The sequence below is a fragment of the Rhinoderma darwinii genome, chromosome 10, assembly GCF_050947455.1.
Source record: "Rhinoderma darwinii isolate aRhiDar2 chromosome 10, aRhiDar2.hap1, whole genome shotgun sequence".
Lineage (NCBI taxonomy): Eukaryota > Metazoa > Chordata > Amphibia > Anura > Rhinodermatidae > Rhinoderma > Rhinoderma darwinii.
Genome location: NC_134696.1, coordinates 23860237 through 23923922, shown reverse-complemented (window position 1 = coordinate 23923922; position 63686 = coordinate 23860237). Strand labels below are relative to the sequence as shown.

The 63686-nt window shown below is 42.3% G+C and overlaps 1 protein-coding gene across 1 annotated transcript; it reads left to right on the top strand.

The window, feature by feature from the left end:
- Positions 1-3609: 3609 nt before the first annotated feature.
- On the top strand, positions 3610-33291 carry DHRS3 (dehydrogenase/reductase 3). Its single transcript, XM_075839510.1, has 6 exons — positions 3610-4205; positions 27323-27466; positions 27931-28050; positions 29468-29706; positions 30595-30720; positions 32324-33291. Exons 1-6 carry the CDS (start codon positions 3972-3974, stop codon positions 32406-32408), a joined length of 948 nt encoding a protein of 315 aa, XP_075695625.1. The 5' UTR covers positions 3610-3971; the 3' UTR covers positions 32409-33291.
- The last annotated feature ends 30395 nt before the right edge of the window (positions 33292-63686 follow it).

Here is a 63686-nt window from a genome sequence, read left to right as displayed (position 1 = left end):
TTTTGTACTTTGGGAACACAAACATCTCAGTATGGAATATTTACTTCTCATCACAATGTTTGACTTCAACAGTTTAAAGTAATGAAGTTGTGGGAGATAATTAACACGAGGCATTTATGGAAAAACAAAGAGAAGGAGGTGCAGGAGACTTTCATTGGACGTCTCAGCAGTTACTGCGGTTTTCTCAAAACAAGCCTTGCCCATATGGCCTATCAGGGCATATGGACGTTATAGGGGGTGCGCCCCTGCTCAGGACTCCCCTCTATGAGCCAGCAAGGAGCTGCGTCGATTTTTTTTTCCCAACGGGGAACAATTAAAGTGGCAGTTACAGTTTTATTTCATTAACCCCATCCTTGGGATCCATTACTACTGCTTTATTAACCTTTTAATAGACCTACTAGCTATAAATACCCTACCCTACATCGACCTTTTAGTGTGGTTTCGCCACAATTGTCCATCATGTTTTTTTTAGGAAGCAAATCTAGGAACTCTTACTTTAAAAATGTGTTTTATACATTCTCTACCCCAAGGTGATTTTACATAGTCCAAAAACATTTCCTAGAGCTGTCCCTTTAGGGCAGGACCACACATGGCGGAATTCCTCCGCAACTGTCCGCATCAATGCCGCACAGAATCTGCGTTGCAGATTCTGCAGCGGATCTGCACAAAATGTGCAGAAAATTGATGCGGACTGGCCGCTGCGGACTGCAGGAAAAGTGCTTCTCTTCTCCCTATTCAGTGCAGGATAGAGAGAAGGGACAGCACTTTCCCTAGTGAAAGTCAAAGAAATTCATACTTACCGCCCGTTGTCTTGGTGACGCGTCCCTCTTTCGGCATCCGGCCCGACCTCCCTGGATGACGCTCCAGTCCATGTGACCGCTGCAGCCTGTGCTTGGCCTGTGATTGGCTGCAGCCGTCACTTACACTGAAACGTCATCCTGGGAGGCCGGACTGGAGACAGACGCAGGGAGTTCTCGGTAAGTATGAACTTATATTTTTTTTTACAGATACATGTATATTGAGATCGGTAGTCACTGTCCCGGGTGCAGAAACAGTTACTGCCGATCGCGTAACTCTTTCAGCACCCTGGACAGTGACTATTTACAGACGTCTCCTAGCAACGCTCCCGTCATTACGGGAGCCCCATTGACTTCCTCAGTCTGGCTGTAGACCTAGAAATACATAGGTCCAGCCAGAATGAAGAAATGTCATGGTAGTAAAAACAATACGCTCCGCAGCACACATAAGATCTGCGGACTTCATTGCGGAATTTTGACTCTCCATTGAAGTCAATGGAGAAATTCCGCCATGAGTCCGCAACCAGTCCGCCACTGCTCCGCAACAGACAGAGCATGCTGCGGACACCAAATTACGCTCCGCAGCCTATGCTCCGCAGCGGAATTGTACGCATCGTGTAAACGAACACTGCTAAATTAAAGTGAAAGTCAATGGAGAAACGGCTCCGCTGCGGATTAACGCTGCGGAGTGTCCGCAGCGGAATTTAAGTGAAATTCCGCTATGTGTGAACCCGCCCTTAAGAAAAACACTGCTATAAAACACTGCTCTGGTTTTGCAGCATTTATTTCCTGATTTTTTTTATTAGATGCAGTATTAGCCCCTGAGAACAAACCCCTATTCTCCTAACATGACAGAGAATGGATACACTGTCACTTTATGTAACATTTTCAGCCACCTGGAGCCCTGTACATCAGATCTGAGGGCAGAGACGAGTGCAGGAGGTTTCCCAGAAAAGAAAGGTTATTGACACACAGCAGCCCAACATGTTACAAATGCTGCAGACCTGTCAATCATTGCAGATCTAGAAATAAACCATTACATTGCCAATAAAAGTTGTCCCCCAACTTTCCACAGACTATGAATGGCATATAAATGGACATTGTTATTCAGAGCTATATCCCTGGCTCCCTCTCTGTTAGTTCTCAGTCTGTGTCAGTCTTTACTGTATTGTTTGCATTTTATTCATGGACCAGAAAGCTCGGTAAGAACAAACTTGGTACCACCAGGGTGGGAGAGTGTGTTTGAAGCCATCTTGTATTGCACGGACTGTTAGGCTTTCTATTTATATACGTTATAGGACTGGAGGTGCTGTGGTGTCTCAGACCTGTCGTTCATTATCCAGGAGTGGGAATAAATAAATAAATGCACACTGTAGTAGCGATATGCTAGAAGTGCAAGGTTTTTGTGTGAGCCCCTTCATATGCAGTAAAGATGTAGCAGAGCTGAGTTTGTCACTTGGCTCTCTGTGGTTACACTTAACTGCCAGTAAAGCTATTTGAGTTGATATCAGTGGGCAGAGCTGATTAAAATAAGAGTCATTTTTCTTTGTCGATTACTAGATATTTTGTACGTAATTCCTGTTCCTGGGAAAATGGAGAATAATTGTGCCATAACATTAGTGCCACACTTTGTCAGCATACCTTCCTGCTATGCCAAATAACTTTACTGTATAATGTCTACATAACAGTACAATACAGTGCCCACATCACAGTGTCATACAGTGCCCAAATAACATTACCATACAGTGCCCAAATAACATTACCATACAGTGCCCAAATAACATTACCATACTGCGTCTACATAACAGTGTCATGCAGTGCCCAAACAGCATTACCATCCAGCATCTATCTCATTCTCATACAGTGCCCAAATAATATTACCATACAGCGTCAACATCAGTGTCATACAGTGCCCAATCAGCATTACCGTACAGTTTCTACGTAACAGTGCCATACAGTGCCCAAATAATTACTGTACAGTGCCCACATAACTGTGCCATCAAATGCCCAAATAACATTACCATACAATGCCCACATAACATTACCATACAGTGCCCACATAACAGTGCCATCAAATGCCCAAATAACATTACCATACAGTGCCCACATAAAAGTGCCATCAAATGCCCAAATGACATTACAATACAGTGCCCACATAACAGTGCCATCAAATGCCCAAATAACATTACCATACAGTGCCCACATAACAGTGCCATCAAATGCCCAAATAACATTACCATACATTGCCCACATAACAGCACCATACAGTGCCCAAACAGAATCACCATACAGTGCCCACATAATAGTGCCATACAGTGAGTGTCCAAATAATATTAGCATACAATTCCCAAATAACAGTGCCATACAGTGCCCCCATAATTCCCTCATACAGGTCAGGTATGAAGTCTAGGGCAGTTGTGAAATGCTTGGGGCTATACATCAGCTCTGCTCACAAACTTTGTCACCCAGCTTTTTTAGACTCCTGAACAGCAAAACTGCCTCTACTACTGTATACCACCAGGAAATGTATTGCTGCAGAACTAGACCAGGCTGACAACCCCTGCAGAGGCTATAATGGGGGCCATATTGGTTGTCACCCAGCTTTCCCAGAACCTGATTATTAAGGGATATTTTTTTTTTAAGAGGGAAATGCTATTTGCCTTCAACTCTGCTACATCTGCACACCTCACATAAGACAGGTCTGAGCCCCAGCTGCTAACTAAACGTGGCTTATAGCAAGTCCTTTCATGCAGACAGCCCTAAGGGAGGGTGGAGAGAAAGAGAGAGAGGCAGAGAGAGGCAGGGAGGAAGGAGTGTGTGTCTCCTGTGTTGTGCTCATGGGGGAGGGGACCAACTACAAGCAACAGCCGCTCTCACAAACAGTAGTGAGACATCCCCAACACTTTATCCGTCAATCAGGCTTAATGGGGTATAAAAGCTGCCTGCTCCAGCCCTGTGCAAGCAAGGAGACAGCAGCAGCCTCCAATCTACAAAGTTAGCGGCTGTGCCCTAGCCTAACACAAGGGCATTGCACTGACGATCAATGATGATCAGCTGGCTGCAGCCTGGCACTCCTCTGTAGGGCACCACTGGGCGATCTGCTGCTGTGGTTTTGGGGGTGCTGTCATCGCAGTGGATGTGGCACAGTTGAGTGTGAAGGACTCATAGAAGTGGATGGTAAAGTTTGCAAGGGACTGGCACGGAGGCATCAGCATGGATTGGACGTGCCTGGGCAGGCTGCTACTTCTGCCAGTACAGATGGTCTACTGTGTGCTCAAAGCAGCCGTCTGCCTGGTAGTGCCCACCCGGCTGAGAGATCTGCAAGGGGACACTGTGCTCATCACCGGCGGGGGCAGGGGCATAGGCAGGCACTTAGCCAAGCAGTTTGCCAAGCAAGGGGCTAAGAAGGTAAGTTCTATATCCATTACACATAGTGCATAATCTATACTGTGCCCACTTCTATTGTAACGAATGCCCACGCTGGCATTATGATACTATGCCAATTCATAAAGCAGTGATCTGCTACCCAGTTGCATGGTCTGTGCAGCACCTTCTTATAGTCTAGTGCATACCCAACCTGGCATTGCCAGAAATCCTGGCATGATGAACCACTTGCAGAAAAGTCTTTGTAGTCCATAAGAAACTGGCATTTTCGTTAAGTGGGTTTAAGGTCAATGCAAGAAGCATTGCTATGACTTAGAAATTGTGTTGCATAGTCTGGGCAGCACCCACTTACTGGAAAGCATGCCCAGGCTGGCATATGTTTAATGTCAATATAAGAAGCATTGGCATGATCTGAGTCTTCAGCAGCCCATATGGCAACCACTTATACTTGAGTGCACACTCAGACTGGCATTGTGATGACTTGCGTAGGTTTGATGTCAATGCATGGAGCGCATGGCAGTGACTGCCACCTAGTTGTACTGTCTGTGTCGCATTTAATACTGTAACATTCCTAGGCTGGCATTGGCATGATTTCAGGATGTTTCAATTTCAATATAAGAAACATTGACATATGTATGGCATATCTCGCCACCTCTTTACATAGCAGTCTCTGCTTCAACTACCTACATTACATACCCAGATTGGCATGATTATGATCGGTACCCTATAGAGCACTTACCTATAATGTAATGTATACTAGACTGGCATTAGCTGAGTATGTATTATACCAGAACTGGCATGGGCTGCCACCTATTTGAATGCATTATATTGTAGGCATATTCTGTAGAAAGAATAGACCCTATACCGGTTACTCTGCAGCCTCCCTGGCAGTGTGTGGGTTAACCATTAGTGACCCAGTAGTGGGTCTGAGATAATATATATATATATATATAATTTATTTATTTTTAACCCCGTGATCAGATTCCTATTGGTCGTGGTAGATCATATTATCACCACACTATCTCAGACTATGGCTTCGACAGTTTATTATGCCTATGGTCAACTTTACCCCTGGCGTCATTTGCCCCCTAGCTGCGACCAGTTGACTTTTGAAATTGCTTCTTTGTAGACTCTGTAATCCCTTGATTGACTGCTATTGACCCCAACCTGGGTACTAGAGCGAGCAGACTTGTCTGGCATCTTATGGGTTAGTTCTTGAGTGTTGTGTGTATACTTGGAGAGTTGAAGACAAGCCAAGACCGTCTGAGATCACTTGCACCTTCTTCGTCTGTCTTAAGTGGCGTCAAGGTTTAGACAGGAGAGGTGACTGAATACTGAGGTCATTTGGAAATGCCCCAAATTTCATTGAGTCTTCAGGGCACATTGCAGAACAGCATTGAGTCACTGGAAGTTCTGCTTTTCTTCTCCTGACCCTGTGAATGTGCTTGGCTTGCATGTTGTTGTGAGAGGACTGGGGGCAAGGTCCACGTTGAGGACTGGGGGCAAGGTCCACGTTGAGGACACCACATGATCTCTAGACCCTAATGTTAGTTATATCTTTATATACGGAGAATAAACCACCCGCTTGTTGCAGTCAGGTGGTTCAACCTCATGATCATCTCTAGAAATAGATCTGGGTGGAACGTTATATCTTGGCAGAGACGAGGACCCAGTAGTTCAAAAGTTAGAACAACCCTAGACAGTCTTTTGCTTCCTTTTCTTCCATCATTCATTCATTTTTATGGGAGGCCTCGTGGTAACGTGCATTATTGTAAATAGACCGGGCATGTATTGTAGATGCCATGCGTGTCGGGCATGATACTTTTTGTAGGATTCGGATCATAGTAGCGCATCATAAATGCCTATTTACACAGTGATGTCCTACACGAATCATAAGGGTGCAGTCCCACGTGGCGCCATTTTCCGCGGCAGAATAATCTGCAACAAAAATTTACACCATTTAGGGGTGGAAACAAAATTTCTGAGCGGAATATTTCCACAGCGTTTTCTGTATGTGTTGCAAGTTTTGGATGCAGAATTTCATCATGGACTTAAATGCTATGTAAAATTCTGCACGGAAACACGTGACTCAAATACGCAGCAAATTTGCCACAAAATCTGCACCGGTAAATTCGCTGCGTTGATAATGTTGCATATGTGACTGCGCCCTAACAAGGGCTCCTAACAATTATAGGCTGATGTATATGGGGTTAAAAAAGATCACAATGTTTAAACTGTAACTAGAAAATTTATGAGACCTTGATACATATAAACAGGCCTTAAAAGCATTCTTAGGCTGGGTTCACACGTGGCGGAATTTCACTTAAATTCCGCTGCGGACACTCCGCAGCGTTAATCCGCAGCGGAGCCGTTTGTCCATTGACTTACACTTTAATTTAGCAGTGTTCGTTTAGACGAGGCGTAAAATTCCGCTGAGGTGCATAGGCTGCGGAGCGGAATTTGGTGTCCGCAGCATGCTCTGTCTGTTGCGGAGCAGTGGCGGACTCATGGCGGAATTTCTCCATTGACTTCAATGGAGATTCTAATTTCCGCAATGAAGTCCGCAGCTGTCATGCACATGTTATGTGTGCTGCGGATCCGTCTTGCTTTTTTAACTTGACATTTCTTCATTCTGGCTGGACCTATGTATTTCTAGGTCTACAGCCAGACTGAGGAAGTCAATGGGGCTCCCGTAATTACGGGAGCGTTGCTAGGAGACGTCAGTAAATAGTCACTGTCCAGGGTGCTGAAAGAGTTAAGCGATCGGCAGTAACTGTTTCTGCACCCGGGACAGTGACTACCGATCCCAATATACATGTATCTGTAAAAAAAAATGAAGTTCATACTTACCGAGAACTCCCTGCTTCTGTCTCCAGTCCGGCCTCCCAGGATGACGTTTCAGTCTAAGTGACGGCTGCAGCCAATCACAGGCTAATAACAGGCTGCAGCGGTCACATGGACTGCCGCGTCATCCAGGGAGATCGGGCTGGATGCCGAAGGAGGGACGCGTCACCAAGACAACGGGCGGTAAGTATGAATTTCTTTGACTTTCACAAGGGAAAGTGCTGTCCCTTCTCTCTATCCTGCACTGATAGGGAGAAGGGAAGTACTTTTACCGCAGTCCGCAGCAGCTAGTCCGCATCAATTTACTGCACATTTTGTGCAGATCCGCAGCAGAATCTGCAACGCAGATTCTGTGCGGCATTGATGCGGACAGTTGCGGAGGAAATCCGCCACGTGTGGTCATGCCCTTAGGCCTGTCCAAAAATAACATTGGTGGGGGTCAAAGAGTTGATGCCCTGACCAAAGACCCCTTTGATGCTGATCTGACTTTACTCGTGGACGTTTACAGCTCCGCATTATCAGGCACTGAAGCCCATTGGCTTCAATGGAGACTGGACACTAAGCTATGGAAATCTATGAGCCAGGGCTGAGCAAATCCCAGGTAGCCAGAGGGCATACAAAACTTTTTGAATGATGTCTATGGAAGTTCTTATTGTCTGGCTACTAAAAAGTCACGGGCTCCTGGAGTAGTCTTATGGGCTCCTAAAGTCTACAGTAATTTGACAGACCCAACCATGATCAAAACTCTCCAAGAGAAATCGGCCCTGTTGTCCATAGCAACCAATCAGCCATCAGTTATCATTTCTTAAATCTCTGTGGTAAAATGAAAGCTGCACTGTGATTGGTTGCTTGGGGCAGCAAGGATAGTTTTTGCCTTGGATACCATCACTGTGTGGTATCGTGCCAGGGTGAAGGTTGGCACGCTGTGTTAATAAGCTCTGGCATTGCTGTAATGAACAGAATAATACTGATAACTACATTTTATTTTTCAACCTAGTAAAATATAATGCTGAATTGTAGTTTTGCCACAGACTGTAGACCAATGCTCTAGTGCAGGGGTCGGCAACCTATGGCACTCGTGCTACAGCCGCCACATGTTTGCCTGGCACACTGAGATGTAAACCACCATAAGTCCTCCCGCCCCCCCCCCCCCAGGCTTGATTGACGATTCTAGCCTGCGCCAATGTTACTGGTTTCTTCAGGACCAGGAAACGCACGACCGCTTGCACAAGATTTTACTGAAGAAATCGGTGATGACGGTGTACGCTAGAGATTGTCAATCAAGCCAAGGAGGGCGGCACTGGTCTGGGTTTAAGCGGGGCTTACGACCGCCCTCGGGGCACTTGCGAACTCCTTTTACATATGACAAAAAAAACTACTTTTTCTCTGAAATAATAAGGCTACCAGCCGCATGATGGGTATGGTTGTACGTAAATTCAAGTCCCCTATCCGTCGCTGTGATTTGGTTTAATAGGCAAAAAGGAGCCACGAGTCACATACATATTAACAGTATGTGTTCTGTGACTTTCATGTATTGCATGGCACGTTGCGTATTTCATCTTTTTCATTATTTCTTTTCCCAAAAATTTTTGACATTTAATAATTTCTTTCAAATCGGCGCGCCTCACAAATAACGTTGTTGACCCCTGCTTTAGAGGCTTACGCTCTCTTAGCTGTTGAGAAACTACAACTTCCAGCAAGCCCTGATATCTTGGAGTTATTATGACATGCTGGGAGTTGTGGTTTCATACCCACCCACATGTAGCAGTCCACTGTATGAGTGTGCGCCATATGCTTGTCATTCTTCTCCTGAACTTTATAAACAGTGACTGAAGTGTTCGGTGCTCTATGTTTATATCATGTCTGGTTTATGAGCTTCAGAAGCCACTTGTGAGCGGCCTGTAACGTAACTACAATGTAAGCTCTTGGTGCTTTGGCAGAAGTCCAGCTCTTGGCACTTTCTCTAGTTTGGGTCCTTCTGTCTGATGTGATGTCAGGATTTTGTTTGGTAATTTTTGTAAATATTTGCTCGGTTTGAAGTAGATATTGTTTTTCAATGTGTTATAATGTTGCTAAAGAAAATTACATAAATGGCAATTCCCTAACAGGAGCCTCCTGCCATAGCCCGCTGTATTCCTTGCTCTATTACCACAAAGCTTGTACATGGTGCAATTCCAATAATGGGTATATAGTAGGGGAATTGCATAAATGGCAATTCCCCAACAGTAGGTTCAATATAGGTTACATAAATGCATGTCCTATGTTCTAGGAGGACAGGACTTCACTAGAGTAGAGTTCTTCCTCACATGTTTGGTCAAGGTTTTGGACCCAACCATGTTGGTATCATGCCATGCTATCGTGGTAGGTAACTGCTGTTCACGAGTCATGGGAAGGCCACGTTTTGGGGTCTCAGAAGTTGCTTAGTTGTTTCAAGTCTGTCTGTGTGACTAATCATCTCTTCTAGGCTGTGTTTCCATGGCTAGATCTGTGGTCCGTGTTCCCTCTGGATACCAGCAGAGGGCAGAAGGAAAGTATTTACTGTCTCCAAAAATATATGATGGACATATGGACGCAAATATTTCCATGTAGGTGACGCTACCTTAAATGTAACAAACCCCCTTAGGGACAACAGAATCTGAATATACTTAGTCTCTATTCACACCCACTACTGCAGTAGCATCACTCGAGTCACATGGTGCAACTTTTTAAACTTTTTTAATGCTGCATTGGGAACACACACACACTGTAAACTTATGGGGAACGAAGATACATGCCTACCTGGGGGAACGGAAAGGGGTGCATGTAGCCCAGGCCTAAAGTTGGCCATAAAGGGGCCTCCCGAATGTTTCACAACAGCAGCTATCTTATTGGTTTGGTCGGATTACGTAGGCCATAGACATTCAATATTTGTTTGAAGATCCAGACAATTTTGTTGGGATCTGCAGACAATTTAAAGACTATGGCGGGTGGCAATAGAATTAGACTGTCTGCGTATCCTACCAAAATTGTCTGGTTCTGCCAACAAATATTGAATGTCTATGGCCAACAAATCCGGCCAAACAAATAAGACAGCTGCTGTTTTGAGACATTCGGGAGGCCCCATACACTTTCGATAGTCGGCAAATTCTGCCAACATTTATCTAATGTGTATTGGTGTCATCTTGGTGCATTTGGCCATTCATCTGCTAGATATCTTATGATAAACTGTTCTATCGGGCCCCCAATAATATTCAACAGCCAGGGACCCCTCAACCGTGAGGTTAGATGTCTCATTGGTTTCCCTCTTTGTGGGCTGAAGGAATGCTGCCCAAGAAAAACTCTTTCCCAAGTCAACTGGAAGATCTATCGCCCAAATGATGGTCAAGAAAGACGCCAACCAATGTTATAAATAAAATGGACCATATTAGAAAGAAATTTAGTGTCGTTCCCCTTATGAAATTTACAAAAGAATCCTTTGCAGAGTGACTGGAACAAGTTTTATGGACAAGCATGCCTCTCATTTCACATGTAGGAAACTGCACTCCCAGGAACTTCACACTGGCATAAAGGGGCATTGTTCAAGTCAACCGCATGTGGAGGCAATTATTTGAAACTCGTTCTTGTGATCTTGTGAATCCATTGAGATTTTTTCTTCCCTTGCTAATGAATTGTAGCACAAGGCTTAAAGTGTTCTTTAGCTGAAGCATGTCACTTTCCTGTCTCCTGTGCCGAGTGTCATTTTTAACTACCCTTCTATGAAGGTTTGGAAACAGAACGTGTGAAACTTAACCTGTCATACTCGTAAATGTACTTTTCTCATTGAGTTGTGAACAGTCGGTCTTCACAGCTACGAATGTTATTTTAAGCTGGTGAACACATGGAGACTACCCCCACATTGGAGGATTTTGTACGGATCCAGAATGAAATTATCTTTCTACAGGAGTTCTGAAGAAAAAGTAGCAATAGGAGTGGAAATTATGATGGCAAGATCCAGGTGGTCAATATGAGTTGGCACGCTGCCTTTAGGGGCTGTTGACATCACATTTCTTTGCCTACGTTTGACATAAACCCTGCGAAGAATCGCCCGAGGTATACGTTCAACGTAGGCTGTGACAGATGACTATTAGTGGCATCCGTCACCCGTAGATCATCATCAACTCTCGTGACATATCATGAGATACCATTATAGTCTGTGGGTGACGAATGCCACTGCTAGGCTTCCATTTAATGTATCCGTTACCCCTAGGCTATAATGGTGTCCGTTTAATGGATACATCATTAACAAAATATTGAAAAGATCATGATGTATTCGTTAAACAAATGCCTGTTACGGATGTCACGCAGTGGTATCTGTTATACATAGGCTCCCATGTTAAAAAAGTATATATGACTTTGCGGGATGGAATAGCGTAGTCTACTACGTTATGCCATACTTTTTTTTTTTCCCACTATACCAACGTATACCTGCCTGACGAAGGCCAAAAGGACACTCTTAGCCTTCATCTGACAATGGAGCCCTATGGATATGTTTGACTCGAACATTGGGAGCTTTCTTGTTGAACATGCTAAAGGTAAACCAAAAACGTCATGTGAACAGCCCCTTACCATTGGGCCAGCAAGTTGACTCGGTGGTTAAGCATTGTTGTTGCCTTGCAGTACTGGGTCCTGGGTTTGGCTGCGGACCGGACTACTACATGGAGTTTGTATGGTCTCCCAGTGTTTGGTGGGTTTCCTCTCGGTTCTCGCACTCCAAAAACATATGGATAGGTCAATTGGCCCTTGAGTGTTTGTGCCTGAGATTTGTTGAATTGACGTTCTGAGTCTTCTGGAGAATATTTTCTCACCTCGCCAACTACATGGGGTTGTAATGAGAGGAATATAATCTTTATGATCCTTTTTCCGCTAGGTGGCAGCGTTCAATTCCAACTTTCATAAGCCGTAAAAAAAAAACGACCTCATGTACTGTATGACAATTCGTAAGTGGAGTAGTCGGTAGGCTGCACTGACCCACCAGGTTCCCAGGGAATCCCGTGGTGGGCTTGGGTCTGACATAATGATGACTCCCAATGATCCAGTGAAAAACAACCACCTTTAATGCTGACTTTGGAGCCAATTACTTGTCACTAGGGTCTATTTCTTATGGGATAATTCACAAATAACCTATTAGATCTTATTGATGATATAGCCTGTGTGTACAATGATAACATGTGAATGTTCTGTATAAATAAAGGAGGGGTCCTCATGATCCTCTCCTCTGGTGGACCCAAGAACCCCAGTCCGACATTGGGAGCAATTGCCCATACCAGTTAGTTAATATAAGCAACGGCTCATTCACAATTTGCATGCCCTACTCGTACATGAGGCCCATATGTTGGCTTCTAGTGATAGATGTCAATTTCAACATGGTTCATACTGGGATACATTATATAAGTCATAGCTATCCTGATGTTAAAGTGTACTGGAGGTCAAGAGTTCAGCTAATTTCTCTTGCCAGAAATGACTAAATTGACGGCAGGAGATGTGACAAAAAGAGCTGGAGGCCTGGTCGCTTAGACAGGGGAGTCTTTTGGCATCATGATGTTGCGTAATTTGACCGGACCTTCCGTTCTCTCGAATGAGTCTCCCGCCATCCCTTTGAAACCTCTGGTGAGAGATGTGGCAGAACTCGTAATTGGACGTAAACCTTGGCAACTACCAAAGATATTGTCAAATATCTCCACAACAGTTAAGAAGAAAGACCGGACATTTTTGACCCCGGTACACAGCCAGTTGTTTAGACCTATCTCTAGTTCACAGCCTTGTCAATGAAATTGCATTTTTTTTGTGTTATCTTGAATGTTCTTCTGGAAGAAGAGTCTGTCATTTGTATAAACATTAAAATGTCCTTGGTTCTTGATTCAGTACTATGGATGCTAATGTCAATGAGTGTAGAGAAACCGCAGTCCGTGACCAAAGGAAACCAGCAGAATTCGAAATGTGACTCTAAATAAAGGATTTGAAAAATGATGTTCGGTCTAAATGTCTCAAATTTGCCTTTGATTTATAAGTAACTCGGACCACGTCTACTGATCATTGCCACTGAAATTGATCTAAGATGCTAATATTTGTGTCATCGGGACAGGCCCTGGTGAATCTTTCAGTCGTAACCGATAAACAAGCTATCGGCACTTATTATTTTCTATTGACCTACAGTATATGAAAGTTTTTGAAAATTGTTGTGCGCCGCCATATGGTAACTGCATATAGAACCATATCAGGGTATTCTTCCATAGGATCAGTTTGCACTGCGTTTTTTTGACGTGGAAACGCCCAAATCGCTCCCCATTCATTTCAATGGAAGGCAGAGGCATTTCTTTTCTCGGGCGGCTATTGGCCACTGGTGGAAAAAAAAAGCGGCATGCTCTATCTTTGAGCGGCTTCCACCTCTGACATACCATTGAAATCAGTGGGAGGCAGAAAAACCTGCAAACAACACAAAAGCGGCAAACAACACTGGCAATTCAAAGTCTTCCTCAAAATTCCTGAAGGAAAAATATCAGTTTGAACTAGGCCTTAGAAGAAATGCCTCTAGGGGAGAATTTCTCCATTATATGGCATCCAATGAAACCGGGCACAACTTGTTTTTCTCACAGGAAAAACCTCTTTGTACCTTTTGTATGAAGTCTGAGGCATGTGGAGGTACAGTATGGGCTTGTTGATTTATATGAATGCAGTATTATCCAACATGGGACTTGCATGGAGACGTAATACGGACATATGCATGAGGCCTTATACTTCTCCTCCCATTAGAAGCCAATCCCTGTTTTGGAGGAAACTGTGTGAGCCTTAAAGGGGTTGCCTCATGAAGACAACACAACCCCTGTCTATATGCTTTATAATGGAATCTGGATGTCCTAGAGGGTCGTCCCCAATTTGGGACCTCAGTCTATGAGGCAGAACAGAAAGCTGTTCTGTAAGACTGGCTCCAGTTCTGGTGAACTTGAGTCGTCCATATATTACATGGACATGTAATACAACATTACAGCTGCAGCTATTGGCCAGCGGTGTCAGGTGCTAGACCTGCGGCAATCATTTGCTCCCATTTAAAAAAAAACTAAAAACTTTTCATTTTGGATCCAATTTCAGTTCTGGCAAAAAGTAAATAAACCTTATATCAGCAAAAGCACAGGAACCGCTTAGTGGAACTATGACCTGAAAGTGGAGATCTACCCTAAACTTCCGATATACCCTAAACTTCTATAGCATACCAGATGTCCAACAACGTCTTCAGCTATTTCAGAACGGCATATCATTAGTAAATGGTACATGACAAATGCAGGCCACAGTTTACAATTACCCTTCCGTTCCTATCGGCTCTATTTTTTTGATTCTACGAACATCAATAATTGTTACTGACAAAATGTTTCACCGACGTTCCCCTGGAGGCCTTGAAGTTGTTGAACGTTTTCCTCACTTGCCTTATTGTCCTTGTTCTCCTATTACACAGCAAACAGTCGTAGAATTGCAGATAATTGTCCTCAATTTAAGATAACGAGGATGAAAATGTTTCCCTTCTGTCCGTTCCCTTTTAGACCAGTATAAGGAAAGGGAAATTTAGTTCTATCTGGGATTTCAGACGTCCATTCTTGAAGATGATCCAGGACTTTGCAATTCATTCTGCCCGGGAGCATCGAGCTCTTTCTCCAGTGATTTATGGATGGTATTGATTTTTTTCACAGTACATTGAGTTTGAATTATCAAGTGCTGAAGCAAGGCTATTTGTCTATAAAAATACCATTACGGATATTAGTCATGAAATGGCTTTCTAAATGCCAGTGGGTGCGATATGAACGAGATTGAACCCTGCAGGGCAGCAGTCGCTTACATTAAGATGGATTTGTGACCTTTGTTTTTTCACATTATGTAATTTGCCATAGAACTTTTTTCTTTTTTTTTGCTTTACCTCAATGACGCCCTGTGATATATTTGTTGACCTCCATAGAGCATTTACATAACTTATTGTGTAGAAGTGATTGACCCATAAGGAGAAACTTTCTGTGAACGGTCGCCTATTGCTAGTGTTATGTTGCTGCATTTCCCTAACTTGTCCTCTAGTGTTTAGTGTATTCAGCCATTTTTGAAATTTCAGTTTTTTAGTCTCCCGCAACTGGAAAATATACTGGATAACCACCAATAACCATGAGATTATACATGGTGGAGTCACATTATTATGACCATCTCCTACTTTCGACGTTGGCAGCGCGTAGCCCATGAAGGAAGTGATGTGTCGTGGGCTGGCTTGGTGGGTATATAAGGTGGGCGATAGGATGTCTGAACACATATCACTCATTGATAAATCACCCCTTTTACCTATGACAACAGAGTTGCAAAAAGTGCTGATTATTGGCTTTTGGGCCAAGTGTGGCGGTATTTCTCACACAGCGCAGTTTGTGAACTGTCTGCGTGCTGTTGTGGTGACAGTGCATCGTGAGTGGACAAATGGCACCATTGGGAATAACCAAAGGGGAAACTGTGGAGCATCATGTGCCATTGATGTGAGAGGTGAAGCTACGAAGGTGCACGAGGGCCGAACGACACGCTACAGTGGAGCAGCTCACCATGAAAATCAACCAGGGGGTTACCTGACGTGTGTCTAAAACAACAGTTCAGCGAACCCTACTGCGTATGGGGCTCCGAAGCAGACGGATGGTCACTGCATCGGAAAAAAGGCTTGAATTTGCACGGCAGTATCGAAATTGGACCACCGATGATTGGTAAAGGGTTGCCTTCTCCGATGTGTCACATTTTCTGCTTCATGGAACGGATGGACATTGGTGTGTCTGACGAGAAACATAAGAGAACAAACACCCTGCAACCATTGCTGGAAGAACACAAGCTGGTGGCGGCAGCGTTATGGTCTGGGGAATTTTTTCATGGCATTCTTTGGGCCACTCACCCATGAAGGCTCTGAACCGATTTGGGTATGAATCCATCACTGCAGATCACGTCCCCCCATACATGATGTTTGTCTTTTCTGTGACAGATGGAATCTTCCAGTAAGACAATGCGATGTGTAACACGGCTATAAATGTCCGACAGTGGTTGGAAGAGCACGACAAAGACTTCCAAATACTTCCCTGGCCCCCTAATTCGCCAGACTTGAACCCAATTGAGCATCTGTGGGACCTCGATCGTCATATTCGCTCTATGGATCCTCCCCCACGCACCCTCCAGCAAATGTGGGATCCACTGCAGTCAGCACGGCTCCAGATACCTGAGACAACCGGCCAGCACCTTATTGAGTCACTGCCCGCCCGTCTAGCTGCTGTCCGTGCTGCACACGGCGGTCACTCTGGATATTACCTAGTGGTCATAATAACGTGACTCGACTCTGTATAGAACTTCACCGAACCTGCAGATTTCGCCAATTGGCCGACAATCTAATGTGTACGTAGGATTCTCCTCGATGTCAGATCTTGGGAAGGGGGGGAGGTACATGTTTAATTTCACCATGCCCGATTCTTGTTACCATGAAAGAGGTATATGACAATGGCTTATTCACCTGCCCCCCTATTGAAATAAACACACACGCCTAGTCAATCCGGGTGTTCATGTTTATGAAGTCAGGTGAAATTGCTGTCGGACAAAAAAAAAGTGTTCGACTGACCGCTATCTCGAGTATGCCCACCTTAACGCAGACCCTGATGTATAAATTTGTCTTGATATTCAGCTTCACCTCTGTTCTCTATTTCTTGCCTGTAGGTGTACATGTCTGTTTCCCATTTTCTTCATCATGAACCAAGAAAAGGCAGGTTGCACAATGTTGAAGATCCTGCTTGGACGGGAGAGTTTCGTAGTGTGCCGAAGTGTATGAACATTTTGGAAAGCCCTATAGAATGTAGAATGTTAATAGAACCATAAAAACTGCACATCCTAAGCCCTGCTGCATCGGAGGCCACAAGTTATGAGGACCCTTCTGTGGTAGCAGTTTAAAGCCCCCCTTGCTTTTTTTTCTTAACACTGATTTTGAAAAGGGATTTTCATTCCTTTGAAGCCCCTTTTATTTTTATGTCCACGTCTTTCATTTGTTAATTTCTTTCTTCTTGGCCTTCAAGAACACACTAGTTCTGCTTCCATTATAGGAAAGTCAGTGGGTGGGTGACTTGCTTTCAGTACAGGAAAGAAAGAAAGAAAGAAAGAAAGAAAGAAAGAAAGAAAGAAAGAAAGAAAGAAAGAAAGAAAGAAAGAAAGAAAGAAAGAAAGAAAGAAAGAAAGAAAGAAAGAAAGAGAGGCATAGGTAATGAAGTATCCGTAGTAATGGCCTTTCATCAGTATCTCACCATAGAGAATTTTGTATATAGTCATTACAATTGGGAATGAACTCTCCAAGATGGTTTCTAGAAGACGTCCGCTGCCATTCAGTCTAAAGTAAAATGAGTTGTATTGTTAATTGTAGATATGGGTTTCACCCGTAAAAATCCAATATATTTTACAGCGGAGGAAGATCTTGCACATTGAACTTGAAACAACGAAACAATTATGTCATTACCATTGGACACACAGATTATAATCTGTGATAGATTGTGTTAGTCTCCCAGTAGAAGACTATAGACCTTAAGCATGTCCATAGACTTATATTGGTGTGGCCGTTGGTGCAATGGTGACAAATCTCCTAAACGTGGCAGTCCATTGTAACTTTTCATGGCAGCCACGTCACCAACGGTTGAAGGATGGATTCTTGGAATGTGTCGTCCTATTGTCTGCTTCTTCCTTGTATGAAGACCCAGCACAAGCGGTGGTCTAGCTCTAGTTCTCGATATGTGCACGTAAAGCCAATTTTACCCATGGTCTTCTGCTTGTATTATTAAAGAGGCTCTGTCACTAGTTTAGTAATGCCCTATCTCCTAGCTAATCTAATAGGCGCTGTCACACTGATAATACTAGTGAAAATTTTGACCCAAAATGTTTATTATTTTAAAAGTTATGAGCTCTTTTCTAAATATACAAATGGGGCTATACTAGCCAAGTGGGCGTCAACACCAGTGATTTTCCTGAGGTGGAGCCTCCTCACAGCCTCTGACGCTGTCCTATCAGCATGAATCTGCTTCACACAGTGTGAGAGACTGAGGCTGCAGGGAAGGGGGATCATTTAAAACAGCCATATCTTGGGTTGTGGACCACCTAGAACAGCAGTTCTGGTGTTATATGAAAGATGAGATTCTACTCTTTCATATGACACCAGGATATAGCTGTGAAACAACCTGAGGTATCACCAGTTAAAAACACAGTTGGGAATGGAAGCTGTGTACTATATGATCACGCTGTGTTGCTGGACATTACACCACCCAGAGTAAAAAGAAAGTCACCTCCCATTTGGCTATTATAGCCACATTAGCATATTTAGAAAAATGCTCATAACTTTGCAAATAATTAATGTTTTTGATTAAAAATTACACTGTAGTTATCAGCACCATGGCACCTATTAGATTAGTTAGGAGATAGGGCATTAATAAACTAGTGGCAGATCCTCCCCTCTAAAAGGTTATTATCTATCTGCCCTCATTTCAAAGGACTTCAAAAGCTTAGAGAGTTTTATTAGGCCAGTGTGACCCGAAGATTACAGTCTTATCTTATTTGAAGAGTTGACTGACTGTTTTATAAAAAAAAAAAAAAAAAAGCCTTGAACTCTAACAGCCTTTGATGTTGCCTTGGCTGTCTTTATACAGAACCCAGCTCCCTGTCTCCCATTGACCATTTGGGAAGGGCGGTGTGTAAACTGAACTACTGGCCAGACCGTTGTTTTGCAGCCTTGAATAAAATGTAAATTGTCTGCTGAGATTTCATCTTGGGTGAATTACTTTTAAATTTTTCTTTATTTCTACGGGGACCCTTGTCCAAAGGCTGTTGTCAGGAAGGAACCCAGAATGGATTTCTCCGGTCTTATCCTATTGTGTCCCTGAAGATAAGTGGCATGAGATGTCTCCAACATTGCCCCCTAATCTTTACGCAATACAATTTAACATGATTGGAGCTAAACTGGAGTATGAATGTACCCCTGCAATGAAATGAGACCATTGAGCCATCAAATCAGATGACCCATATCTACCCTATAGATATGCAAATGAGCTCTCCTATTGGTAGCTACCTTGTACGATAATGGCCGACCCATTAAAGAGCCTTGAAACATGACTAGGAACATCAGCATTGCCTGTTAGACTCCCTACACCAGCTTTATCTCCCCACAGAGAACCAGTTCCCTCCAGGGTCCCCTATAGAAACATATATTGCTGTATGAAGTAACCAGACTTTGGGTTCCATATCTGTTAAAGTTTAGGTCAATTTGGGCGTGAATTATAGTTTGATAAGTTCTTGGGTAACTTGGTTCGGACACCTAAAGAACATTCCCCATGTTCATGTGTACTCGTGAGATTACTACAATGGTATGAGTCTTTGAGCTAGGGCTCTTACTGATGCCAGGAACAAGGAGTCCTGCCATTTAACTGCTAAACCTTGCCAACTGGCTATTATTCCTGGCTACGGAAAACTCCAGTTCTCCCAAAGGGCATCTGGCAGTTAACCGAGTGGTAGGAGCCCATCGTCCAAGGCATTAGTGAGATATTGGCTTGAAGAGCCCACCCACTTTAATCTTCTGACATACCCAAGGATATGTAAAACGACTTGAAATTGGCTCATTTAATAGGGTCGTACAGATCAGTCTTTCAATATTAAAATAATAAACAATATATGGGATTGGTTTTGGAGCTGTTGGTATGAAGAGATGTTGAAAGCTTATAGCTGAAGGCCACAATTTGTACAGCGCTCATTCCTTCATTTGTGTAATAGTATTCTGTAGAGCGATTCCAGGAATGATTATACCAGTTCTCCAGAGTCTTAAAAAAACCTCCCGAATTAGAGGCAATCTTAATTTCCCAAAGGGAAGATGAAAGGAACTTCTCATGGCTGGGTCTAATTATTAGGTATCCCGAGCTTATTAATCACAGATTACATTTATATTCTTGAGATAAAGGGATTTAGGTGACCTCTTTATGAAGACGTGTTTTATATTTTTACATGTAATATGTGGTTTCGATAAGTAGCCGTCTCGTTCTCTAAACTTGGATTAATATGTTAGTAGTTTTCCAGAACACACATTATTTTGCTGCTGTGGCTTTTTAGTCTCCTCCAGGACCACCTAAAAAAAATCTGGATGATTTATTAGAAGTTCTATCATTGCTTCATAATATATTCAGAGAGTTTCATGATCTTATTTCATTGTTGGTCTATAGGTGATTATTTTGCATGGCAGATTGGGTAAAAGGGGCTGAACCAACGAGGTTAACATCTCATAAATTTAGCTGGGGTGGGGTTGGCAAAGCTTATATGTGAGGACTTCCCTCAGTGATCTATTTAGCTTGTTTGCAGTGCTATTTGACATATTCTAAGGCTGGGTTCACACAGAGTCTTTTGACGAGGAAACCGCGCCGCAAAACTCGCCAAAAATGTCCCGAAAATGCCTCCCATTGATTTCAATGGGAGGCGGAGGTGTCTTTTTTTTTTCCCGCGAGCAGTAAAACCGTCTCTTGGGAGAAAGGAGGGACATGCCCTATTTTCGGGCGTTTACGCCTCTGACCTCCCATTGACATCAATGGGAGGCAGAGAAAGTGTATTTCGCAGAGTTTTATGCCCGCGGCACTCAATGGCCACGGGTGAAAAACGCAGCAAAAATCCGCGTGCAGGGAGAGGAAATTCTGCCTCAAACTTCCAAACGGTATCTGTGAACCCAGCCTTAGCCTCCTGAGAAATATTCTATTTTTAAGGAGTACCAGATCACATCATGTGATCCCTATCGTAACATCTGACTATCCAAGTTGGCACACTGAGGAGATTGAAGATGCCGGATATGGTCCTACTCCTATATGTGGTCCATTTTTTTAAAGTAGATACCCTTTACATCTCTTCTAGAACCTCTAGCATCAATGCTTTCATATTAACCGCTCTCTTTATGGAACCATTACCACCTTAGGCCAAAAATATGTCGCCATTCCCTAGTAGCATTTTTTTTTTTTTTTTTTCTTCGTATCCGGCTGACTCCATGTGTCTTCTTTATTTGCATCCTTTCCTTCCTAACACCCAGCGGCCACTTCTCAGGAACCCAATGTGTCATTTCCCACCAGTTTTTATGACTTTCTTCCATCAAAAACATATCCTGTGTCAAATACCCGGTGCCCAAGACACATGAAATGAGGAGAGAATATAAAAGTGCAGGAGCATCAAAGGCTTGCACTGTCTCCATTGTCTTTCTCTTTTAGTAAAGCTCTTGTGGTTTGGTCAGTGACACTTTAGCCCCTGCGTGAGTCTGCGTATAGCAGGAGAGGGAGCGTTGGCACCTTCTCATTTACAGCCCAGGGTTCATCGGCAGGTCAGCCAATTCTTAATGACATCACTACACTTGTTTACCACTCTCGGAGGAAGTGCGGCAATGATGGGCTCCAGTACTTAGCAATGACTATGCCTACCCTAGCTATGCCAGACGGGGCATGGACAAGTTAACGGTACCAGATCTCCTACAGCAAATGGCTGGCACCGATCCAACCCACCCCCATAATTGGCAAGTTTACGGATGCCTTCCATTCCCATTTTTTTCTTTGATGGTCTATTCGTCTATAACTACTGCAGGTTCTGTGGCTTTACAATGAAAAGTCTTTTACAGTCGGAGTCTCATGTGTAATATAAAAACTCTGTCTGCAGCCTACACCCTAAAAATATGGATTTTGTCCTCTTATGTGGGTACACGGTATCGGAAAACCCATTAGACAATAGCTTGGACTATAATATAATGCACTAGAAACATTCATAGCAATGGGCATATCCTGTCCATATAGAGCTGCCTACCAGGAGCACTGGTAAATAAATAATGCCCCCCATCCTATACCATTTGATCATGCAATCAGTTTAGACTCTTTAAAATTTGTGGTATGTCAACATTTCGTTTTTTGGGGGGTCTTTTCCGTATCCCACATCGCTGTACGTTTTTCTACATGGAACTGCCCATCTTCTAACATGTTAGGGGTTAATGTGTATGTTAGGGTGCCTCTCCTTTGTATTCGTTCAGGCATAATCTTGAGTTGATCATGTCCCTTCCATAAGTAAGCAATACTTTCCTCTGGACTTTTTCCAAAATTTTCCATGGTTTTCGGATATAGGACCTGCACCATCGCACTACCGCTGAATGCAGCCTTACCTCCCCCATTTGCTTAAGTTTTACAGAGTAACTTTTTGAGACCCTTGAAGCCGTAAGGAGACTGCACTTACGATGACCCTAACCTCGTGTTAATAGGATTGCAAAAGTTGACTCCTACTTGACCTTTTTTTGCAAACAACCTACCCACACCCTACCTTGTTTTAATAATTCCACAAAAGAATGGGCATGTGAGGCTTAATCTACAGTTGTGCATATTCAGGATTGGTAAGTGGTTGGCCTTGTCACCTCCACAATACTGTATTTGGATAACAATGGCCGAGAGAGACAAGTGATTTGTTTTTAGTTAAAACTAATTGCAAAGTGTTAGCAGATTAGTGGTTATTAGCATTAAACCTTTGCATTCGGTTCATTGTGAGAAGTTTACTGGAACTTACTGGTTTGACCACATGGACGATGCGTTTCTATCAGTCTTATCTAAATGAAGCTTTTTGCATTGCCAAAAAAAGTCTGGAGAAAGCGATTTTATTGCTCATATTGAATTGTCAAGAATTTTTGGTATTTTTAACCCTCATTAAATGGATGATCAAAATCTTTATTATGTGAACAGAAAAACATATAGCACAAAGCAAATAGGAGCTCATAGGGTCATTGGCTCAATGACCCCACGATCGTGAGTACAAAAGTGCATGTTTTTTTTCAACACCGCGCCGCTCTTGTTTGGTGGCTGTGCCTGGTATTACAGCCCAGCCGCATTCATTTGGTTCATGGATAAGAGCAGTGCTGTGTCTGGTGAAATTACACTGAGCGTTCATTCTTATGATTGGCTGGATTCGTTCCCGCACCTATCAAACATTGATGACTTTATCTTGGGATAATCCATCAATGTTAAATGCGTGAAAACCTCTTTAAGACTCCGTTCACAATGGTGTCATGGCTTGTGTTTATAGCAAAAGCCATGACGCTTTGCCAGATCCGTTGCATGACACCCAACACACACCATTGGCTTATAAATGCTATCAAAAGTGACCGAAAGCTCCATTAAACCCCTGAACGAAGAACCAAATGGCAGTGTCAATCTAATTCTATACCAAATGGCTAGAGAATATATTGACTACGTTGCAGTTTTTCTAACCTCTTGTCTTCCAAAAAACATGGCGCCAGACTTGTTCGGAAGACTTTCAACCCTCTCATCTTTGTAGATGTGTTGTGTATGTTAGGCCCAATACCAATTCATGGTATTCCCTATTAGGGAATTGTATAATCGGCAATTCCTTAATATATTGCTATTCTACTTGTAGAAGCTGGAATGAACTCCTCCTAGAACACGGCCACTTTGTTGCAATGAGGACATTTATGATCTCGTCAATTCCAACATTTAGCACATTCGAGACAAATCTTCCATCCTAATTTCTGCTTTTCTGAATGCTTATTTTCCAGAACTTAGACTTGTGCACCTGGATGGACAGGATAAGATAAAATAGTTTCCTTTTTTAACCGGTTTCCTGTACTTGACACTCAGACGGAAGCAGAAGTTGACTTGTAGACCAGACAAAACATGGGTGTCCACCTCATTGCTCACTAGGAGGACACAAAATACATTGGTACAGCTGAGACTGTTGGAATTATCCATTTCCTTTACCTTGTGCCAACATGATATGTAGAAACCAAATTGAAAGAGGGCGTAAAAACATAATCAATTTACTTTAGAAGATAAACCCCCTGAGAAGACTTCTAATTTAGCAGTAAATATGTCTTCACCAAGATGTCCAGATGCAGGTGGTATCAACAGGTACGACTTTCATTACAATGCATCAGTGACCCAAAATTCGGCTTCATCCTCATGACCGATCATGAGAAGCAATCCATGTATATGAATGTTTTTGGGTTTCTTTCGGAGGTTTTTTTTCTTACCAGATGGAGTAGGCATCTCCAAAAATGGATGGTAATTGCCTCTTCATAAGGAACCCAATCCTAATACTTCCGACTCTTCTGTCAAGAGAAATGAAGCTCGATTTAGTTACATAGAGTTCTTCAAAAATACCTTCTCAAGTGACACCATGTATTCAATGTACAGATGAAACCGGCCTTTCACTATTCACCGTTATATAACATTTTACCAAATCCGTAATCCTATCAAACCTCAGTATTGTCCAGCGTAATTTGTGCTAATTAAAAGAGGGGGTGGGGGTTCCTGAAATAGTTTCAGGTGGCCTCTCAGATCATTGCCATCTACTCAATTCTGATTATCAGGTGGCTTACATTGTCCGCTGCAGAATAATGCGCGCACATTCCACCTGCCTCGAGGGCTGCCAGCCCCCCTGGGGTCAATGAGAGGTAACATCAGGGCAGAATGCTTTTCAGGGCAGGCCTGACTCTACAGGGATTTGCCGCCTCACCGGGCCGCTGCCCTAGTCAATTTTCTGGTCAGTAATTATTTGAAAGAAGAGTGTGTCTTGTTCAGTAGGGAGGTAATCAAAGAGAATAGTGTCTGGATCCCATCCAGGAGGGGAAGCTATCTGTCCATGAACTTTACAAAGTGTGCAAAACTTTTTTTTGTTCTTTATTGAATACGGGTGATTTATTTTTACTGATTTTTTACATTTTTATTTTCTTTTTAAACTCCAGTAAAAATCACATTTCCTGTCAACTGTAATAAAACCTTTATTACCTAACGTGTCTGGTCTGCAGGTGACCGGTGTATTGTTAATTTTTACGAGGTCATCCACTGGGTGGTGTAAACGAAAAAGTCTCTTTGTTCCTTTTTAATCTTGGAGCAGTACAGACCGTGAACTTTCGCCCCATATGTTAGAAAACATCTGGTAGCTATAATGAAGACATGGTGACCTTCATGTACTGCATGAACTAGGTGGATATGATCAGATCGGGGGAAACGGGACTGTGATTGTGCTGTTGAGTGTTTAGACACGTGGATTTATTTTTAGGTCATTTTATCCTTTTTTTTTTTTTTACGGGAGACTGGTCATAAGAAAAGTGAAGCTCTTGTGTACTTCGTTGGAAGTATAGTTATATAGAATTGATGACACTAAGTATTGAGTGACCGGATTTCTTTAAGGCCAGGTGCCCACTCTCACATTGAAGCCCTTTCATTGCCAGCTGTGCTATTTTTTACTCTTTTTGTGGGGCAATGTTTTTGTTTTTATTTTAGAATTATGAAAGGATAATGCAAATGTATCTGACTGTCGGCACAAAAGGCGACCCACCAGCCCCACCCCCATTGATCACTTCTATAAAAAGATTAGCTATATTCCTATGTCGTGCAATAAGGAATAGTGGCCATCTGCTACATGCTGGTGGTGCATCCTGCAATATATAGTATACCGTTGCTGTTGGTTTTTTTGTGTTTTTTTTTTTTTTTTTAGAAACAGCGCCACTCTCGACCATGGTCTGTGTCTGATATTGCAGCTTTTTTGTAATCTCATAGGACCCCTTTAAGATCGGCGTTACCCTTTAAGAACACGCATTCCATTCACAGGTGCAAATCTTTGTATCTACCTCCGTGTTAAAGGGACAGGATCACTAAAATACAGAAACATTTGTGCGATTGCATTGTTACATGCAACACGGATTATCAGCAGAAAAGCATCTACCGGATTATCAGTACGTATATAAAAGTCTCAATGGATTGTGATTTGGGCTACTTGGCTATCATCCTGATAGATACCATAGGCTTTTTCACCAACACGATGAAACTCCTGTGATCCACCTACCTCCTATAATAGGGTGATAATTCTTTGTGTCAAAATGAAGGTAAAGGATCCTTGAGGACATGGAGTCACATACATAATATATATCGGATATATATATATATATTATAAAATATATAAGATATATATATATATATATATGCTTTTGTGCATTGTTTCAATGGTTTTGGATATTACAATAGCACAGAATATTTTGCAGGAGAACTAGGATTTGCTGTAATTATATGTTTGCTCAGGCCATAAAGTCTCCTATAATTCCCTTTTATGGCCACAATAAGATGGTAACACTGACTGTATCTAGGGAGATCATCAGGAATATAAATAGTGGTAAACCGGCTTTGATCCCTGTCCTGACCAGAGCTCAATGCAACGTGATCAAAGTCCAAAATTGTCCCATCAATGAAGCAAATTGGCCGTTACTTTACTGGGCCACAAACTTCCATCAGTTCTTGCATCCTATCAGATCAGTGGTCTCCAAACTGTGGTTCTCCAGCTGTTGTAAAACTACAACTCCCATCATGCCGGATAACTTATCACAGATTAATTTGTTATCAGGGAAATGGTCATTTTGGGCCCAAGAATGGTGCCATCAGCAGAACTATCTGGGTGGGTAAAAGGGGACTATAGTGGGAAAAGACAACATTTATTGGCCCCATTGATGTAAATCTGTATTTTTTTTCGACTTATTTCTTGCCCTACAAAATGGGAAATTCTGCCACCTAGTGGTAAAGCAAAAAAGCCATGCCTTCCCCATCGAATAAACTCTTACCTTGTGTCTGAAAGACTTTTTTTGCCGTCAATCACTTAGGCCCTGTTCACACAAAAAAGTGTCGTATGCACTAACAATGCGCTTTCCCATTGATGTTAATGGGAAGCTTAAATCATGTGTTTTTGACGCGTTTTTCGGCGCATAAAAATTGAAAACTCGTCATACACGCCGTATGACACGTTTTCGATTTTTATGCGCCGAAAAATGCGTAAAAAACACATGACTTAAGCTTCCCATTAACATCAATGGGAAAGCGCATTGTTAGTGCATACGACTTTTTTTTGTAAGCGCGCATTTCATAAAAAAAGAAGCGTCAGGACAATTCTTTGGCACGTAAAAAAACGCGCCTAATTCCCTTAATCAATGGGAGTCCTAATTGCGTGGCAAAAAAGCGCCGAAAACGCGTCAGAAGCGCTTTACAAAAATGCTAAAAATTTTTACACGTCGTTGTTTTTTTGTGTTTTTTTTTTTTAGCGCTGGGAGAACAGGGCCTTAAAGAAGTTGTCTGGTTTAAGAAGAACCTTTTCAAATAGGGCTCTCCTGTTCTCGCTCCTTAACCTCAACATTTCATGAAAAACCTGGTTGTAGCGCTGGATCTATTCAGAATGTGTATTTAATGTGTTGTTTTTTTTTGTCTTTGTAGATAATTTTATGGGGAAGAACAGAAAAATGCCTCAAGGAAACTGCTGAAGAAATTAAACAGATGGGGACTGAATGCCATTATTTTATTTGTGACGTTGGCAACAGAGAAGAAGTTTACCAGCAAGCGAAGGCAGTCCGGGAAAAGGTAAGACCCAATAGTGCACATAGCATGGAGGGAGCCCATGCAGCTTCTATGGGGCCCCTAGAAAGAGGGGGACCTATTCCAAGCTGGTCTGGTCCCTATTTTAATGGGTGGGAAGAAACTGCACATGAATGTGGTGTGTCCAGTAGAATAGATACTTGCGGCATGAAATGAGATGGGGGCACTAGGACTCTCTGTGGTGGCGTCAAGCAGATCCTGAAAGGGGCCTTATTTGTATCTTTGCTTTGAGGCCATCTCACTCCCCTGTCCAGACTACTATGGATAGAGGGGAAGCTCTTCTTGGGATCTTACGTACTTCTTGACCCTATTGATATCATATTGCCCTTCCCAGTACAGATGCACCAGTCTAACAATGTCCTTGTATTTTAATTTGGTTTGATCTATGGAACAATTTCTGGCATTGATTTGTATTTTGTACACTTTTTTAAATTTTTTTAATTTTCCAGGTTGGCGATGTCACCATTTTAGTAAACAATGCTGCAGTTGTTCATGGGAAGAGCTTTATGGACAGCGATGACGATGCTCTTCTGAAGTCCCAACACATAAACACATTAGGACAGTTTTGGGTGAGTTACTGTTCCAGTTCTTCCACCTTTTTGAAAAGTGTCTAGTGAGGCGCAAACATCTTTTTCTTTTTGGCGCAAATCAATAATACATTTTCTAAACTTGATTTGCCCCCCCCCCCCCCAAAAAAAAAAGCAGAATTCTGGCGCAAGAACGATAATAAATCTGCCCCTATATTTATATATGGAAATGGCACACCCTGGGATTAGTGATAACTCTGACCCCAGGGTGAAGCTTTGGCACTGCTTGGCACTTTATAGAAATTAATTGAGTATGACCATGACACTCAACTTTAAGGCCGGACATTTTAGTGCCTGCATTACAATGACATCTGAGATAGTATCCTATGTTGGGCAAAGTTGAGATCAGTAGAATCATAGGTGGTCTGGGTGCAGCTGTAATGTGTTAAAATGCCACCACATCATTTGTAAAAAGAATTGTCCAGTTTAAAGAACCCATTTTCATACACCCTATTAGGGAATTCTGAGTTAATAGGGGGGGGTGGTCAAGGAGCATCTCTCTCGCTCTGGAGGACCTGTCCTGTATTATAGAGACAACCTATTGATGTGAATGAGCATTGTGTAGTTCATAGTTTTCCCTGTGGTGGCGCCGCAGGGGAATTGAACACTTTCAGCCAGGTATCCCCCACAGATGATCACTGGGGGTCCCAGCAGGTGGACACTTTGTGGTCTGCTTATTGTCTGCTTACAGAAGCGCTCGGGTGTGCACTGTGCCACTTCGTTTCTGATCGGCTTTCCAAGCTTCTGCTTCATTTAATCGATCGGTGGGGGTCTCAGTGCTCAAACCCCCACTGATGAAAACTTATGACGTCAAAAGTTTTTTAAAAGTTTAGTTGCCCTTTAATTCTACTAGATCAGTGTCAGCAAAATGAGAACCGTTCTCTTTCCAGAGCAATATTCTGCCATCTTAGGGTATGTGCACATGACCTCTTTTCAGACGTAATGGAGGCGTTTTACGCCTCGAATTACGCCTCCAATACGTCGGCAAAAATCTGCCCATTGCTTGCAATGGGTCATACGATGTTCTGTGCAGACGAGCTGTCGTTTTACGTATCACTGTCAAAATACGGCGCGTAAAATGACGGCTCGTCAAAAGAAGTGCAGGACACTTCTTGGGACGTTTTTGGAGCCGTTTTCTCATAGACTCTATTGAAAACAGATCCAAAAACGGCCGTAGACAATGCTACGAAAAACGCGAGTTGCTCAAAAAACTTCTGAAAATCAGGAGTTGTTTTCCATTGAAAACAGCTCCGTATTTTCAGACGTATTTTGTTAATCGTATGAACATACCCTTACAAGTATTTACCGGTCTTAAAAGAAGCCTCGATATCCAGCTGCCTCTTTAGTATCCGCGTATATAATAATCTAATCTTACATTGACGTTCTTGTCTTGTTGCAGACTACTAAGGCTTTCCTGCCGCGCATGTTGGAGTTACAGAATGGACACATTGTCTGCATAAACTCTGTGCTGGCCTTATCAGCAATCCCTGGTGCCATTGACTACTGCACTTCTAAAGCCTCCTCCTTCGCTTTTATGGAAAGCTTGACCTTGGGGCTGTTGGACTGCCCGGGAGTTAATGCTACAACAGTATTACCCTTTCATACGAACACGGAGATGTTTCAAGGGATGAGAATCAGGTTTGTGCAGACTTAAATTCCATGTGGTAGAGTGTTGCTGCGTCTCGTTCAGGGGTGGCCATGTCAACGTCTTGCAAACAGGCGGCACATTCACGTTGCAGAAAAGTGAGATGAGATCAGTGGGTTATCATGGAGGCTCTCTGAGCACCAATTGCATTAGTTATTTCATATGTAGTATTTATTATTATTGACTTTGTCAATGCAGCCGTGAAAACCGACCAAATTTTTTGGACTTGATAAGATATATGGCACATATAATAAATGGTTAAATTACAGATTCAGCTCTATAATTTCAGTTCTATATCTAAAAATCAATGTTCCTACATGGAGAACCTAGAACAAAGGATCTATTGACTCTTGGAACCATATATCCCGTTCCTGTCAAGTGATATAATGACACGTAAGCTCCCACCTAAGAAAAGTTTGGTTCCATCCAGAATAATCATCATGAGTCAATACCCTGTGCTCACTTTGGAGCCTTTATTCATTTACTGTGATTTGGGGCACGGGGCAACATCCGTCTCGAAAGTGAAATCTCTTCATGTGCAGCCACACACTTCTGACAGTTCACAATAGAGATAGATCATGACTGGTATGCCGGGATTCTTACCGGTCGGACTGAAATGTGCCCCTACTATATGGAGCTAATACAGAGTAACGACAAAATCCACTGAGCTGATGACCGGGCCAAAATGTTGACTTGGATAGGTTTCTTTAGATTAGGGCATGTTACAGTTGCACCCAATGAATGCCAATGATCCTATGTGGTGGTTCTCTTCCCAGGACCTTCTCAACCCTTCTTGGTGCTGCCCAATGGCCATTACTTTGTATCTCACAAATGTTGCTAGACGTAACTGTATACATAATTTTTTTTCTCTTCATTTTTAGGTTTCCCCATTTATTCCCTCCTTTGAAGCCAGAAACGGTAGCTAGGAGGACGGTGGAAGCTGTGCAGAAGAATCACGCTCTGTTACTGCTCCCCTGGACAATGCACCTTCTTGTCATCTTAAAAAGGTAAGGAGAATGTTCTTGTATGACGCTCCTCAAGGTTTAGGATATGAGTAGGCTGGAAGAGGCAATGTCTACAGACTCAATTCACATGTAAATTCGGTTACTACCAGAGGTGTGACAAGTAACCATATGAACCTCACAGCTAAACTTAGAATGGGGCTCCACCATGACCACCTTCAAAAACAAGAGTTCAGGACACGAAAGCTTAGAATTATTTGGGTTTCCACTCCCATGTGTCTGACTACTTGGTCTCCTGGTGATTGGCTTTCAATATTTCACTGCTCATTACCTCTAATTGGCGATAGGGTCCCTTAAGCTGCTATATCTACTGACCTGGTAGTTACACTCAGGCTGGATTCACACGAGCATGTTTGGTTCGTAAAGGACGGAACGTATTTCGGCCGCAAGTCCCGGACCGAACACACTGCAGGGAGCCGGGCTCCTAGCATCATAGTTATGTACGACGCTAGGAGTCCCTGCCTCGCTGTGGGACAACTGTCCCGTACTGTAATCATGTTTTCAGTACGGGACAGTAGTTCCACGGAGAGGCAGGGACTCCTAGCGTTGTACATAACTATGATGCTAGGAGCCCGGCTCCCTGCAGTGTGTTCGGTCCGGAACCTGCGGCCGAAATACGTTCCGTCCTTTACGGACCGAACATGCTCGTGTGAATCCAGCCTCATGGTTGCCATACAAAAGAATCTGAAGTTTACTATGGAATCTTTTCATGAGTAGTCCTTCAGTGGTTGACTATGCAGTGGTGAAGCCGTAGATCCGATGTCTACCCGGTCGCAGTCAACATGGATCTTGTGGTTGCTTCCACCATTCTCATCAGTCTTGTCCTGTACAGATGTAGTAGACTTTAGTCCTCTGCAATTTCATGAATTTCCTGCATTATAGCTAAAGCTGGTCATACGCATTAGCTATTTGTCAGCAGATTCCACCAATTTCGATGAGATCTGCTGACTTTATAATATGTATGAGGCCAATGGTCCCCTATCTGAATATTAAAGTTTATGGGTCAAGTATAATTCTAATAAGTGATTTAGCCATCAGTTATCTTATTTGTATGGCCATCAAGATCTCTTCGTGCCCAAGGTGGGCTTTCCAAAATGTGATAGCCCACAGTCTGTGAATTACGGTCGGATGGACAATCATTTATGAAATTTCCCCTCTGAAGCACTATGGAGAAGTGCTCATTGTACCTCCGCAGCTTGGTCACAGTGCCCAATAGTTTGAACAAAGAAACATAATGGCTGAGGATCTTTTTCAAGTCAATAAATTGTGTCCCCATCTCAGTGGAGCCCTAGGCAGCCGCCTACTCTGCCTGACCCTCATCCTGGGACTGTAGATAAAGATACTCCGTTATTTATTATAATGTTTTTCCCCTCCTGCTACACTTTCTTGAGTTCTCTTAAAAGCCTCTTTCAGCATCCTGTGTTTTTGTCTTATCCCCGTCAGTTGTTTCTAAAAACAATTGCAGCAGTAAGACCGGTAGCACTTCCTTCCCCTATTGTATACATGAAACCACAGGTTGCTTCAGTTTCACGTCCTTTCTTCTCCAGACGCAGACATGATACAGTTTGTTTATCTTGTGTTTCTGCAGCATTCTTCCCCAGTCAGCACTTGAAGAAATCCACAGGTTTTCTGGATCTTATACTTGTATGAACACTTTCAAAGGGAGGACATAGATCCAGCCGAAGAATAAAGGAATAGTTAATGAGGCGGAAACGGAGACCCCTCCCCCAAAACAATCCAGACCACGGTTGTGAAGCATCGCGTCTTCGGATCTAGAAAGGCTTTCGAAGCAAAGTTGATCTTCCAAATCACAGACATTGCAGTACGGCCTCTGTTCAGGCCCCGATATCGCTGAACCGTAAAGCATCTGGAGTTTAAACGCCGATTTTATGTTTTCAAATTTTTAAAATAGAATTTTATTGTTAAAATCGGCTGATAGTGTAACGATTTACACATTTATTTTAATGTTCGGTGTTTTAATTGGATTATTCTACTGGTCACTTGTGTAATCTTGTCTTGACTTTCAGTCCTTGGAAAATGAGCCCATTGTTTAGCTTTGTTGTTCCTATTTGTCCAACTTTTTTAATTATTTTGTAGTCTATGGCCCACGTTCATCAATGTATTTGCACCTTTTTTTTAGTGCCTTTTACTCCAAAATAATGTCTAATCTGCTCTGACATATTTATTAACCATTTGCGCCAGACTTTAGATCCATTTGCACCATGCACGTCAGTTTGTGAGAATGGATTGCACAGTGCGAGCAGCTTATTGCTGGGCCGGGATTTAGACACCTTTATGAAATGCAACTTTTTTAAAAAAGTTGCAAAAATTTTTGCATCTCTACACCACACAGACCATGGCATACAAAAAAGAGGAGTCGTTTTAGGCAGTGATTTATGTAGTGACCGTTATCAAAGAGGGCAAATGCAGTCATAAATTTATCGCAACCTATTACAATAAAAAACTATTTTGGCTTAAATAATGATGATAAATGTGGGCCTATGTATCTGTTATAGTAATTTTTTCATTCCCTTTGTGGTTTATATTGTAATTTTATTTTTTTTAAAATATGTACAATTCTTTTCTTTTTTTGTCTATTTTAATTTTTTTGTGTTTTTTAGTGTTTTTTTCACTAAACAAAGCAATCACTGTTGTAATTCACCTTACAATCAAGTCGTTTTTGTTTTTTTTCATAACTAACCTTCTTGAGGTTTAATATCTAATATATCTTTAATATCTTTAGAGATTCATTTTCAAGGGCTTGAAGAAGAAAATCAGGTTTTGTACAGTTTTGTTTGTTTTTAAGTCCTATTTAAAAATAGCGAGAAGGAACCTTTTGTTCGTGCTTTGACGTTTATGTAGATGTAAATCGCAAAATGTCAAAAACGACAATAAATCTTCAGCGTTGTATGCGTCATGTTCACCAGAACAACACAAGAGCTACAGTCTGTCGTTTTAGTGACTTGTTTGTTATAATAATGAAATTAAAATATTTGAAAAAAATAATAACGAGTAATCTTTATGTATTATTATTTTGAAATGTTGGAGTCCTATAGAAATAAATGGGATCAGTGCACGGATCCGTCACGATCAATCAAACCACAAATTCCCATTACAGAGCCCACAGAGATTGTCACCTAGATTTTCACTTGCTGAATGGCATATAACTCTCATCTTCCACCCCTCTCCCTTTTTCTCATTGCTCTGACTGTTTCAAACATTAGGGCTCATTCACACAGCTGTACTATGGCTCCATTTTATACAGCGCTGTAAGGGTATGTTCACACTCAGTGTTTTCAGACGTAATTCAGGCGTTTTACACTTCGAATTACGCTTGAAAAAACGACCCCTAAAACGCCTACAAACATCTGCCTATTGCTTTCAATGGGTTTTACGGTGTTCTGTTCCCACGAGGTGTAATTTTACGAGTCGATGTCAAAATATGGCGCGTAAAAAGTCGCCCATGAAAAAGAAGTGCATGTCACTTCTTGGGCCGTTTTTGGAGCCGTTTTTGATTGACTCCATTGAAAAACAGCTCCGATAACGTCCGTAAAATACGCCGCGAAAAATGTGAGTTGCTAAAAAAATGTCTGAAAATCAGGAGCTGTTTTCGCCTGAAAACCGCTCCGTATTTTCAGACGTTTTTGGTCACTGCGTGTGAACATACCCGAATAGGGTTTCCATTGAGCTACATGAAGCCCTGTATGCCCCCAATTTTATATGGAGGCATACAGACGTTTTTGTGCCATGTTCTAAACCGTGGCATGTTGTTCCATCAGCGTACTTCTAGGGGAGAATACCTCCATACATAGGGCACCCAAGAATGCCAATATGGCAGTGCTCAGGGTTTGTACAGGCTTCGTACCCATGTGCAAGTGTCCTAATTCTCCGTCATGAACCAGGAATTCCAGGATGAACAATGCTACGTCCAGATGAGGAAACGGGGGAGGACAGGTAGGAAAAAATATTTCTTGCAGACATCCAATGTACTGTTCTTGTGCCGGCTTTGACAAGAATATGCATGGGAAAAGTCTGACAAACTGGTTGTGCCTCTCCAATGAAAGATCTTAGTGCTCCGAATGTCTAAACCCTATTTTATGTCTATGGGCCCCTAAATAATAACTTCAACATTGCAATAGATTCGCTGTCTGTAGACTTGGCTAGGATCCTTCAGGCAGATCAGTCAGGGCTATGCTGTAATGATGACCAGAGGCTGCCAGTATCTCTGCGCCTTCCATTGAGTGCTAGGAAATTGACTGCATATGGGACAGACATAGTTTATTGTATATTCTTGTAGATGTACCCGGCAAGTCTGTAATAACCAGCATGGAGGCTTTTCCATTTCATGGTGTTGACTTTTAGAAGTTAAAGTTAAATAAGATCTTGGTTTGCTGATTTAGAGAAAGACCGAACCTTGAGGTGGTGGCCAAGAAATCTTCATAGAAACCTTGTTCTGGTCTCTATATAATGAAATCAATGCGTTCTACTGCTGATAATCGGAGGTGGTATTTCTTTGGTGCCCGGTTATCTGAAGGTGGGCAGATATCTCGCTTACCATCAGTGTTGATGATGCATCGTCTCGAGTATGGCCGTGCTCCGGTTCTTCTTAAGATGTACCTCCACCTCTCTAGGCACTTCTGGATTGTCCTGAAGTCCCAACAGCAAGCTATAACCCTTCATTATTAAAAAAAAACAAGTGATTGACAATTAATAATTCAACTGCTATGTATGAAGAGGAGTTTGGCGCAAACCTCGGATATCAAATATGCTTCCCTGGGCTCTTGACGTTGTGGACTGGAAGAAGCCATCTCTTGTTTCAAATCTATTCAAATGTAAATTCACCATTGACGCCCCATTTTACAGTTTATATATCAGGGGTTCACAGTTAACCTCCTTTAGGGAGCCACGATAATGTCTAGCTGCCGCTCAGGAGCGTCAATCATGGAAGTATAGAAGTAGATGCTGTAGAAGTATCTTCAGATATAACACTCCCATTATGCTGCTACCTCCAGAACCAAACCTAGTTCTAACCTCTAGACAATACTGTGTTCTCTAAGTGCCCACGCCCAGTGACGCTCATGTTCTCGCAGTGCCCTTACCATAGTATAGGCCAGGGGTCAGAAAACTTTGACACTACAGCTCCCAGCATGCCCTGACAGCCTGCGCCTTTCAGGGCAAGCTGGGAGTTGTAGTTTCACAACAGCTGGAGTGACGAAGGTTGCTGACCTCTGGAATAGGATAAATAGTTGCGCCAGCACAGAAATAGAGAATTCCTCTTGGCAGAAATTAAGTTTGATTTATTACTGCGGATTTGTGGCATTTTAGGACAATGCTAAGAATTCGAGACTATAATACTTGTACGTTCGTGTGGTTACAGAGTGAGGAGCCACACAAAAGTTGTCCATGACCCACAGGGAGCAACTTTGTAAATACATGACATTGCTTACCTTGTACTGATCCCGAGTTACAGCCTGTATTCTACTCCAGAGCTACATTCACAATTCTGCTGATTCTCATGGAAAACAGCAGGGGTGCAGCTAGGTTGGGGTAAGTGCTCTAGGCACAGAATGCGAAGGAGAAGCAACATGGGCTTCCCCCACATAAAAAAGAAATAAATTGTCAGTTTTCTATTGGATTACTCCTGTATACGATCAAATGAACACTTGTTCCCGATCATTGCCCTGTGTAAACGGGAAGGATGAGCCGATGAACGAGCAAACGCTTGTTCATCAGCTGATCTGCTCGTTTCTGCAGCAATAAATATCATCTTTGTCTGCAGCACAGCTCCCTGCGTAAACAAGGTGTGATGCCAACATGATGAAAATGTATGAGGACGAACGATTAGAGCAATGATCGCTCGTCCCCATACATAACCAATCATTTGTGAAAGGAGCAAACGAGGGCCGATTAATGAGCTGTCTCGTTGATCGGCGATCGTTTTCACGGCCCATATCAAGCCGTGTGATAGGACATCAACTCTCATCGCTCCCGAATCTTCTTCAGCTCTGGGCTCAGCTGCACTGGACATAGTGTGCAGCGGCACACACAACATGCGGACACTGGACGGCGCCAGGACCCTGTGCAGCGGCACACACAACATGCTGACACTGGACGGCACCAGGACCCTGTGCAGCGGCGCCTTTAGCTGATCAAGAGCCAGTAGCGAAGAGGGTAAGTATATAGTCTGGTCTGAATATTTTTTCTGGGTATGAATTAAGTTAGGGGGTCTGTGGTCTGAATATATTTAGGGGGTGTGATCTAAAGTCTGTGATTGATATAGGTGGTCTGAATATATTTAGGGGGCCTGAATTTAATTTAGGGGTCTGCTAACTTGGCATTTTTTATCCTAAGCCAGATTCATACTATGTTTTGCTATGGGGCTCTGATTTCTGTTTACGCCCCTGATGAACAACACAACGGATACATAGGAAATTCCAAATTATTCCAACCCGTTGTGTTCCCTCCATCCATGGAATCAGTGGAAATCTCCCGATAGTTCTCTAGGGAGAAGAGTTTCCTTCTAACAGTTCCAGCCTCTTAGATGTTACCGTATGAACTGGTGCGTTAGATGATTATTATTTCAGTGTTTTATGGCCATTTTCTAGATATTCAGTGATGGGTTATATCAACAAAGTGCAGATGAGCAGATAAAAGAGAACATGACAACTACACAGGTCGCCCTGCAGGAACATACATTTAGTCACTCCAGTACTAGATAAAAGTGAAGAATTCCTGAGCCTCAGTGATAAAAAATAACTGTGCAAGCAGAATTATTATTATTCCATGGAAAGAACTGAAACATAAATAATTCTCCAGCATTTTCTATCCTTGATGTCGTTTTTTTTTCTTAGCCTGGGTCAGATGGAGGGGGATCTGATGCTGACATGAGCCTGCTGGGGGACAAGAGGAAGGGGTAATGGGGGCTAGGTTCAGACCAGGGTTAGCCAAATAGTGGATAAATTAAGCAGGACAAACAGACAGCTCACCTCTCCGTGAACTCTTCACCCAGCTAACCTGCTGCTCACCCAGCCCAGCGCAGGTGGAGTGCAACTAGTGTACAACTCCATCCGCACTCCTCTAACATTCACAAAATGTACTTTCCTCTGGGAGAAATTTGCTCTCAGCCTCATTAACTTCTTCCCAGGAACAGCCTGAAATATCTGCTGTCCAGTACGACACGCATGAGGAGAATATCTCTCCGACTGGTGCTTCCAATATCTAGAAAAAAGAATGCGAAGCTTTCAGAACCGAAAAGTGTTATTTCCATCTTAAACATTTCTGGAATAGTAGGGTTGGACTGACCCAGCAGAGGACCTGAAGATCCTTCAGTGGGCTCAGATTCTGATCGAAGGACCATGACTTGCAGCAGAAGACAACCAGATATAAACCTGACTTTGGAGGAAATCACATGCTGCTAGGGTCTGTCACTTTTCGGGTTACTTCACAGCCCATCAGTCCTTATATATGATATGACGTGTGCAATGATAGCTGTTCTGTATAGCTGTAGGGTGGGTCCTCAGATGCATTTCTACTGGTGGAATCAAGGTGCCAGCGGAGACATCCAGATTTCAAGTAGTCACCAAATACAACAAAACCAAAACCCCAGTCTACAACTGTATATAATGGCATACATAAAAATGGCCCATCAGGGGGACATTAGTAAACAGTTGACCATCCCAACCTATTTAGTGGTTTTCCAAGACTGTAATATTGATGGTCATCCTTAGCATAGTCCATCAATATCAGATCGATGGGGTTCAGCTCACAGCACCTCCACCAATCAACTGAATAAAGGGGCCATGGCGTTTCAGAGAGTGCTGCATCACTTTTTTTTTGTTTACCCAGGCACAGCGCCATACATTTGGTTGTGTCTGTGCCTGGTACTGCAGCACAGTCCCATTTACGGGGCAGTAGGAACAGGAGGACTTTGCCGAACCCTTGCTTAGCCTCAAACCTAAACTTACTTTATAGTTGTAACTGCCTGATATTAAGATGCAGGACCTGAGGGGGCGGAGCATGACAGATTCTCTCTTTGGTTCTCTTTGCATCCCTGTGTCATGCTCCGCCCCCTCAGACCCTGCATTAGACATAACACAGTGTATCATTATTGCTAGATGTGGAGAACTATTCCAGTTTAGTAAGTGCCCCCAATTCATGATGAGGTAAAAAATCAGGCCAAGGCTTCCATGGGAGGGTTTACAAATGATTCCAATGTCGGAAGTATATGGAGTTTTTCCAACCTGTGTAATGAATCTGATCTTGTCCTTTTTCTCTTAGACCTAAGACATGTCACTGACGGTGCATAGGGAATCCTGATCACTTTGGGCATGGTCACATGGGTCATTACCAGTCAGTGTTATGGAGTACATGGGTGCGGGGGCACTGTAGACAGAGAAACCTTGCTGCTTCCACATTTTGACTATAGCAACTAATACAATATAATTTCTAGTAACAGCAGAAGGGTCTCGTCAGAACTGAAATTATGTAAGATGTTATTTCATTATACAAGATTATCCTTAAAACTAGGAAAGATGCCCAGCGCTGAATTCCTGCACATTATAAATGGTACAATCTACAACCTGGCAACAGCAAGGGAATTCATACCGGGATAGTCATTTTCTAACAAAAATCCCTTAAAAATCATGTAGTGTCAGTCAACGGGGTCAGAATTACACACTTTCAGTTACCTGTGAAATTTACAGGTCCTTCTCAATGAATTATAATATCATCAAAAAGTTAATTTATTTCAGTAATTCAATTCAAAAAGTGAAACTCATATATTGTATAGATTCATTACACTCCGAATCATCTATTTCCAGCATTTTTTTCTTTCAATGTTGAAGATTATGGTGAACAGTTAATGCAAACCCAAAATTTTGTCTCTCAGAGAATATGAATATTGGGTAAAATTTGAAGATTGTAGCCTCTTGGCGTGACACTCTAATCAGCGAATTAACACAAAATACCTGCAAAGGTTTCCTAAGCCTTTAAATGGTCCAACGGTCTGGTTCAGTAGCTACACAATCATGGGGAAGATGCTGACTTGACAGTTGTCCAGAAGACAGTCATTGACACCCTCCACAAGGAAAGTAAGCCACAAAAGGACATTGCTAAAGAAGCTGCTGTTCACAGAGTGCTGTATTCAAGCAGATTAATGGAAAGTTGAGAGGAAGGAAAAAGTGTGGTAGAAAAAGGTGCACAAGCAACAGGGATAACCGCAGCCTTGAAAGGATTGTCAAGAAAAGCCATTCAAGAATCTGAGGGAAATTCACAAGGAGTGGACAGTGTCTAGAGTCAGTGCTTCAAGAGCCACCACACACAGACGTATTCTAGGACATGGGAGAAAACTGTCAGAAACGTCTTACCTGGGCTAAGGAGAAAAAGGATGGGTCTGTTGCTCAGTGTCCCAAGTCCTATTTTCAGATGAAAGTAAATTTTGCATTAGATTTGGAAATCTCGGTCCCAGAGTCTGGAGGAACAGTGGAGGGGCATCAATCCAAGTGTCTTGCGGTCCAGCATGAAGTTTCCACAGTCAGTGATGGTTTAGGGCCCGTATCATCTACTGGTGTTGGTCACTGTGTTATATCAAGTCCAGACTCAGCGCAGCCGTCTAGCAGGACATTTTCCAGCACTTCATGCTTCCCTCGGCTGAGAAGCTTTATTCAGATGCGGATTTCATTTTCCAGCAGGACTTGGCATCTGCCCACACTGCCAAAAGTACCAATATCTGGTGTAATAACCACAGTATCACTGCGCTTGATTGGCCAGCAAACTCGCCCGACCTAAACCCCATAGAGAATCTATAGGGTATTGTCAAGAGGAAGATGAGAGACACCAGACCCAACAATGCAGGAGAGCTGAAGGCCGCTATCATACGACCTGGTCTTCCATAACACCTCAGCAGTGCCACAGGCTGATCGCCTCCATGCCACGCCGCATTGATAACACCTCAGTAGTGCCACAGGCTGATCGCCTCCATGCCACGCCGCATTGATAACACCTCATCAGTGCCAAAGGCTTATCACCTGCATGACACGCCGCATTAATAACACCTCAGCAGTGCCACAGGCTTATTGTCTGGATGCCACGCCGCATTAATAACACCTCAGCAGTGCCACAGGCTGATCGCCTCCATGCTACGCCACATTGATAACACCTCAGCAGTGCCACAGGCTTATCGCCTCCATGCCACGCCGCATTAATAACACCTCAGCAGTGCCACAGGCTGATCGACTCCATGCCACGCCTCATTAATAACACCTCAGCAGTGCCACAGGCTGATCGCCTCCATGCCACGCTGCATTGATGCAGTAATTCATGCAGAGCAGAGCCCCGACCAAGTATTGAGGGCAGATACTGTACATACTTTTCAGTAGGCCAACATTTCTGTATTAAAAATAATTTTTGAAATTGGGCTTATATAATATTCAAAATTTATGAGAGACTACATTTGGGGTTTTCATTAACTGTTCCCATAATCATCAACATTAAAATAAAAAAATGCTGGAAATAGATCACTCTGTGTGTAATGAATCTATAGAATATGAGTTTCACTTTTTGAATTGAATTACTGAAATAAATAAATCTCATTCATGCTGCTACTGTATTATGCTGCCGATTTTCCACAATAAAATATGTTGCAGAAAATCCGCAGTGTTTACGCTACGTGTGAACTTACCCTTAGGCCGAATTCAGATGAACGTGGGGAATCTCGGACATGAAAAACGAAAAACGGCAGTTTTTCACGTTCGAGTTGCCCCCATGCGGGTCCCGTTTTCACGGATCCCCATGGACTTAAGTCTATCGAGGTATCCGTGAAAACAGAACATGTGAGCGGCCCCATTGAAATACATGCGTCCGTGTGATAGTCGTGGTTTTAACGGCCGTCACATGGACATATTGCGCGTTCGTCCGAATTCGGCCTTATACTCGCTTCCATCTGTCCTCTGCTTCTTGCTAACCTACCAAATGTACATTAGCCAGAAGTAGGAGACAGATGAAAGGGATCATAGGTCTGCATAGGAGCTGTGTACACAAAACAGTAGGTTATGTTGAATAGTCATTTATTTTTTATTTTATATTGGAGCAATAAAATTATACGGCATTTATCCACCGACTCCCAATCTTTGGAGTTACCCTAATTATTGTGTAACAGCCGCTGCTATGTGTATTGGGAACATCTTGTCTTATTTAATCATTGTGTTTAGTATTGTTGCCTGCGTGGAGCTACAATACATTTTTTGTTTTACACGGCAATATTTTCCCTCCTGATGCTGGACTGACATACATTGCCAAATAATGGGAACAAAGATTACTTTGACTCATAGTAAATTGCATGGAGTATGTCCACGCCAAGTCAAATCAAATGAAACCCAAACCTGGGTGTAGCAGATTGTTATCTGTTTTCTGTTATTACAATTTTACAAGTGCATATGTTTAGTGCCTGATTAGCATTTTGTAGAATGTCCTCAAATGAATTATACAATTATGTATCATTTTTTGGACATTCTCTAATTCTCCATTTTTTTGTAGTCTTAACGTGAATCTCCACATTTTTGCATTGTGTCGTTTTTAGGTCCAACATTCTGTGCAGATTAATTTCTTTCGTATTATAGGTGTTTCTGTATTCAGTGTGTGACTCACTGGCACATTGTGACAACATATCCTGACTATGCCCATAGACTTAAAGGGGTTTTCCCATCAGGGACATTTATGGCATATCCACAGGATATGCCATAAATGTCAGATAGATGCGGGTCCCACCTCTGATTTTCCTGATTTTCTGATTACATGGTCGAAAATTACGAAAACAATGTAGCTCGCTGTGCTATGCTTTTTTTGCAACTCCCATAGAAGTGAATGGCAGTTATGGAAACAGCGTAGCTCGCGTGCTACACTGCTTCCATAACTGCCATTCGCTACCATAGGAGTTACGGAAACAGCATAGCTCAGCAAGGTACACGGTTTTCCTGATTACATGGTTGGAAATTACAAAGTGGCCCAGGAGGTAGCGGGAACTGAGAAAGGTAGAACGGGGTTTAGGGGACCCCGTTCTAGAGATAGGTGTGGGTCCCAGAGGTGCAGTCCCACGCACCAGGTCCTTGAAATGAAAAGAAAAAAACAATAAAGAAAGAAATGTACACCATCACTGACATCAACAACTGATGCCACATGGAACAAACACTGATGGCACACGGAACTGCAACGCATGAAAAACGTGTCCGTTTTTTGCGCACGCAAAACGGAAACACTTGTGTGAATCTAGCCTAACACTGAGAGAAAGGAGGGGGAGAGCAAACCGAGCCGACACAGGAAATGTGCTATTGGATCTATGTCAGAAACAGCAAGACAACCAGCTATGTACAGAAGTTACACAGATTCTACAACAGCAAAACGGTAGGATTTTTTTTTTTTTTTTTTTAAAAAGACTAATAAAAAAGTTGCTTAATTTTACATTTAGGAAGCAAATAAATGATAAAAAAAATGCCTGTAAAGACATTGATGGCATATCGCTATGGTGGGGGTCCAACTGCTATGACCCACACAAATTGGCTAATTATAGTCAATAGTTGAGCTTACAGGTGCCAAAGGGGCCCTCCAGCTTCTTAGCTGCCACTTGATTCTAGAGATCAGCAGGTGGGGTATTTAAAGTGTAACTAAATGTTCGACAAACGTCTGGCATGTCATAGTGACATGTCAGAAGTTTTGATCGGTGGGGGTCCGAGCACTGAGACCCCCACCGATCACTAAAACGAAGCGGCAGAAGCGGTCGTGTGAGCGCTCAGCCGTTTCGTTTCTGTTCGGCCTTTCCCAGAAATCAATGTATCTTAGTACGGGCTCAATAGAAAGTCTATGATCCTGTACTTCGATATATCGGCTTTACGGAAAAAAACAAACAGACACGAAGCGGCTGAGCGATCACATGAGCTTCTACTGCTTTGTTTTAGCGATTGGTGGGGGTCTCAGTACTCGAACCCCACCGATCAAAACTTCTAACATGTCACTATGACATGTCTGAAGTTTGTCGAACGTTGATTTACCCTTTAACAATTCAACAGCTGGATGTACTTCCACCAATCGGACATTGATGGCATATACTAGTGATATGCCATTAATGTCTTAAGTGGGACAACCAATTTAATTTCACATCAATACACAGCAGCCAATATGAACATTCAGAGCACCAGTGTAAAGCATGGCGGATGGACAGAGACGTCTTTTATGTTGAGTTTCATTCATCAGCAGCCCAGATTAGAGGAATGGTGTTTTGTGCTGATGGCCTGAAGTAAATTATATTTAGTGTTCTGTGGCTTCTTTGCTCTAATATAATAGAATCCCTCTCATAATTTCGGAGAATTGCTGGATACAAAGTTCCACATTTCAGGTAGAGTTTATTGGCTGCTTGGTCAGAAGCAAAGAACACGCGACAACCAGTAACAGGAAAATAACAACGAGTAATAACAAGATAAATGCTGTTCTCAATAATCAATTATTATGTAATAAATTCTACCTGGCGCGACCATAGTGGACACATAATTACAATACCTTCATGCGGTTCATTGCACAAGCTAATGTAATACAAGGCAGTTAGGATAATCGGCTTGACATTACGTCTGATCAGTGATCGCTATCTGACCTTCTACAAATCACTGGAGTAGATTCTAGCGGAGGAGCAGATGTAGAACACCATGTGACGTACCTAGTGATGTCACCTCCCAGAGCCATATAAGGCAATGTTTATTTCAATGGAGAGAGGGAGACCCATTGCCATACAACCCTGGCAGCAGCCTATCTACTGGAATTTAGACTGGCAAAAGGATTGGGCAATCAGGGGGCCCAAAATCTGCGTCAAGGCTTTTATTTCTGACAGATCCATATTTAACAGGCTGAAGAAAAAGCCTAACACATAATAACAGTTTCCATTAATGAGATCCGTCAGGTTTCCATCCTAATAAATAAGTAGAAGGGTAAGATCACATGAAGCGTAAATACGGCGGATTTTCCGCAATGGATTTCGTTGCGGAAAATTAGCATAATACAGTAGCAGCAAAGTGGATGAGAATTGAACAAACACCTGTGGTGCAGCGTTTCTAACCTGCACCATGTCAATTGTATTTGCGTAAACGCTGCTTATTTGTTGCGGGTCTTCCCCATTGAATTCAATGGGGAGGTAAAACCTGCAACAAATAGCAGTTGTTGCGCTTTTTTTTGTGGCGGAAAAGCTGCGATTCCGCTGCAAAAAATGCACTTTCGAAAAAAATATAAATCTTATACTTACCCAAAATTCTGTGTCTCTTCGTTAAGTGCGGCCTACTGGGATGACGTTTAACCCCATGTGACTGCTGCAGCCAATGACAGGATACAGCGGTCACATGGTATAAAACCTCATGGGACTCGTCGCCATGGTAAGTATCCATTTTTTTCAGTGCAAAAGTTCAGCAGCGGACATTCCAGCCGAAAAACTGCACCACAATCTAGTGCGTTTTTTTTTGGCCAGAATTCCCTGCGGCACTCAGGGCAGATACGCTGTGTGCTTTTACGCAGCGTATCCACCCTGTGTGAATATACATGAATAGTGTAGCAGACGACACTATTCTGCCTCCAAAAACCAAGGGAAGCCTGATGGGGCAGAGAGTGTTCGCACTCAGAAACATACCGTTAAGATCAGTAGGGCCGTTAATGGAAACATTTCTCTTTGTCTTTTGTAAAAAATACGAAACATAATAATAAAAGGAGAAAACTACCAGTATAAAGAGAGCCATAGTCTACTAAAAGGCAAATAAAGTGTTTTGGGTAATATTGATTCAAAAGGGTTGTCCTATTTGGACTGATCGCCATTGGTTTAGCAGCTAAAACCAATGGGAATCACTGGGGGAAGCTGCAACCTGCCACACATTTCTCCTGCAGTGCCCACTTTGGAGAAAAGTGGTATTACATGGTCTCCATTTGAATTGGTGACCATGTAATACATGGTTGCACTGAGTCCACCAGAGCAGAACTTTTTGCAGTTGCGAGGGGAATTCCCAAGCAGGGACCCCCTCTAAGAAGTGCTTATACCATATGGCATATCTTTTGATGGGTGGAGTTCCAATGGGTTCCCCTAAAATGGGGGTGCCTGGCAATTCTGCGTTTCTCATGGCAAGTGACCACAGGTACACCGCGCAAATATTCGTTTAGTCTGGGAATTAAAATCATCAGTGACCACCGTTAATCCAATGCAAAGATAGTGTCAAACAACAAGTTTCCTGAACCCCTGTGAAAAAGAAGTGAATTGAGTCACACTTTAAATTTTTAGATTAGGGCTTGTTAGGTGTTAATTTTGAGTATATAATAGGCACCCCAATACAACCCTATTATCTTCTAGGTTCTAGGCTGATTCTCTAGCTCTCTTCTCTCCCAAACTTTATGGAACACTGTTGTCCAAATAACAACCCATTCTATAAACCTAATTCCATTCAGAAGAGTCCAACTACAGTCCAAAAAGTCTCCGTTATTTATAGCAGTTCAAAAATGTTTATTTCATTCACATAAATCAAGGGAAGGGAATTTCATTTTATTAAAACCCATCTCAGGGAGAATAAAGTGGATGTAGATCATAACCGCACAAAGATGTTGTCTACCGCCCTATAAATTACCAACCCTAAAGTGGGTATAGATCAAAAAATAAAAAGGGAAAAGTGTCCTGGAGGGCCGTCGTATATTTCAATGAATCCAATTTGGTTTAATTTATTTGTTTTAATATAGGCCTACTTTTTGTATTAAACGTTCGATTCTCAAATTTATAGGTATTTTCTGCGCCATAAAAAACCTTGCTGCCATTTGCCGCAAATCACAAAAATGCCACCGCAGCCACCTCCTCTGCTGCTGTGAACCTCATAGACAAGAGCTGAAATTTATGGCCTTCTCTGGTAATACTTCACCTATATATTCAGTAACAGGATTGCAGCAATTAAAGGCCTTGAGTAACCTTGCCGGTTATTTATGATCACTTTCCAAAGCTTCGGAAAATGAACTTTAGGAACTTCTGTGCTCATGGCAATGGCGAACAGTGAGAAAGTCCAGCGTTCAGCAAATCCATTGTATTGTGATGACAGGAAGATTCTGTTACACCACACTTCAGCTGCCAGCTTGCTGCAGGCACTCAATTCATCATGGTGGGCTGTTGGATCACAAGCCAGTGAAACTCAGCCTGGCGTGTTATTTTAGTCTTAGAGGACTGTGAGATAAACGGGGCATGAACCGGCCCCCTGGCAGGGTGTCGACCCCTGGCGCCCTCATTAAAGTGTCAATCAAAAAGAGTAATGAAACAGAGGGAAAGAATCCCAGCTCCGTGAACTTCCATTGTTTTCAAACTGTGAGACTTTTACAAGCCAAAATCTAAACAGATTTTCTCAGAGAAGGTCCCCCCTCCCTCCGCACTGCAAAAATTCCATGCCTACTTAAGGTCGTGTCATTAGGACATTCTTCCTGGCTACTTTACAGATAAGACGCTTGTACAGGAGCTCAGGATAATGGACTTTGTCTAGAAAGGTTCCACTACTAGATCCCAGGCCTCAGTGGACCAAAGACAAAGTGGTTCTCTACTTTGGACAACATCTACTTGTTCGAAGGGTCTACTGAAAGTAAGTTGATCACAAATGGTCCACCTGCTTGGATCCCCAGCGATCAGCTCTAATAAGTAGGGAAACCAAGCATTAAGTGTTCAATTTCCCTGTAGCACCACCACAGGCAAAATTAAGTATTACACAGTGATCATTACAAATAATGGGTTGCCTGTGTAATGCAGGACAGGACAGGTCCTCCAGAGCAAGAGACACCACCTTCAACTCTGGCCAAGAGATGAAGATCTTGAACTGAGGACCCCCCCCCCCTATTAACTCAGAATTCCCTAATAGGGCATATGAAAATCGGTTTTCTGAACTAGAGAACCCCTTTAAGTTGCCCATACACTAGTGATTTTTAGATGTCCAAATAGGCAAATTTACTGAACACAGTCAATGCAGAAAGATTGTGTCAGGCACCAACTCAAATCAGATCTGTGGAAATTTTTTTTGATGTGTTAGATGTGTGTCATTTTTTGAGTCATTCTCGGATACAATTGTCAAATTTGGAAAGTAGTTTTTGACCAATGACAGTCCAGCTCTAGTTGACATGTGCCAACTATTGTGACCACCAATGGAGGAAACACCATATGTCCCAGTAGGCAAGGGGACACACTATCACCCCAAATGCATCTCTCTACTCCTTATTAAAATGCATGTAAAAGACTAAGCTAATGAATTTCATGGTTCACAATTACTAGTGCATTGCTAAAGAGACATAAGGGGGGGGGGGGGGTGCTGTATTCCGAGCTATAAAAGAGCAAGGGGCCCATATCCTGGTCTTGCACAGAAACCCTCTGGTGTCTGTGCCCACCCCTGGTGACATCATTAACATTCACTTCAGGTCACAGAACAAGGCAGAGACTGATCTGGGTATTGCTGATGCCTTTATGATGAGTGGTCATTCAAAATGATCACCTTTTCAGACCAACTATTAACAAGCGGTTGACCATACGTCCGTCACGAACATATGAGAAGTTCTAAAGGCTTTTACTAATGTTGACCTAAAACATAAAGATTTTCCTCTATTCCAATAAACAATCCAAAATGATATTATAGGAATAATTGTTCTAATAGACTACAGTAAAGTTCAATGTGAAATTAGAGCTTGTGATGGTCTTCATGCTTCTCGAAAGTCCATGAAACAGAAGGACTAGTTGCTTACGGGAACTGTCTTATTGTCCTAGAGGCTCTAGTAGCACCCACAATCGTGACCTGATCCCTAAACCAATCCCCGAGGCAGATCCCACTTGTCTGATCATTGCAACAGTCATGTAGGTTCATCCTATGAAGAAATAGCAAGGTGGAAAAATGGTGGAATCACTGGAAATGGGCAAAATATGATTTGATGCTTAGACTAAAAGACACAAATATTTACTGTGTAACAACAGTACAGTAAAATTCTGGCATTATTAGGACTTCAATGGTACAGGATTATCAAATATTCTGGATTATTGGATGGCCATAGAAAAGTTTATAAAACTTATCTGCAGAGGCAAAAAACCTCGGGAGACCATCCAAAAATAATGCTATTTTTTTTTTTAAGTTTCTACTCAGCCTTCTGCTTGAGGTCTTGCAAGATTCCAGATTATTTTTGCAGGTCCGTGCTGGAAACAAGTTACCAGACTATCAGAATACGGAGTATTTATACTGATAATACAGGAATTAATTCGACACTAAAGTTATTTTGTTTATCTACTATTACACTGCTGACTACTGTGTATATCACACCTGCTTGTTTTTTGCTCTTCTCTGTAATTTTGACACTCTCTTCCTCTTCAGATCCCTGCTCCTCAGGCACCATCTCATCTTCCACGCTACATGTAGAAGGTTTCCTTTTTTAGGCCATATGTACTGAAGCCAAAATTTACGGTGCCCTGTCTAAAAACACAACTTTTAGGGCCTTGTGCAGGATTACCAACTTCTGAGAGTAGTCACCGAGGCTGGGAGAGCGGATGCTGCTAGGCAACAGAAATTGAATTTGAAACAAAACATACATTAGGGAGTTGGAATAAGAAAAAAATAAAATAAACACATGCAAAGTGAAAAACTCATAGGCACATACAGTTAGGTCCAGAATTATTTGGACAGTGACAAGTTTTGGCATTTTAGCTGTTTACCAAAACATATTGACTCTACAGTTATATAATCAATATGGGCTTAAAGTGCAGACTCTCAGCTTTAATTTGAGGGTATTCACATCCTAATTTGAGGAAGGGTTTAGGAATTACAGCTCCTTAATATGTAGCTGCCTCTTTTTCAAGGGACCAAAGGTAATTGGGCAATTATCTCAAAAGCTATTTAATGGGCTGCATGGGCTATTCCCTCATTAATCCATCATCAATTAAGCAGGTAAAACATCTGGAGTTGATTCCAGGTGAGGCATTTGGAAGCTGTTGCTGTGAACCCACAACATGAGGTCAAAAGAGCTCTCAATGCAAGCAAAACAGATCATCGTTAGGCCGAAAAAAAATAAGAAATCCATCAGAGGGAGAGTATAAATGTTAGGAGTTGCCAAATCAACAGTTTGGTACATTTAAATAAAAAAAAAAAAAAAAAAAAAAAAAGAGCGCAGTGGTGATCTCGTAAACTCCAATAGGCTTGGATGTCCATGGAAGACAACAGTGGTGGATGATCGCAGAATCTTTTCCATGGTGAAGAAAAACCCCTTCACAACATCTGCCCAAGTGAAGAACACTCTCCTGGAAGTAGGTGTATCAGTATCTAAGTCTACCATAAAGAGAAGACTTCATGAGAGCAAATACAGACAGTTCACCACAAGGTGCAAACCATTAATCAGCCTCAAAAATAGAAAGGCCAGATTAGACTTTGCCAAACAACATCTAAAGAAGCTGCCCAGTTCTGGAACAACATGAAACTAAGATCAACCTGTACCAGAATGATGGCAGGAAGAAAGTATGGAGAAGGCTTGGAACGGCTCATGATCCAAAGCCACCACATCCTCTGTAAAACATGGTGGCGGCAATTCGATGGAATGGGCATGCATGACTGCCAAAGGCACTGGGTCACTAGTGTTTATTGATGATGTGACTGAAGACTGAAGCAGCCGGACGAATTCTGAAGTGTTCAGGGATTTACTTTCTGCTCAGATTTAACCAAATGCAGCAAGAATGATTGGATGTCGTTTCACAGGACAGATGGACAATGACCCAAAACTTACTGCAAAAGCAACCCAGGAGTTTTCTAGGGCAAAGAATATTCTGCAATGGCCAAGTCAGTCACCAGATCTCAACCCGATCGAGCCGCATTTCATTTACTTAAGACAAAACTTAAGGCAGAAAGACCCACAAACAAGCAACAACTGAAGGCAGCGGCAGTAAAGGCCGGGCAAAGCATCGTTTGGTGATGTCCATGGGTTCCAGACTTCAGTCAGTCATTGCCTGCAAAGGATTCTCTACAAAAGTATTAAAACATCTTTTTATTTATAATAATGTTAATTTGTCCGATTACTTTTGAGCCCCTGAAATGAGGAGGCTGTGTAGAAAAATGGCGGCAATTCCTAAATGTTTCACAGGATATTTTTGTTCAACCCCTTGAATTAGACCTGAAAGACTAGACTTCAATTGCATCTCAGTTGTTTAATTTCAAATCCAATGTGGTGGCAGCAGAGCCCAAATCATGAAGATTGTGTCACTGTCCAAATAATTCTGGACCTAACTGTATCAGGCCATGCATTAAGCATGGTCTAATAGGCTTCCACATGCCCTGGAGGCTGTTGTTTGGACAATGACTGCCATGTATAACCATTGGCACAATAATCGTATTGCGGGGATGGTGATTAGAAGTCAAAAGGAGTAATCTTACTTTGTTTATATCCCTTAGGTGCTGCGGGCGCTTTTACATGGGGACCAAGTTATCGCATATCACGCCCATTGCCGCAGGAGGGCAGCTATCAATTACAGCTGTCCTACAGTGAGTGATGGCATGGATACGAATTCAGTGCCCGTGCCATAACTGCATCGTAAATGCATGGCACAGCACAAAAAAGAACTGCTGCCGATGTCGTACATTTATGGTGAAGTGCATTAGAAGTTAAAGGAACACTGGGAAAAATGTATACACTGTGTTATGTCTAGTGCAGGACCTGAGGGGGCGGAGCATGACACAGGAATTCATAGAAAAGCAATGAGAGAACCCGAGTGTCATGCACCTCCCCCTGAGCCCCAACATTTGGCATAACACAGTGTATCAATTATGCCTGGAGTGTTCCTTTAATTCCCCCAAAACTTTCGGCTTACCTTTTGATCTGAAGCCTCTAGAGTACAGTCAGACCTTGAATTATGTATTATACATATAAAACACTTTAATTGGCTGTGCGCTAATCTAAGTGTATTTATGATTGATTTGATTAGTAATGCTACCTGAAACGAGACAACGTTCTCTTTCATTCCACCATGTCCTTCCAATATAAGCCGTACAGCCAAGGATTTTGTTGGTCTAGACAGAACTTGTAAACTCAAAGTGTGAAGAATTTTAATTCTGGCTAAAAGAAAAAGTACCTTTCATATTCCAGGTGATTCAATGTTTACATTATGCCGGACCCGAGAAATTCGCCGTAAGGTTCAGAAAACACCATATAACGACTTTATTAGAAATGCTAGAAGTGACTCATCTACTCGTTTTCGGGGGTAAGCAGTTTTTCCTTTTTAGAAAAATACCATCCAGTGTAGCTCCTGGCGCAGCCATAAATTTACAAAGGAAGTTGCCTGTTATTATAAAGTAACTTTAAAACCGCACAATTAGAAATTAAAATGCCTGGTTAGAGCGGTCAGAGTTTTTGTACTGAAATTCGAGTTCTACTTGTGAAAACATCCCAGGCTGTAGAAATAGAGCTTACAAATTTTTATCTGTGGTTTTCCGAAGGAGCTCCACCTAAACTGCTGATAGAAAATTTCTGTCTCTCGATGGACAAAATATTTATTTATGAGATTAATCTAAGATTTATTGCACGTCTTTTTTTTTTTCTTGTCAGCCGGACGAGTTTTTAAGCAAAAAAGGGCACACATAACTGAAGGAGAAAAAAGATGAAGCAAAGAGTCGATTGATAAGTTTTCATATTTGGTTTGGATTAGAATGTACAGAATAAAGCTTCATGTACATAATCTATAACTCCATATAACCATTGAGTTGTACGGAGCCATAATATGGCACCCATAAAAGTCTATGGGGCCACACTGCACCTCCCCATGACTCCAATTCCATTTGGATGAATAGAGAGGTTAGTTTTTTTTCTCATGGATTCATACAGAATTCAACAGAAATTAAATAATGAAATGATCCATTGGATGGCGCATTATGGCAGTATTCTCCCATAGAAGGACAGGGGTTACTCTACTGCCTCCATACAAGGCTCTGTGCATACAGCTTTGAGGTGTGCATGAGGTCTCAAATTTGGGTTCCTTGTGGTATTAAAGGGAATGTGTCATGAATTTTTTTATTTTTTTTTATCATATTGCTTTTAATATAATATTTTCAACATTTTTATTCAATTGTGTTCTCATGTTTTACTTTTTACTGTGTTCTGACTTTTACTTCTCTATGGGGGCTGCCACGTTCCATTCTCAGTTGCGTGCGCCATCTGTGTGGGAACGGTGCATGCACCCTCCCACACAGACCAAAACGAAGCTCGTTCGCAGAGCGAAATCCGGCACCATTTTCATGTGGACTGGAAGCCTCTGCCGGACAGTAAGATGACGACTTCCGGCCATATGTTCAACAAAGCGAAGGCGCAAGGAAGAGGAGCGTAGACCAGCGGAGCCGGCGGCAGGAGCAGGTAATTTATGTTCGTGTGATACTGTCTGCTGAGCCCTGTATCTAATCCTCCTACACTGTGCAATCGCTCAGAAAATGGCGGCACACAGTGTAGGAGGTTTTAAGACATTCAAACCCCTCCTTCTCCTGGCACTAGCCAGAAGAAGGGAGGGGGGATTGTGTGAGGACACTAGAGGAGAGTGTGTCCTCCCCAAATTTGCAGCATACATCAATGAGGTTGCTTTACCACAGTGACCATGCTGCAATTTTGGGAACTGCTCCCTCTAGTGGCCAGCACATGGAAATGTTATAAATTAGAATCTAATTTATAATTTTTCCTGACTTGTGAAAAAATTAAAAAAATGCAAAACAATGTGTAATCAGTTAAATACTAATTGTTTAACTGAAAAAAAATAAAAATTTATAGCGACACATTTCCCTTAAGTTGAGATGGCAACTCAAAATGAAGCAACTGCTATGGAGGTAATTTTTTTGTTATCTTTGCTCGAAGCAAGAAAAATCAGGGTGGTCTTCTCTGTCCCACTGGAAAGGGTATGATTATGACTAGGCATGAAATATGAAGCATAGGGATATTTGCCAAGGTTGATATGGATTGCATCCTGTAGTCCTGCAGCCTGGGTGATAGAACTTTTGCGCCCCTATATCCTGCTGGGCCTCAACCGTAAAAGATAATGAATGGAATTTAAGGTCAGGAGGCTGCTAAAAGCTTCTGAAATAGGTAAAGGTTATTGTCACGGTTCATCAAGTGTCCCATTAGAAGTGTTACCAAGGTGTAGTCAACAAAAGGGCCATAGAGGAAAAGCGTCAGTCTTTATTTTTTAAATTGTTACTTCATTTATTTAAGGAACACCGTTATCCAACACCCATATGAAAAAGTTTTTTCCTCTTTTGACTTACTATCTGCACCACCTACAGAAACATTGCAACCCAACATTTCCATATGCCCCATACATTTCAGTGGAGAGGGGCTTCTCATGCCTGAACACTTCGGTATCGACACTGGGTGCCAGGACCACACTTTTATGGTATATCCGCATTATACCAACTTGAAGGAGAGCGGTGGAACACAGGGTTGTCTATGATTTCAGTTTTTTTTCTTATACTGGAAAATCATATTTCAATCTTGTGCAATAAATAGTGCAATAGTAATCTCCGGGGAGGAATAATTCAGCCTACAGGTCAGAAGACATACAAACAGAACATCATTGGTTAACCCGCAGGTCACCAATACAGCTGTTGTAGCGGAGGAGACTGTGAAATGAATGGGCACTCGGCCAATGTAAAGAAATTGTACAATAAAGAGAACAAAAATCTCTCAGTAACATCTATCAGAGGTACTCCAAACCTTGACACAGGTTTAAAGTTTATGTTAACTTAAGATAAGCCCTGTAGTATTATTAGAATTTAGAGGAAAATTCCACCTTGTATTGTCATATATTATTTTCGAGGGCGGCCCACACAGGAATTCATTAATTAAATTTTGAATGAATTGAATACTTTGTTAAGATATTAAATGGAGAACAGGAAGAGCAATCAAAGTCATCAGTGATTTCCATGTAAGAGGACACACGGCCACGAGATGATTTTCTCTTGCTCCACCTAGAGGCGTAATGTGGACCTGCAATCTGGTATATAACACAAGAACATGTCCCCGATTCTTGCTCCTAATATCTCCCTTGTAGTTGGGATTTTTTTGAAACTCTGAGAACCATAACCAAATCTTATGTGTTTGTTCCCAGTTAAGATGAATAAAAATGTAACCCTATATATCAATTTTGTATTAATGAGATGTAAAAATTAATGAAGAAATGCACTGTAGTAATTTAAAGGGGTATTCCAGTTCCAGCAAATAGTTATTCTTTGTATAAAGTTATACCATTTTCCAATATACTTTGTTTCTTAATCAATGCCTCACAGTTTTCAAGATTTCTGCTTGCAGTCATTCAATTGGGACCTTCATTGTTTTCATCAAGGAGCTAAAATCTTCCCATGGTCATGTGATATACAATGCTAGATCAGTGTATATAAGTGCATTGATAAGATTTCTGGTGGTCACAAATGTCTCTGAGGAGCCCCTTCAGTAAAGCCGCCAGAGTCGCATGATCATGTGTTGACCCCGTGTTTGCAGTCGTTTTATCTACGAACTCCAGCTCCCTCCCTACACCCTGAACTGCTAAATCAAGGCATCTATGGAAATAGTCCCCAGTTTTTACTTCTGGCTGACATAGGTACATTAGGCTGTAAAAACCACTAGGCGAGGGCACAAATGTGGGTAAGAAATTAATTTACTCAACGAATACAATAAAAATGCTGATGCTATAGGAAGAATGGATAGTAATTGTGACATCAGCGTATCATCTATATCCACGTCAGGTATAGAAGATGGTTCGGTTTTCTTTGTAACATCATGTAGACTCTTACATCTGTGTCTGGTTATTCTATACGAAACTCGACCAAGACATTTCCAGTGCTGATTCACAAAGTGAATAATAATTCAATGGAAAATAACAGAACTGGTCAATTCTGAGTGAACCCATATGAAATAAATTTATAATATATTCAGGGTTTCCAGGATCCCGGTAAATCCAATGCAGGGAAAGAACAGCCTCCCAAGACAAACCGGTACACTGAAATTTTGAAGAACTTATTGGAAACAGGCTCCTCTTAGATTAGGGCATTGGTATAATGCTCTTTAAATGCTGTACTAGTGGGCATAATTCTGCAGTTACCCCCTCAAATGCACTCCGTGGTCTTAAAATAGCTTGTTGCTTTTAGTGTGCAAAAAAAACAACTGTTTCTACATGGAAACCATCAAGAAGCTGCTGTTGATTAATCTCAATTGATTATGTGTCTCTATTTAGTACTTTGACTGCACAAGGGTGTACTGTTGCAAAGGAGCTGTGGATCAACAACCCTGTAATAAGCAACATTCATGTTTTAATGACCCTTAGGTATTCATGTATTTATCAGCAGGGTCTAGCTGAATTCTGTATGCACGCACGTTATCGCTACAATAAAAATAAGTCAGAAGATCCAAAAGCTGCAGCTGACAAGATGCTAAATTATATATTTTCTGACTATAGAGCAAGTATATAGCACTAATTGACCGCGTATACAATTTTTAAAAAAAATAACTACACCAGTTATGGGAAATCACTGGAATTGTTACAATACTGATAAAAGCAAATAGAACATTGCTATCATTCCGATATTTATAACCTTTCGATAAGCAGGCCATTACTGGTTGGTAAGCAGGGCTGTACTGGTTGGTAGGCAGGGCATTACTGGTTGGTAGACAGGGCATTATTGGTTGGTAGGCCATTACTGGTTGGTAAGCAGGGCATTATTGGATGTAGGCAGGGCATTATTGGATGTAGGCAGGGCATTATTGATTGGTAAGCCAGGACATTACTGGTTGGTAGGCAGGGTATTACTGGTTGGTAGGCAGGGTATTACTGGTTGGTAGGCAGCCCATTACTGGTTGGTAGGAAGGGCATTAATGATTGGTAGGCAGGGCATTACTGGTTGGTAGGCAAGCATGGCATTAGTGGTTTGTAGACAGGGCATTGCTGGTTGGTAGGCAGGGCATTACTGGTTGGTAGGCAGGGCATTACTAGATGGAAGGTAGGTCATTACTGGTTGGTAGGCAGGGCATTACTATATGGTAGGCAGGGCATTACTGGTTGGTAGGCAGGGCATTACTGGTTGGTAGGCAGGGCTGTACTGGTTGGTAGGCAGGCATGGCATTAGTGGTTTTTTAGACAGGGCATTGCTGGTTGGTTGGCAGGGCATTGCTGGTTGGTAGGCAGGGCATTACTGGTTGGTAGGCAGGGCATTACTGGTTGGTAGGAAGGGCATTACTAGATGGTAGGCAGGGCATTACTGGTTGGTAGGCAGGGCATTACTATATGGTAGGCAGAGCATTACTGGTTGGTAGGCAGGGCATTACTGGTTGGTAGGCAGGGCTGTACAGGTTAGTAGGCAGGGCTGTACTGGTTGGTAGGCAGAGCATTACTGGTTGGTAGGCAGGGCATTACTATATGGTAGGCAGGGCATTACTGGTTGGTAGGCAGGGCATTACTGGTTGGTAGGAAGGGCATTAATGATTGGTAGGCAGGGCATTACTGGTTGGTAGGCAAGCATGGCATTAGTGGTTTGTAGACAGGGCATTGCTGGTTGGTAGGCAGGGCATTACTGGTTGGTAGGCAGGGCATTACTAGATGGAAGGTAGGTCATTACTGGTTGGTAGGCAGGGCATTACTGGTTGGTAGGCAGGGCATTACTATATGGTAGGCAGGGCATTACTGGTTGGTAGGCAGGGCATTACTGGTTGGTAGGCAGGGCATTACTGGTTGGTAGGCAGGCATGGCATTAGTGGTTTTTTAGACAGGGCATTGCTGGTTGGTTGGCAGGGCATTGCTGGTTGGTAGGCAGGGCATTACTGGTTGGTAGGCAGGGCATTACTGGTTGGTAGGAAGGGCATTACTAGATGGTAGGCAGGGCATTACTGGTTGGTAGGCAGGGCATTACTATATGGTAGGCAGGGCATTACTATATGGTAGGCAGGGCATTACTGGTTGGTAGGCAGGGCTGTACAGGTTAGTAGGCAGGGCTGTACTGGTTGGTAGGCAGAGCATTACTGGTTGGTAGGCAGGGTATTACAAGTTTTATAGTATTAGGCATATTGAGGATTTAATACTGACTGTCAGTGCAAATTAAAGAAAAAAAAGAAATCCTTAGCCAAAACCATCAGGAATGTGAAGCTCTCGCTCTGGTCCGTGGACACGCTTTATAAATGGAAAAAATCTTAAATTACATCTTTTAATCTTGCTGCTGTCCTTTCACTGACCCGACATTTTCTAAGGGGAGACACATATTCGCTGTTTACTTCATACTTTTTATGTGGTGTGTATTTTTTCAAAGGAAAACCAGAGTACGAGCACAGCAGGCTGCGGCCGAGGACGCATGGTAACAATTAGATCTGTCAGGAAACAGATTCTTAGGAAAACCAGACAAGGAGGCAATTTTTTGAGTAATAGTATTCAGTGGCCTTTAGCCTTCAATTAATCCTAATAGGGATCAATACTAGAGCGACTCAAATTGTACAGTAGAGTTATGTACCCCGCAGCTCTCCAGCTGCCAAAGAAGTACAAATCCCAGCATGCCTTACTAGCTAGAACGCCACATGTTGCTCAGCTTTGTTGTAAAGAAAATTATATGTATGGGCAAGAAGGCAGTTCCTATAATTACAATACTGGGGAAGGAGAGCTAGAAGATCGCATTTCCACATGAAATATGAATTACCAGTAAATATAGATCAGTCTTTCTGAGTGGCAAATCTGCTTAGTTTTGTATCTATAGGGAAGCAGGGATTGTATCATAAACCGAGATACCATTAAGGAGTCTGGGAAAGCTGGATGACCGCTTCTGTAATGGCAATTTTGTCTGTCAATCTGCTTTGCCAGAAATATTCTAAAAGCCTATACAAACTTTTTAACTGGACAGAAGAGGTAGACAAAAGTGAATTTCCACCAAGTCATTTTTAAGTCGACCATTATTTAATAAGATATATTTAAAGGGGTTGGAACACAGTTTTTATGTAACCGAGTCCCAAATCTCCTGCTTTCCCTCACTCATAGTATGATTAGTTGGAGCCACCACTAGGGGTTTAGGAGCTTAGTGCATACAGATTTATTATTGAGTTCAATGTATAAATCGTATGCAGTAAGCTCCCCCTAGTGGTGACTGCAGGCATACAGAATTGTATCATCTAACTGTTTATGGGGATTTTGAACTATGTATTAGAAAAACAGAGCTCTAAATGCTTCTAAGATATTTCAAGAAATTAAAGGGCACAATGTTTTTTAACTTATGTAGATTTAAAAACCCCAAAATGCTCTTCAAGGGTGGACATTTACTTTAAGTAGGTAATATTGGTTGATAAAGAAATCCAGTTTTCCAGCTAAAATGGCTATTTATCACTTAGTGGGTTTTCTTTCTCCCTTGTGTCAAGATCTGATCTTCCCTTTGTTGAAATAAGATGTTCGGGAGTGCGGATCTCCCAGATGCTATGTGCAAGGGGCCTCAGCTAGCCCGGCCTGTATGTACACTACCGGCCAAAAGTTTTAGGACACCTACATTTTTCTAGTTTATCTTGATACTTAGGCAGTTTAATGTCTCAAATGTACTTTAAAATGAAAGCATAGAAGAAATAGACAAGCGGAGTAAAAATAATGGAAACTTGGTTTCAAAAAATTAAATCTAGATTTGTTCTCTTCACAGTCGCCCCCTGTAGCGGACATAAGAGCTTTACACAATCGAGGCATTCTTTCTACAATTGCATTCAGATATTGTTCAGAAATTTCTTCCCAACATTGTGGAAGAAGTTCCCACGAATGTGCTGCACTTGTAGGTTGCTTTGCTTTCACCCGTCAGTCCAGTTCATCTCAAACAGGCTCAATGGGGTTTAGGTCTGGAGACTGTGCCGGCCATTCCATTCTTTGATGCCATCCGGCTTCTTCTGGCCTTTTTAGGTAGTTCTGACAACCTAGAAATATGTTTTGGATCATTGTTTTGCTGTAATATGAACCCCTGACCAAGTAGGCGTACACCAGAGGGTATTGCATGGCGCATCAAAATACTGCGGTAGCCCTTATCCAGTGGGCCAGTAACCCTGTGCAAGTTGCCAACTCTGGATCCAGCAAAAGAGCCCCAGAACATCACACCTCCTCCTCCATGTTTGACAGTCGATGTCACACCCTGAGGAAGCATCCTTACACGTACTCTATGACGTACAAAAACCCTGCGTGATGTACCAAAGATGCCAATTTTTGATCCATCTGTCCACAAGACCTTCTTCCACTCTTCAGTAGTCCACTGGAGGTGCTTGGCCCAGGCAAGTCTTCTTTTTTTTATATTGCAATCTTAGCAGTGGCTTTCTTACTGATGCTCGACCTGTCAAACCTGCAATTAGAAGTCTTCTCTTCATAGTTGAAATGGAAACTTGTTTATTTTTTGCTGCATTAAGCCGGACTTAATCGCGGATCACGCGAACTGTTGATTCTCAAAAACTTGTCATCTGACTTTGTAGTGGCCTTTGGTCTTCCTGTCAGTTTCCAAGAGCCTTTTGATGGTATATGAAACTGTACTTCTAAGGGTTATAATTATTTGTTTTCTTTTGTTAATTGCCTTTGTATTGCCATTATGATATCAATGTGCTCTATCCTGAAGAGGAAAACTGTCCAAATCCTGCCCTACAGGGTGTTGTAATGCAGTCTGTTCCAGCACTGGTTATATAGAATCAGAGGGTTTGAAAATATTCTCCAAAAGTTGGGACACCTGTAGGAATAGTTGGCATCCAATTTCAAACCATAATTTGCTTTCTGTGCTGCAGAGCAGATGTCCTTGATGTCTTCCCTGAAAAAAGGCCATTTGGTTAAAATCAGAAATTCAGACTATTGTTACGTTTGAGGTTAAAAATTCATATTATTTTTATGTTTTTAACTTACTTTTGAACCATTTCACTTTATTTGCTGTACTAGAACGATGTTAACGTAAAAAATAAGTGGAAAAATTGCAGTGTTCTAACACTTTTGAATGGTAGAGTATATCTTGAGTTCAGTATTTGCATGCGGAGATGTCCGATCACACACGCCACTGACTGAGCGATCACATGGTAATCAGAAATCACTAGCAGATCAGATCTCTGCATCTTCAGCGGTCAAAGTTGATTACAGAAGATTTTGATAAATGATCTAATAAATGCTCAAAGTTTAAATAAATATAAAAGACTAAATTTATATATAATATAACCTTTAATGGAAATATAATAACACACACAATAATCCAAAATATCATTGAAAAATATGTCATTTATATTAAATTACAGGGGTTATTGATTGACACTAAATTAAAGGTGTTGCCTAGGATTAGAAAAACATGGCTGTTTTCTTCCATAAACAGCGCCACTCTTGTCATTAGGCAGTGTCCAGTACTGCATCTCTGTCCCAATCACTTCAATGGGACTAGGCAGCAATGCTGGACACAGCCCATGGACCAGAGTGCTGCAGTTTCTCGAAGAAAGCAGCCATGTTTTTCTAGTCTCACACAACCTCTTTAACATTGCTTGAATCAATATTTAAAGTGCAGTTCTAATCAGTGTTGGACTAAGGCAACTTAGGCCCACGAAGGGAAACCCCGAACAAATGCATGTCCACATTAATTGCATTGAAAACAGCAGAGCTCCAGCAGTATGTGATCTGCTACACCGGCATCTTCACATGGGGTTGTCCTCATGGTACATTTTGTCGGTGGACCTTTAAGTCGTCAGATCATGAGCCAAGCAGAGGTTTAACTGGTAGGCCAGTCATAGCCTGGTTTTAATATACATAGCTCTATAGCAATGAAATAAAAGCATAAAATCACCTAATCCCAGCACGGGCAGACATTTGTAAGAGTAAGGGAATGTTTAAGGTGGCTATATCATATACAGACACACGCTAAATGGCTCGTGGCCAGAAGTACGTGGACCCCTGAGAATCACACCTATATGAGCTCGAACATCTCCATAAAAATATTCAACATCAATATGGAGTTGATCTCTCCTCTGCTTCTATAATAACCTCCATTCTTCGGGGAACGTTTTCCAGTAGAGTTTTCTTCCACAAAAGCATTTGTCAGGTTGGGCACTGATGTAGGGTGATAAGGCTTGGCTTGAAGTCAGTCTCCTTTGGGGTTTTAGTCAGGGATCTGTGCCGGCCAGTCAAGTTCTTCCATGCCTAACCATTTTTTATGGACCTAGTTTCGTGTAGAGAGTAGAAACAGGACCAAACCATTAACCAGAAGACCATTACTGTTCCCCTACAAAACTTTAAGGTGGTACTATGACATTTGGTAGGAAGAGTTCTAACCCAGATTTGACAGATGGTGAACCAGGATTCTTTATTTAAAATAGCATTTCCGCTGCTCCAGAGATCAACCTGCACTACTCCAGCTGACATTTGCAGTTGTCCATCGTGATCTCAGGCTAATGTACAACCCTGAAAACACAACTCGATAAAGCTCCTCATGATCAGTTTATGGTGTTTTTTTTCTCTTTACATGTGGGTTAAAACTTGGTAGAGTGCTCCCAAGGACAAGCAATTTTGATATACTTTGCTCTTCAGTACTTGATGGTTCTGTTCCTCAAGCTCATGTGGTCTACCGTTTCATGACGTCCACTGCACAAGAACATTGTTTACAGTTGACGAGAGAACATGGCTTACAGTTGACGAGAGAACATGGCTTACAGTTGACGAGAGAACATGGCTTACAGTTGACGGGCAAACATGGCTTACAGTTGACGGGAGAACATGGCTTACAGTTGACGGGAGAAGATGGCTTACAGTTGACGGGAGAAGATGGCTTACAGTTGACGGGAGAACAGGGGAAAATCAGTTACAGTTGACAGGAGCTGCCCTATAAGGGCAGAAATTTAGTATACAGACGTTTTGCAAGAGTGGCATCCTGTGATGGTGCCATGTTGAAAGTCAATGAGCTCTTCAGTTTCTTACAGTTGATGAGAGAACATCTTACAGTTGACGGAGGAACGTCGCTTACAGTTGACGGGAGAACGTCGCTTACAGTTGATGGGAGAACATGGCTTACAGTTGACGGGGGAACATCGCTTACAGTTGACGGGGGAACATCGCTTACAGTTGACGGGGGAACATCGCTTACAGTTGAAGGGAGAACATGGCTTACAGTTGACGGGGGAACATCGCTTACAGTTGATGGGAGAACATCGCTTACAGTTGACGGGAGAACATGGCTTACAGTTGATGGGAGAACATGGCTTACAGTTGACGGGGGAACATCGCTTACAGTTGACGGGGGAACATCGCTTACAGTTGACGGGGGAACATCGCTTACAGTTGACGGGGGAACATCGCTTACAGTTGAAGGGAGAACATGGCTTACAGTTGATGGGGGAACATGGCTTACAGTTGACGGGGGAACATCGCTTACAGTTGATGGGAGAACATCGCTTACAGTTGATGGGAGAACATCGCTTACAGTTGATGGGAGAACATCGCTTACGGGGGAACATCGCTTACAGTTGATGGGGGAACATTGATTACAGTTCATGGGAGAATAGGACAAAATCACTTACAGTAGATAGGAGCTGCTCTATAAGGGCAGAAATTGAGAATACTGACTTTTTGCAAAAGTGGCATCCTATGATGGTGCCATGTCGAAAGTCAACGAGCTCTTCAGTTGGGTCCATCCACTCATAATGTCTACATAGACTGTATGGCTTTCTTCTTAACAGTCCAAGTTGTCTCCACATACATAAAGTCCATATAGTGTAAATTCACATGCACGCTTAGGAGGACAAACAATATTGAAGCATTTCTATCTAGTTTTTGGTTAATCCCTGAATAGGTTACTGCACCCAATGGCTTCACACATCTACTTGTAGCTGATCCAATGACCGTACAGTCGATCAGAATATAAAACGTCAGCCTTTATTGTGTGCCAGTTTTGGATACTCCCCGGATACAATATCATAGGCAAACG

Bases quoted from the DNA above. Each gene is read 5' to 3' on its own strand.
- DHRS3 (XM_075839510.1), top strand. From the start codon at position 3,972: ATGGTAAAGTTTGCAAGGGACTGGCACGGAGGCATCAGCATGGATTGG. The intron at 4,206-27,322 runs GTAAGTTCTATA...TTGTCTTTGTAG, and splicing joins CCAAGCAAGGGGCTAAGAAG to ATAATTTTATGGGGAAGAAC. The intron at 30,721-32,323 runs GTAAGGAGAATG...GTGTTTCTGCAG, and splicing joins CTTCTTGTCATCTTAAAAAG to CATTCTTCCCCAGTCAGCAC.